We start from the raw sequence: 69,519 nt of genomic DNA on the forward strand, positions 1-69,519 counted from the left end.
ATGCAAAATGTAATGAGAGAAAAATAGGGATTTATATTTTGTAATCGACAACTTAAGTTAATTACCACTCATGTAGGTTTTCACCGGACATATTGTATCAAGAGTAATCACAGAGCTTTTAGCCTACTTCAATTTTCAGTCTTAATGATCAAATGATGAAGACACAAGCGGTGAGGAAGCAGCCTTTATAAACATGACCTTGGATACTACAATATTACATGGAAACATCTGTTGGATCTCCACAGTCAAACTCTGATGAGGAGATTTTGCCAATTGGTTTGACTCTGGGTATTCAACAGCTGGAAATAGTTTTATAATCATTTACATCAATATATACAAAGAAAATTAAAATGATACTGATTCTTATTTCCATTTAAAATAAACATTGATATCTACCAGTTAATAGTCACTTAATCCTTCAATGTTTTATTTGTATTAACAAACATCCAAAATATGTATGTAAAAGATGTAAATCATTCAATCAAGTAGGTAAGATTTCTCTGTGACTAAATGACAATATTTAAGCGGAATATGTATATTTTGAAATTTAAAACCTTAACATCCATACATTAAAAAAGATATCCCTGGATTAATATATGTAAAACATTTTAAGACATGTTTTGTTTTAAGCATTTGTATGTTGAGCCTTCGTCTTGACTATATATTACATCATACTTGATATTAATTCTACATGATCTGATAAATTAGGAATCCTTTTAATTATAGGCTGCCATGAAAAATTTCAAGTTAATGAAAAAATCTTCATACTATAAAAAAAAAAGAAAAAAAAATGGATGAAGAAATTGAAAGAAATGAAATATGTCAAGTAATTGTCAGTGGAATTATATACATATGGTGAGAATCTTACAAAGGAATAATATTATTGATTTCTTGATAAAAGAAAAAATTCTTTTCCAGAATATTTTCTTTGATCGTTGTGATCTTGCTATTACAGCAGGTTCTGGTAGATATGAATATCCATCATTACAAACTCCATTACAGATACCAGCACTTGTTATGAAATGTATCAGAAATTCAACATAATATTGAAAAAAAAATGATTGGAATGTTTTTCTTGGAATGATTTTCATGTAAATTAAATTTTTATGAATTCGCCTCTCACATATATACATGTTTGATCTGCCTCTCATTCAAATGTGAAAAATAACATACATCAAACGTCAAAGTATGGAAGACTCCAGCTTATAAACTTAAAAAATCTGATATTATCAGGATCCTTAAAAGAAATGGATTGTGTTAGAATGTACAAGAAAGCCAGTGAGAAGAGATGGAAGCTAAACCTCCGGTGTAGTTTTCACAGTCTGCTTCAGATTAATTTATAGTATTCATACTCCATATTCTAGTTTTATACTGTCATCTTTCTCCAATTCACCAAATATTGTGTTATACATTCATACAACTACACATCAGTTACGCTCAAGACCATTTTCACTCCCAAAAGATCAAACATACATTTTGGAGAAATCCACTTCTATGAATTACAGGAATGAAATGTTTTGTTTAAGGAACAAGAATAAACAATCTCGCAGATACTCTCATTCTTGATTTGATATAAAAATATGGTTTGATATGTGACATCTAATTTACATACTGTACAAAATATTTACACCCCTGGGTAATATCTACATATTGTACAAAAATTGTTTATACAAAATTCTGATATGCAGAATCAACAGAAAAGAAAACATTGTCACAAAGAAAAAAAAGGATAAATACAATCCTCATTTGAACATGCTGCGATCAGGCTGAACCGTATTTTCTTTTAACAGGCACTATAACTTGAAATTTTGTTTTTTGAAACTTGGAAACTAACAAAAATAATTTGAAAAAAAAATTATATATGTTAAATCACATAGTAATTTGATTAAACTTTTAAGTAATATTTACTGATTTCAGTTTCAAATCCACATTCTAGGTCGTTTCAAGACGTTTCAGTCCAGTAGCACAGCAATCCAATGATCAGTAATGGTTCAAATCACCAGCACAATATTCTTCACAATGTTGATTATTTTAAACAAAATACTTATTAACATTGGTCTTTTTACATTGCATAAACAACTAAACAAGTTTTAAATGGCACAATCAATTAGTAATCACTCCTTTTAAAAAATATTTGTTGCAAAACGACAGGGTTTCAAAATTCAAAAAAAAATTCAGTGGGAAAATATTACTTGTTATACATATTCTGAAAAACATTAAGTTCCACCTCCCTCCCAGCACAATCACTATTGCGATCCTTCATTTCACTGTCTATTGCTGATTTGAATCTTTTTTTTTGTTAATTGCTGATTACAGCCTTTTTGAAAATTAACCAACAAAATACTCATTTAGAAAGTCAACACACAAGATATCAGGAAAGTAAGACTGGGTTGTTATGTTACACGCAGCATGTATCTTTTGATGAAGAAGCCCATTATCAGTGATATAACGGTAAAGCTTGCTTTCAGGACAGTCGCCACATTGAAGAACGGACAGTACGGACATTGGTAGGATCCACAAACGTAGCAGATGTTGAGATTGAACAAATTGTACGTCGTATACATCGTGGTGTTATGGAAACCTATTAAAGGATAAAAAAAAAAAAAATGAAGAAAAAACCCAAATGATAAAAGATAACAAATAACATAAATAAATTTTTTTGACAGTTTCGGAAGAAGCAAGACGACAAATAAAATGTTGATGCTTTTTTTGAAAATGTGGTTTTTGACATTTTGCAGAAAATATTTGAAAAATATATTGGATCTTATTTATAAGAGGAAAATGTTACCATGGTTATGATATAAATATGTCTTACCTGGCTCGTAGTAGTCAAACAACCGCATTTTGTGTTGGATAGTCATGTTAGCCACTGGATACCACCGGTGAGCCTTGAATCTCACACACGATCTACTCTGGTCCAACTGTAACAAATTTCACCAATATTCTTACTAATTAAGACTAGAAAGAATGCACTTATAAAACTTAAACTCAACAGTTACACGGAGGTTAGTTAAGTTTTATTAATATCACAGACAGTAAATTTTAGTGAATATGAGCACAACAATATTGGACAGAAAAACGGTACAAAGTTAAATTGAAGAAGACATTTGACAATTAATTGATGTTTTATTTATCACTTCAATCGTACATATATATATATATATATTGTAACTTACATGTAATCAATTATATAGCAGAATATATTTCAAACAAACTGGACAAATATCTGGTAAATATCACTTCAATATCAGTTTAACAAGAAATTGATTCACACAGATTTAAATCTAAATTTGGTATATCAAACTTACATAATCAAAGTAGAAGACAACTTTTCTGTTGTAGAATTCGGCACGTTGAAGATTTCGCACGGTCTTGTTCAACACCATGGTTCGTAAAGTGTCGTTCATTACCACGTAACCAGATGGTATATCAATTTCTAGGACACTTAGGCCAGAAGTGAGGGACTTCTCTGTGTAGATCCAGCTGTTGAAATTTACCATAAAATTACATAATGGATTTCAATAATTTTGAAATTACTTTATATATTTTATGTAAAATCTGTATCATTTATAAATAAATTTTTTTTCCAATCAAAATTTTCACATTTTGAAGCATTAACACTTGACAAAAAACCAACAGAAAATAAAACAGAAAACCATACTGATTAAAAATAACAATTATTCAATACATATTAGTATGATGATGTCAATTTCTGTTATAACGTAAATTATGTTATAACCTAATCTGAAACTAACGACCCTAAAAATTATTCTTTTTATATGTAAGTTTTTCTCAACAGTCGTAAACAAACATATTCATATTTAATCAAATTTGGTAACTCTGGTAACCAATAGGTACCTGACACAGGGCATCATTTCCATGGTGGAGAAATTCCTTCCAGTAAATTGTAGGAAGTCGAGATCCAGTAGATAGAATTGTTTACTGTCAACTGTGTTTTTTATCTGCCAGGCATACTCAACATTCACAGTGGTAGTCAGCTGTAAAAGAAAATAGTCGTCTATACTTGATGTAGAAATAAATACTTGTAACACAATCATATGCTTATACAAATCTTGTTTGATTCCATCCATCTCGGGTGTTGAGCTATCTCATGCTTGCTTATAATTATGTAACAGATTCCTAAGAGCATTTTTACATTGTATTGGAATCATAAACCCTAGCCATCACTTCACATCCACCTGGGCCCAAACAATGATCAATATCAACACACAGTTGTACAAAAATATGGCTCATTTTCTTATTAAAAATGATTACAAATCTACAGAGGAACTACTTAGGAATAAGTATAATGCAGATATAAGTGGGGCAGAAAATCCAAGAATAACCAGGACTTCACAAGAAAAAACATCTTGAAAAATAGAGCGGAGATCACAATATTCCCACATGTACATAATTTCCATTTATTAGGAGGAGATACAATTTAGTTCAGACTGGTGAGATTTGTCTGTTTGCTGGGTTTATCATTCTATAAAAAGCCACCAGAATGAGGACATCAAATATCTGTGTATATCAGTTTTATATGTACCTGTATCAGAGCTCTGCCTGTACCTCTGGCCGTCACTCTCACCTGTCCATATACTTTAGGAAGCTGCAAGACAAGAACTGGACATTAAAATTTGAGATCCAACCTTACTTCCTTCTACTTTGTATAGATCAACATCTAGCTTACTACCGATGAAGGGAAGGTGTGAACGACACACTTACTATAGTATTGAACAAAGTATTGATACTATTGTATTGAAGTATTCAAATAATCATACAACGACATTGGTTTTAGACAACCTGAATAGTTTATCTGACACCCAATTTGTTCCGGTAGGCGGAGTTAATGTACACTACCAGTTACATAACAATTAAAGTAATCGCTGGAAAAAAAACGACGGCAACAGTAGCAAAATTTACTTCAACGAAATTATGTCCGATACGAACGATATGGTTTTGTACAAGGCGATGTGGTTGTGATGGATAATTGTGGATTCCATCACCATAGACAGGGAGAGCGCATTTTAAAAAATATGCTGAAAGAATATGGCGTCCATGAACATGTCAAACACATGTTCAATGTCACGAGACAGAGGCTTCGGGCAAATACCCGACTTGTGTCAGAATTTCTGGAACTTGCAGTAGTAAACTCCATAGCAGTTTTTTCACATGTTGCGGATATGTATAATTTTCGATGGAAAGATAAAAAATAAAATAAAAAATATATGGGACACAGAATTCCTTTATTTTTTAATGCAGTATGAATTAGGCATATATGACAGGTAATTGTAATTCTTTGTTACATATAATGTGCTTATCTATATACCCACCCTCCCCCCCCCCCCCCCCCCCCCCCCCCTTTCAAAAAAATAAATAAATAAAACTAGTACAGAATGACTATATTCACTGTTAAGATGTTACTTTCGGTCAGTGATCTAACCTGTTGATATATATTTTGTCGTAAAATAGTACTGTAACTTTCGTTTTCTCGTTGTACCATCGATGGAAAAGCAAGGTATCATTGGGTGTAGAACGAAACAAATGGGACAACCCAATTAGGTCTGATCTGAAGCCACCTGTGACTTGGACTCTTCCAATTAACCTCTCGCGACAGTCGAGTGTTTGTAAAATGCCGATGTCTGCACAGTATTTTTTCACCTGGCTCCACCCACAATCGATCTAGACTTGGCTCTGCCAATCAGACAGCTTGTTGCATAAATTTAAGGAATTCGATTGGTGAAGTACTTCAGTACAATACTATCAATACTTTGTTCAGTACTACAGTACTTGAAACGTTCACACACACATTTTATCTTCAATATAATAAAGCAAAAAACATGACGTTTTCTCCAAAACTTGCAGATGTGAAAAAAAAAATAAATAAAAACGTACAAAAGCTTCCTGTAGGTCCGTGTAATTGGTTTTGGACATGATCATCAGGGATTTCCACTCTGGTGAGGCGGAGGATTCCAGCTCCATGAACATGTCAAACACATTCCTGTTAGGGTCGACCTGTGTGAAGGCGTACAGAGACTCCATAGCAGCCAGGGTGTCCTGTAATAACACAATACAGTGATAACACTCCATCTAAGTTTGAGACTTTATTGACATTTGTCTTTATGTGCTGTCTAATACCCATCTCATTGCCCCAGGTAATTGTTTTCCAAGACTACTTTCTCATTCTGTATTCAAATAGCTGAATAAGAAAAATAGGCTGAGGATATTGTAAGAGGCTGGGCTAGAGAATATTTAGCTTAATATTGCAGTTTCATGGTTCCAGTTGCATCTGTGAGAAACCAGGGTAGAAAATTAGGACAAGGTCAGCGCACACACTTTTCATGGAAAAAGAAGATTTTCAACTTTCAATGTATTGTTGTACATAAACATCAAACTTTTAAACTGAACGAAGGTAATGTTTAGGCTCCATAAACTTATCACAGGAGGACAAAGAATAAAAATTCTAGGAGTTTACTTAGTGAAAATACAAGACTTTATCAATAAAGTAATACAAGATTTTATCCATAAAGTTATACTGGACTTTATCAACTTTATCAATAAAGTTATACAAGACTATCAATAAATACAAGACTTTATCAATAAAGTTATACAAGTCTTTATCAACAAAGTAACAAAGCATTTATCTTTAAAGTAATGCAAGGTTATGTAAGACTTTATCCATAAAGTCATACTGGACTTTATCAACTTTATCAATAAAGTTATACAAGACTTTATCAATAAATACAAGACTTTATCAATAAATACAAGGCTTTATCAATAAAGTAATACAAGTCTTTATCAACAAAGTATTTATCTTTAAAGTAATGCAAGGTTATGCAAGACTTTATCCATAAAGTTATACTGGACTTTATCAACTTTATCAATAAAGTTATATAAGACTTTATCAATAAAGCAACAAGAAGGTAAGAGAAATTTGGAATCATTGTCATTATTGAATGTCAATATACCTGTGAAGAAGAAAAAGCTCCAATATAGTTGCGCATGGTCTGCAGCCATCGCATCATAGAGTCTCGCTGCACTTTGTAATCTCCAGATGAAGATCCAAAGTGATTGATGTGTGCCATGAGAGCATACGCCGTACTCTGTACAGCATGCGCATCATTCATCAACTCTAATCTGGGCAACAGGTAGCGCACAGTGTTCACAAAATCAGATGGATTCTCACGCACAACGTCATCAGCAAAGTAGAATTCTTCAGCTGCACAGAGAAATGTATTTTTATGATGAGGATTTCAAAGATTACAATATACACTCACCTGTCATAATTATACTAAAAACACAAAATGTGGGAACAGTGTGTTATTTATCATTTAGTGCAGTGAATTACTTGGTTAAAAGAAATAAACCCATCTTGAATCATACCAGTTTTCAATGTTGAATCCTGTTTGTATTCTTCATGCTTGTATTTAAATTCATGATGAAATTTTATCAATGCCACAACTTTATTCTGAAACTTTCACATCATTTAATATCAATGTATGGTAGAGTACATATTAAAATTCTTATTCATCAACAAACCTTTCCTTCGCTTTGCCCACAGCTTATCAAATATAGTTCGACTCCTCTGCTGACTGAGGGAAAGAGCATAAGCAGTGATGGCCATATGGAAGATCTGATTGCTGGCTTCTATCTCCGAGGTTCTTGTAGACAGGTACTCTGAAGCTCTCTGTCTGGCCTTTTCTATACAACTTTGTGCCTCCTATAATTATAAATGTATGAGTTAAAACATGTTTTATTCAACAGCTGAAGCATTCAGCACAGTACAGATTTTTTAACAATGCCCAAAAAACCATTAGTAAGAAGATTCATTGGTTCATAAATATCTAGATCACATTTTATATCTACTATAATGATATCAGGTCAATGTTTTTAACAGACTGCAGTGATTTGTTTGCTCCCACCTTTTTCAGGACTGCAAACATGGAAAATACCATATATGGAACAAACAATTAGTGTGTAAGGAAAATTCATGCTGAATATTGAAAGCAGTCATTCCAATGTGTAAATTTTTTTTAACATAAATTGATTTTGTCCATTCTGAATCCAACCAAAGAATTTGGTCAGTGTGATGTCAGATGGTGGGTTTGAGGCCCACATGGACCAGTCGTCAGGTTCTGACAGGAGTTTATCAACTCTACAGAGCAAGTGCAATGCCTGCATGGACCAGTCGTCAGGTGCTGACTGCAGTTATATCAACTATATATGGTATTTGTTGACTAGGTGTGTTACAGTTATAGTGATCACAAAAACAACCCTGATGTCTTAATTTTACCTAGTGAAATCATATCATAAATTTCAAAATTAATGCTTACTGGATAACTTTAGACAAACTGGGTGAGTTACCTGTGAAACATCTGTTATCTTATACAGCGCTATGAGAACATATGCCGTTAGAGGAACTGGGTGACCTGTCAGTTTAGCTGCCATCATTTCACTTCTGGAAGCCTGAAATAAGGAAATTCAACAGTCATGATACAAGAAAAACTTCTACCATTACAAACATTTAAACAACACTGATCACTGCAAACTCTTGATATTACAAGCACAACATTGATTATGACTAACAATTTGAATGTAAAAACCTTTTTATCATTACAAACACACAAACAACACTGATCACTGCATACACTTGATATTACAAGCAGAGATGTAACATTGATTACAACTACAGAAAAAGAAGTTTGATTATTACAAGTAAATATAAAATTAAGTTGATTATAATAAACGAAAAAAAGATCACCTCTCTTGTTAGAATTATTTATTGTTCAACATGTAAGGATTTCATAGGAAATAACTCAATACCATGTAATAAATGAGTGAAAACTGACAAAATTACAGCAAACTGACTGCTCCATCAAATTATCACTTACGTAGTTTCTATCATACACAGGAACTTGATCATCGTAGAATTCTCCTGTCACATTGTTCTGTTTCTCACAGATCCACACCACAATTTTGTTGATGAGTTCTAGCTTGATAAAAAGATCTTTCTCCCATTCACCAAATCTCGCCTCATGAAGAGTCTGGGCCACAAAGGCAGTTAGCCTGTATAGTTAAAGAACAGATTGCAACACTTTCGTTAAATTGCTTGTTTTATCAAGGCTTTCTGGTCTTACCATGAAAATTCCATATCATTCTAATTATGTAAAGGGCACATTTACAAATAACTTGTCATATGCTTTATACATTACAATAAAGGAGCCATATTTTAAATATCAAGAAGCAAAAACATCTAAGTTTTTTTTTAAACTGAAAAAAATTTCAATTAAACTTTGACATATACTTCAATGACCTCTGTATATTGTTTTCTATATTAAATATTTTGGTAAATGTCTTTCTGGTTCTACTTTCTTTTCTTCCTCTTGGAACAATACATTTTTCTCTATAAAGAAACCTACCAAATGCTTGATCTGTTGTCGTCTCGGAACATCTTGAAGGATCCGTCTTCTTTCATGTAGCTCAGCTGTCTTTGCAAACCTACCAACAGATAAAAACAGAAGGTAGATTTAAAACCACAGTTACACGTTTTATTACAATGAAAATCTAAAACAATGTGTATTAAGTTCTGAATGCCCCAGTTCTTTACATATGCAAACTATAAAACCATACTGAGATGAGGTGTAACAATAGAACTTAGTGTTATGATACTAACTGGTAAATTTGAACTTAATCTGTTGAGAGATTCTGAGAACAGGACATAGATTTGGGACAATATGAACCAGCTATATGCCGCCTCCCATAAAATCAAAACAGCAGAGATAACAATTAATAGCTGATGTCAGGAGCTTTCCATGAAGCACTATACTAACCTATGTTCATGTAGTGCAGCGTTCGCTTTAGGATGTCATTAGGCAACTGTTGATTAGCTTTCTTGAATTTAAGTGTGATGAGATTGAAAGCAAAATTAAACATATTCATTTCTCCTGCTCCATATGGTCGGTACATGATATCTTCTGCTGTAGGATAGTCCACGAAGAATCCAGGCGTGACAACATCACCTATTAATCAACAACACAAATTTTTATTCCAATTATCCACATTTTCTCGAAAGGATGCATCAAACATTTTTGTACTCAAACAATAAGGATAAATTTGTAATTCCATGAATGACACTGCAAGAATGCTTTTCACAGAGAGTGCCAAGTTAATCGCTCTGTGTATAGAAAGTGTCATTCTGGGACAGGGTCTCTAGCAGTAGCCAATGGCTACCTCAATGAAGGAAGTCCTGCCACATGAGGTCACATTTCTTTTCAAGAACAACCATAATGGCATAGGAAGGTCTGTGGACTCAACTTCCACAACCTACCTCCAAACAGGGAACATCAAACTACATATCTCGGATCTTTACCGTTTGTAGTAAAGACTAGGGCTCTATGAACTGGGAAATTGCAATCCCCAAATGTCTTGAGTTAATGAGAAATACTTTACTTACCAAACAGGCTGAGGTGGCCTACACCTGAACCAGGAACGTAATTATGGTAACGCTGTTCTGGTGTGATGAACTGGTCAGACACATTGACCTTGAGATCTGGGATGATGATTGAGCCGTAGGTGATCATGTCTATCAGGCAGGGTGTGTGGTAATAGTTGAGAACACCATCACCCTGGTAAAACACGCACAACAGTGTCAATAATTCTATCACCCTATCAAATCATGTCTATATTTAGTGTAAAAATCAACTATTTGAAAGACTGAACGTCATCAATTTCAATATAAATAAATGGACACAAGTCTAACATTGACGTCACGTTTTTGTTTTTACGTAGTAAAACTATCGTCATGATGACATCTACCACTGGTGTTGAATCTTTATGGTATCCTTGACATAAATACTTACTGTAACATAGATTTGTTTTGTCACTGAGTCCCGCTCCAGGAAGCACCAGGCACTGACAGTGAAGGTGAAGTTGCCCTGGACCATGTTGGGGACGATGGGCATCAGGATGTCTTTGGACTCACCAGGTTCAAGCTACAAACAAGAAGGAAAATTTTGTTAAAGGACACAGAAAGAGAGAGAGAAAAAAAGGAAAGAAAACGACAGAAAACCAGAGATAAAGGAAGAATGAGATAGAAAAACAGAGAAAAAGTGAAACAAGGCGAGAGAGAAAAACAGAGAAAAAGTGAGACAAGGCGAGAGAGAAAAACAGAGAAAAAGTGAGACAAGGCGAGAGAGAAAAACAGAGAAAAAGTGAGACAAGATGAGAGAGAAAATTCACATCCACATGACAAGGATATTCTACAAACAATTACTTAAGGTTAAAGTTAGATAATAGAAAACTTACGAAGACAATGGTTTGGTGGTCACCGTTGTGTCGTGTAGGACTATAAGATGTTACGAAGCCCTCCTCCCCTACTAGTACAGAGTCATAATCTGGAGAACCTTCCATAGTGACCAGAACCTGAAAAATTCACATATTACCGTCAGAAAGAAGCACCTTCAAGTAAACAACTCTTTAAATTTCCTGAAAATATTAACTCTTAATAATACAAATATATATACACATAACATGAAATAACGAAATAAAAAAAAGTAGAAGTTTATAAAGGTCATTCAAATTCCATAAAATTCCTGCTAAAAATCTTTTTCATTTTATTATTTTTGTTTTCTAAAGGGTTGAGAAATGCTAGGGGTGGAAATATTAACAAGTTTTTTTCAAATTAACAGCCTAAATCCAGATATATGCAAATAAGGTTACCTAACCGATTTCTCTCAAATCACAGGCTGATTACATTAATCTATAATTGAAAATTCAGTGTTTAAATCTAATTTTGATTATAGAACCACTTTTTAAATTTACCTCGATGAAGTCGGAGGCATACCAGTAGTTGAACACTGTGACTCTGACACCGATCTGTTCTCCTCGGATAATGTGTGTTGCTGATTCCACGATTATGTACATGTAGCGGGTGGCATCGTACTGTAAAGGCAAGATATCAGTTATATCAGCACCGACACTAAATCAGGTTATCTGTGTGTGCTTCAGATTTTATCGTTTAGGTAAATAAGTCTGACAAATAAATAAACCTGTCTGATATGGCAATTACACTAAATTTCACATTTAGTTACAACCAGAAAATATTTTGTACATATCAATAATCATTGGACTTTCAGAGTTTTCAGAATGAAATGGGTAAACAGGTTACATTGGTGGTGTAGCAATCATCAAAATACATATGTTTAAACACTTAATGACCATAGGTCTTGTAGTTTTAGAGAATAGGAATTAAATTTCAGATCATGATGTTGTTTTAATATTGTCAAACGGAAAGGTCAAACACTTAATAACATTTGATTAAAATCAATTATTCATTAATCATAAGGAAATTTCTGAATGGGCGATTAAAAAAAGGCTTATTAAAGGTGAACTGTGAAAAATTACCTATCTGGTGCAAAACCATGACAAATATTTGCAGCACAAAATTATATAGGGTAATAACTTTTACATAAATAAATTTTCATATTTTTTCAATATGTCAAGTCCCATTATCATTAACAGTCCTAATATGAAAAAAGGCATTTAATCATTTTTTGCATGATTTTTGGTATATAAAAAGACATCACTAAAATGTTTCACTGATTGCAGTGCTAATTTAATATTGAAGAAATGGCTAATTGTAGGGGTATCTTACCCGCAGAGGTTGCGGCATCAGTCCTAGACCAAGGTTTCGACTCATGGAAATTCCATTGATGACCCATTCTAGTGGGTATTTAGGAACGTTGACCCGGAAATCGACCTCTCCATCAGGCCTGTCAAGGTAAACAATACCGGTAACTGTTACAACACAACATGAACAAATAAAGTATTAAATTACCAAATCAAAATATTTGTTCTTCTGAAATAAATGTAGGATTTAAACCTTTCAAATCTACATATACATGAAAATCTTATTTCTTTACTCCAATTTTCAAAGCCACAATGATTATCTTATGATTAGATTTCCAAACTGTATAGAGCTATTCTGTAAAAATAGTTCTTTTTTGAGGGGTTTTATTTCTGTCTATTTCTTGAGTACTCTTCTATCCACATATATGAAAGTGTGCATTACTTTGTGAAGTATTCTTGCCACGCCCAACCACTGTCCTCGTAAAATCTCAGCACGCGGCTCACACGATTAATCATATTTGTTGTCTTGTTGTTGTAACGTGGGTCTTCTTTTGGACCTGGAACAGATAGTTGTCCATCATATCAAGTCTCACTCAGATACAATACAAGAGTACTCATTGGAGTTACAGATATAATAATCTACATCCTTCATAAATGATACATCGTATTTAAATTTCATCTATGAACAAGGAGGTGCAATCACAACACAACCTGACATCATCTGTTAACGGAGCTTGATTTACATATAAATAATATATTCATATATGCCATTTGTTTTTGCCAAGGGAACAGCGTCATTAGGGCTATGTATGCTGACTGGTTTCACCTAGAGGAGGGCTTGGCTCCTTCCCCCCTCCATTCACCCAAAATTATATTTAGGTTTTTTTCACATTGTAAGTAATGCAATCAAATTTTAGATGAAGCATTATCCAATTTTCAAATTATAAATAACCATGCAGTACTTAATGTTTCTGCTTTCATCTACCTTTCAAACACATGTTTTAAATATAAGGCAGTTTAATTCTGTATATCTGATAGTCCTGAGATTGATAACTTACAGTTCTCCTCATCTGACCAATCAGTGACGCAATCAAAGTTCTTGTCACAGGTCTTGTTTTTGTGGTAACAGGTCCCATCAAAACATGGAATGGTGTCAGGCTCCAACTCACACTGATCTGGAAACATTGTTTAGAAGAATCCATATGTATTATCATCCAAAGTAGCAGCCAGCAAGAACTAAAAGATGTCCCTCGTACAGAAAAATTTAAACTTTTTCACAATTCATTATTTCTTTTCAATCAATGACAAAATATAAACAAAGGAAAGATTTATATGGAGACTCCTGAAAAACAAAAGGAGAATAAGACCAGGTGCTCCAGAAGAGTAAGAGTCTTCTGCTTCATCGATGACACCCCACAACCTCACATTTTCAAATTAGATAAAGTTAAACAGCAACAGAAATATCAGGCCTACTAATCAGCATCAGATACATCCAGCTTCATTTTACAACCTAACTAGATCATCAGATAAACAGGCATAAATTACAGATCTGCCCTGACTTAGGTTTCACTGCAATGATTGCTACACCTCATCTGGATACCTTATAAAACAGAATTTAAGACATTCTTGCCCAGACTATCATCTCACTGAAATGACTATGATGATGTTTTCTGTAATTTCGTCTTTCAGATCTTGACTTAATTTCTCTAGCCATGAAGAAGTCATCTCCCAAATTTCCTTAAACATTAAAGTATTGAGTCGTTTGGCATATAAAATATTCAGATTAAAGTTATCGTGGTTACTTTGGTTACTAGGGATACAATTACATGAACTGTTTGGGAATCTATCATATCACAGAACTTACTTGGAACTCTGTTGATGGTAACATCAGAAAGGGCCAGCAGTCCAGAATCCTACAAGGTCAATACAATGCATTCATTGATCAAAATATACAAAAAACAAAGAAAACTAGCATTTGATCAACATATTTCATAAGTGGGATTTTTCTCTTTTGTGAACAATGAAAATTGAAAGTTAATACAAAAAAATTTATTAATCAAAAAAAGGAAAAAACTCAAACAGCTTATCATAATATATCATAGGTGGAATTTCTCTGTTCATGGATAAAACAGAAACTGAAACTATGTCCTACATTTGACTTTTGCCTCCTGATATACTTTAATAAGACAAAATAAAAATCTGATTTATGAATGAAAAATCAGCAAATGTCTGTAACACATAAATGCCATTGGTCCCATGCATATAATCAACTTTGTATAATGAATTTGCAGCAGTTGTTGAATGTGATCCACATCTGGATACAGACTCAACACTGGGCACTGATCCATAGCCAGCTTTTGACCCTTGGCTGGTAACTTTGTAAGGGTGACATTAGTATTTTAGAGAGAATCTGCTGTTCCTATGCTTGTGCTACATACACGGAAGGTTGTGAAGCTGTCGATGCCATAACCTTGTGCCAGGAAGAACTTGTACTCATACTCTGTCTCGCTGAGTCGCCAAAGATGCTGGTAACTGCCTCGGGCAGGGGCGTCATAACTGTTCAACTCATCCACTAGCTATAAAGAACAGAATTAATGAACTACATAAAAATTGTCTTTAAAACAAATCTCTGACATACGAGGGCTGGTGAAATTTACACTTGATTATATGGGATTCCTATCTGCCTGGTACTGATGTTTGAATACATAAAACCTGCCCTAGCTCTAAACATTGTTCCATTTAAAATAAAATAATTTTCGGGTCATATGTTACCATATATACTGCACAAATTTCCCTCACATTTTACTTCCACAATCACAAACAGTTATCAGTATAAAATCTTTTTATAATGTATTCATACAATCAATGGAGGTAACTTTTAACCACAAGTTTCAGCGTACAACCTTAGTTGAATGGTTATAGATTCCGTACTTACATTATACTCAGTGAGTCCATCATTAATTCCTCGCACATAAAGATCACTAGGCATAGCAGCAAAAGCTAGGTAGGAGCCTGGATCAGCTGTGGCCATGATTTCAACAGTATCTCTAGTAAAGTCCTTTCCTCGGTTTATCTTGGCTCCAACCTGTACAGCAAAAACAGGTATTTATAATAACTGCATAGAAAAAATAATCTATATTGCATCTCTGATTCTGTACTATCTAGATAGAGAAGTGCATCATACAAACATTTTCACTTGCACCTAGTAACTGTGTGACCTTGACCTTTGACCCCAAAAATTAAAAGGGTTTCTTACTGTCTAACTCTTTTCATAATCAATTAAATGTTTTTTTGGTTGCTACCTGAAGTGTTTAGATAAAAGGATTATTTTTGACTGTGTGTTGCTTATAATATCAGTATGTTGACATTTCTTTGCTGCAATCTATGTTATGAAATGAGCAGAAAAGTTTTATTTCATGAATAATGTACTTGGAAATACAATACATTAATTCAGTAAAATTACAGGAAATATGACCGTTCATGTGCTTTCCTAGTCACATATGTGCTATTGGTTACCTCAGCTTTTTGTTGCACACATAAGTTATATCCATGTTTTATTTTGGCTATAATAAATATAAATTAAGGCGGCTATAACACGCCTTCACATACAATAACAAGAGAGCCATGGCCCTGGCCCTTTATGGTCCTCTCACAATTGACGAATGGATGGACAAACCACAGAATTAGCAGATGGTGGTCTGACAAATCTGATACATTCCAATGATGATATTTCAGACCAGATTTTAAACTACATATTTTCTTTGAATGTCTACGTCATGTTTTAACAACTGGACACATGACTGAGGCTATGATATTCTGACAAAACCCCATGAATCAATTAAAAAGTGTTTTTACCTGGTTGGATTTCATTCCATCAATAGAAAACGTAAGTGTGTCAATGACGATCTCCTCTGGCTGTCCAGATACATAGTATACAACAATACGAGCTGTCGGTACCATTTCCTTTGACAGAGCAATGGAGAAGGTCTTCCTGCGGGATTTCATCTCTAATTCTTCGCCCACAATGATATTACTTCCAGCGACGATCTAGACAAAACAGCAGATTAAACAGTTAAACATGTCAACAGACTTTGTATAGCATAACAACAGATAGCAAGTAAAAATCTTGATAGAATATTTACAGCACATTAGAATAAAGAGCAAGTAAACATTTCCACATGAAGCGTATTGAAACTTTATATATGTTGATATGTCCTATGTATGGTTAGATCTGGAAATATCTACCTGATAATATATTCTAGGTATGTAGTTGCTGGTCTTCACATGGAAAATCATATATTCATTGATCTTTGGAGAACTGGTGGATGTTGACACAGTGATGTAACTGTTGCTTGGAGAGTAGAATTTGGTTGCCATGAGTTGGATATCGGTAGATGGGTCACCATCATACTGGGCCTGAAATTATAAGAAAGCAAATATCATACTGGTCCTGGAATTCAAGCTGAAGAAATTAAAACAGCCGCAGTTCCAAAATTTAAAACAACACACTTGGTAAGGATTGGTGTTGGATTGGCTGGCATCAAACAACCTCTTATAATGACTAAATACATTTAAACCTTGTCATCTAGATCTTGCAGGACCAAGGAAATACTACAAGATTACTTAGCATTCAATTCAAGTGAGTTTGAATGATTTGTGTAAGATTAGTCATGGACTGATGAAATGTTTCAAATAAAACAATGTCATCAAGTTATACGAGTACAAGATTACAAGTACAACTATATGTGATTTTATCTAAATGTAGCTTGATTTTAACTGACCGTTATCTTGAGTGAAGCAATCTGTTTATCAATTGGGATAGAGAACTGCACAATTCCTTTGACAGGTGTCTTCATGTATTGTGCACCTCCCGTAATGGGTGCACCTCCTCCTGTGCCACTGTAGCGCGGCTCCAGAATAAGACGGACATATTTGGAGGATGACACTGGCGTGCCATCATACTTCATAACAGCTACCTAATAAAAATATAGAACATTCAACAAAATTTATTCCAACTTCATTATTACATGCACTTACACAAAAGTTGTGTTAAAGTTGATTACTAAGCATTATTTTTACTGATACTAGACATCTGTTTTAAATAAATGTCTCTCCATACATTCTTGTGTCGAGATTTTCTCTGCTTGTGATCTGTATAGATTCAGCATGGGAGGGCAAGTATGTATGGACAATTTGTCTGTTGTGCATTTCATTCAATAGGACTTTCAGACTGATTTTTGTCATAATCATCAAGTGCTATCATTAAGCACTATAACTGGTTGTGTTATATACTACTTATCACTGTATCCATTATCTAATTGATGTGTATATCTTATAACAGAAAAAAGATCCAATGACCCGATATATGCAAATCAGTAAAGATGGTATGCTCTTGTAGAATTGAATTCTTGGGAAATAAAGAATTTAGTCCAGAAAGTAACAATGTGGACGAAATAGCGAACTTGACAACATTCTGAAGAGATCTTCTGAGAATGTTGTTCAGTTCTCTATTTCATCTACTCTGATGTGTAACTTTGTTTATAATAACAAGGAGAGAACTTTCTAAAGCTAAGCATGTTGCCTTATTTCATTTGTTGGTAAAATCATGACAAGAAAATATTCTGAAACGGGAAAAAAAAAATCTATGGACAATGACTGGTAATTTGAGACTTAACAAATTTTTTGTAACATTTCAATTTCGATACAGAAAAAAAAAAAAAAAATAAAAACAGTGATACAAAACAACATGCTTTAAAAACTTGATATAATTATACTCTTGATTGATATACGGTACTACTTTATCTTTACAGTAGGACCAGCTGACTTTCCTACCTGTACAGTCATTGTAGTTTCAGGTTTGAATGTGCGAACATGGTCACCAACCCACTGAAGTCGTGTGCGCGAGCTGAAGATAGTCGTACTGGCATAACCTTGTTTGGTCATACTGAAGAACCAATCATATACAGAGGCGTTGAACTGGAGCTCAAAATCAGTCAATCCTGGCCAGCCGATATATTGTGGCCAGTACCGATGTACTCGCTGTAATATCTCCGACATCTTAAAGTTGAATGCAATTGGACCTTTAACCTGAAAAGAAAAGACTAAACAGGTGACTTTACAGTCAACACATTTCCTCTAGTCAAAAATGCCACACTTAAATACTCTACAAAACGGTAAAGGTGACAATGGTGTAGCTTGAGCTTCATGGGCAGTAATGACATAATGAAAGTGTTACAAGGTATTAGGGACAGTACATGGTTTACAAGGCCATTGTTACTAGGTATTAGGGACAGTACATGGTTTACAAGGCCATTGTTACTAGGTATTAGAGACAGTGCATGGTTTACAAGGCCTATGTTACTAGGTATTAGGGACAGTACATGGTTTACAAGGCCATTGTTACTAGGTATTAGGGACAGTACATGGTTTACAAGGCCTATGTTACTAGATATTAGGGACAGTACATGGTTTACAAGGCCATTGTTACTAGGTATTAGGGACAGTACATGGTTTACAAGGCCATTGTTACTAGGTATTAGGAACAGTACATGGTTTACAAGGCCATTGTTACTAGGTATTAGGGACAGTACATGGTTTACAAGGCCATTGTTACTAGGTATTAGGGACAGTACATGATTTACAAGGCCTATGTTACTAGGTATTAGGGAAAGTACATGGTTTACAAGGCCTATGTTACTAGGTATTAGGGACAGTACATGGTTTACAAGGCCTATGTTACTAGGTATTAGGGAAAGTACATGGTTTACAAGGCCATTGTTAATAGGTATTAGGGACAGTACATGGTTTACAAGGCCATTGTTACTAGGTATTAGGGACAGTACATGGTTTACAAGGCCATTGTTACTAGGTATTAGGGACAGTACATGGTTTACAAGGCCTATGTGTTATGGCATAGCAGATTTCTTTCGTTAGCTACTTAAAATCTAGAGACACCAAACAGGGCAAGATATTTTCATATTCTGATAACAGTAATCCCAGTCTTGACAATTTGCTGTTCAAATTGTTGAAAATTTGGTGTACAGGCCAGAGCGAAAACTACTGTATGGATCTAATAATTAATAATACAAAAATTGGAAGCTAGTGGAAGCATGAAAGGAAAGACACTGTAGAATATTGTCATAGAGGTAGCATAATTATATATGTGATCTTCGATAAAAATGTTTGAAGTATGAAAGTTTCTTGAGGATGGACATCGTAAATCATATATAAACCAGAAGAAAGTGATTTCTAGGCCACTTACGTAGTCGTACACTTCTGTCATGGTAATAGGGGTGTACAGGGCAGGATTGGTGTTGGTTACATCAGTATTCTCATAGCGAAGGTCTGGAGGGGGTATCACTGTCAGCAACACAGAGGCGTTTCCTTCCACAGGCTTACCAGTTGTCATACTGTTTGTATCATTAAATGATTCATTTACTTATCATTATATATATATGTATATTGATCTACATTTATGAAAAATATTGACAATAGAATGTTTGGTTTTTATTTTGGTTACATTCATCCCTTTTATATTTTATATTTTTTTTATATTAATTTGTATTTCATAATTAGAAAATAAAATAATTAAATTAAATTTCAATTAAATTCAATTTCATAATTAGATAATTATATAATTATCAAATTGAAGACAATTATTTGTAGGTGTGATACATTAAAGGGTAATTACTTTGCGTTGATGACACCACCAACAGAATCCACATTGTCCATGATATAAGGACGGACAGTCACATTGACATCAAATCTTGGGTCCCCTAGACAATGAAACAAAAGATTTCCATTTAGCACATGAGCATCTTTGGGAATTCTTTAGAAGAAATAATTGATACTAAACTACATAATAGTAGATATTTCACCATTCACAAGATACATCACACCTGTCATTAAAGGTATCTCGCCAATCACTTATGGTATTTGACCTAACACTATTATATCTCATCTGTCACTATTTTGTCACTATTGATATCTCACCTGTCACTATTGATATCTCACCTGTCATTAAAGGTATCTCACTAATCACATACGGTATCTGACCTAACACTATTATATCTCATCTGTCACTATTGATATCTCACCTGTCACTATTGATATCACACCTGTCATTAAAGGTATCTCACTAATCACTTACGGTATCTGACCTAACACTATTATATCTCACCTGTCACTATTGATATCTCACCTGTCACTATTGATATCTGGAAATTTCACACCTTTCATTAGAGATTTCTCATCCGTCACTATCAGTATCCCCACTGTCACTATATGTGTATATATAGATATGTCACCTATCACTAGAAATATTTCACCTATATGCCTCAAGATATCTCACCTGTCACTCGTGATATCTCACCTGTCACTCATGATATCTCACCTGTCACCTGGGATATCTCACAAGATCTGTCACCTATCACTAGATATCTCACATCGTTGTCACAAAATATATCACCTATCGCTAGAGATATGTCACTTGAAATTAATAAGATACTTCCCACATCACATGATTAAGTTACTTTCAAATCACTACATATAATGACAAAATATCAAAGGGAGAAAAAAAACATTCATGTTTGGAGTGATTGTAGAAAAACTTTCATTGAAAATGACAGTCACCATTGATGGGGAAATATATGCAAATTGTAATCTAATTAGTGATTAATTAACTTTAAAAACTTACAATATTCTTCTACAAGGAAATGCTTGTAATACACATAACCCTGTAAAGAAAAGTAAAAACAGAATCAGTAAGAATGATAGTTGAAAACATCAGAATGTTCTACAGGTAACTTATGGAAAATCACAAAATCAGTTCTTCTATTTATCATCACAACTAACCATAAGAAATCTTTACCCCTTATTCTTATCCTTGCTAGTTATCTCACACAAATCTATGTGAAATACTCATTGCCTAGTACAAAGTATTACAAATTTATACATTCAAAAGCATATTTTTCCTTTTATCAGTCTAAAGATAAACTTATAAGGAGTAAATATGGCCTAAAATGAAGGCTAAACGCTGATAAATTTTCACATTGAATCATATTTATTTTGAGATAACTGTGAGTTAACCGGGTTAAGAGCTGTTAACTGTGTTACCTATTTAAATAAAAGTCATCTACATTACAAAAATATAATTCCCACTAATGATTACTGTGCATCAAAACCTACATTTAAAGAGCGAAGGGGAAAGAAATTAGAGAAATCATATTACAGCTGGTACACTATATTACAGGGTTACCTCCCCTACATAAGACTTCCACATAGATAATAAATCTCAATTCTGACGGAATTTTCCATCATTTGTAACCATTTTTTGATAATATACTAAATAAATACAGTACTCCATCTATCAAGCATGACCTACAAAAACTATAAATAGGAAATTTTTAGAATATTTCAATACTCTGTATCTAGCTTAGTCCCAATAACACTTATCTTGCATACTTACAAAAGCATCGACTTGTATAGACCAGTTTCCATAGTTAGGTTGATCAGACAATTGAAAGCTCTGACTTAAAATACCTGTAAGGTGAGAACACAACATGAAATTTGAGAAAATGCTGGAAATCAAACAGGACTTGCATATAAATTTTCTATCTTTATTTTAATATACGGTATATAAGAAAAAAATAATATGTCACTAAAATTTTAAGGCCATTTAGATATGAATGGAAAAGTTCACTACTAAACAATAATCTCTATACTATTTTTTATTCAAAAGTAAATTAAGTTTTGATCAATTCTGTATATTTTGTCTAAAATTGTGTAAAAAAAATTGTGACTGATCCCAGAATTAAAGCTTAAATCTGGTAGAAATGTTTGGCACTTAAACTTATATTAATGAACATGATTTTTAATTCATTTTCAGGTAGATTTTGAACTTTAAAGATATTTTTTTTGTATCAAAAAAGCATGTACGTCTTACATTTAATTTATTTCTAACTCCATAAACTATAATACCAGACATCAGCTTGATACAGGAATCAATTTCTTAGCCCGGGAGAAAGACCTTGAAGGCGTTAACATGAGAATATACCGGAGTACCTAGGGAAACCCCTATTATTATGAAGTGAACCTGGCTGACACATTTTCAAATCTAATTGAGAAATCAAACCCTGGTCACCTTAGACAAGCCTATAACCACTGAGCCATATGATGACACGTACATCACCATCATGTGTAATCTGGTTCCACAGAATTAGGCCATAGGAATGAAATGAAAATCCTTTTTTTCAAGTCATACTTATGTACGTATACTTTTACAAAAACAAAGTGAAGTAACTGACCTCCTGCATTGGTCTGTACAGCCAGCCATCTACGTACTGGGAATCCTGTTGGATCCTGAAATCAATTACACAAGGAAAGTTTAAATGTTTTTCAATGTTGTAAGTGGTCTCAATCAAATCTGAATACAGTTATCTTTGATTATGGCTAAAACTCATACTTTCAAAATATTTCTATCTGAAAATTATAATGTCAATTTAAGTTGTAATACTTAAGATTCAGATTTCTGTGAAATTTCAATCTTTTTCGATGGAAATTTTCGATGAACTACATTACTTACATTGACATAAATTGTCATACTTCCATATTTGGGCATCAAGTTGGGAAGTATAGGCACCACTCGAAAGTAAACTAAGAAAAATACAAACACAAAAATTCACTCACAGTTGTCAATTCATTTTGACGACAAGAAAAATATGATTAACAATCCAATATATAAATCTTTTATCATCGTGTTGTCATTGCTGCTTACAATGCATTAAAGATATTATCTTGGAAATATTGCTTGATGTAAATTGTCAAATATCAATATTTTCAAAAATTACTATCAGCTAAAACCTGGATTATTTCAATCAATATATTGCATATGGTGTATTCAAGATATCATCTTGTATTTTAGCAATATTCAAATTGCCTTATATCATTGGTAATAATTGATTTTGGAATCTACAACTTAAAAAATTACAAAACTTCTGGAAGACTTTTTTTTAATAACAATTCGTTTTATCCTTGCATGTATATACTATACCTTTCTGGCCCTGCCTGAAGATGGGCTTGCTCAGTTGTATAAACAGGGAGGCCTGCTTAGGGTGGAATTCTATAGATGTTTCGTTTTCAAACACATTTCCACTGCTTCCTCCGTCAATAGTTCCCTCCACTCGTAGTTTGTAATCCCCAGTCTGAGAATTCTGAGGCATCTGTAAAATGTAATTTCAAACCAATTGTTAATCTGATGTGTAAACATAAAAAATGTTCAGCTAACCTATTTGTCTTTGAAATGGTTATATATTTGTTTATTCATTAGAATAAGGTGCTTATGTCATCTTAAAAGCAAAAGAATTCTTATCTTAATACTCCACATGGCTCAGGAATGATGCCTATTATAGAGGATTTCAGTGTATATTTCACACTGGATACTTTAGAGTAGCTCTCGGCTCCTAACCAATAGGTGGTACAGTGAAATTACTCCTGTTTGAGAATTATGTCCATGTCCTTATGCAGTTAGAAGTCAAGAGAGTGCTGTCATGAGGATTTGCACAAAACTGTCACAGGAGCTCTAAAAGATCTTGTTGTGTCCATGTCACACTGCATCAAAGTTACAAACAGGGGAGATAATTCCCCCCAGTTTTCACTACAATATCATTCGTCTTTTAAATTACAAAAGAAAAAAAAAAAAACAACTGTGACAACAAAAACTTGATAATCAGACTTGTTTTTTCTTTCCCCTCTGTAGACTTAGGATTTCAGTCTAGTGATTTCATCTTTTTATACCTGAACAAATCCATTAATGTCTACAATATGAGACTTGTCTTTCTTGTTCACCATTCCACTACAAAATTGTTCTTGTCTGATCATAATAAAATTCAAATTTTTTTCAGTCTTTGATTTTAAGAATAAACTACAAAGATATATATAAACTTTTTTTCATAACAAAGAAAACTTACATGTAACTGCATGGTACGACTGCCAATCTGGTCAAATGTCAGCTTAGCCCCAGCATATTCAACATTTTTATGTGTAATAGACACCCGTACTTCTATTCTGGAGTATTCTAGTTTCAAAATTGTCACAAAAATTTGTACAACTTGATTCGGCCGAACTCTTTTAGGTGCAATCACCAAATAAGTCCTGCAAAGGAAGAATGTGAAATGTAAGTAATTATTTCTCCTAAAAATTACACAACACACAAAATTTTTCAGACATTCTCAGTTGATTTCCTTATTCTTTAACATATTATCTGGAATACTTACGGAGCTCTTTCCTGTTTGTACCCAACTTGGTTATCTATGACTGTCTGACGACTCTGGGCATACCCTACTCCAAGTAGAGCAGCCCCCAGTAATAGGAACCTTATCATATTATAAACATCTGAAACATAAATAGTATTCAAATTTAAACTTTTAACTTTTTGAGTTGTAAAGAATTTAACACTTAGGTGGTGGATAAGTGGGATTGGGGAAGCAGAATATTTCTTTCATGTACTACCCAGTGCTAGCTTTTTAATTTACATTACCCGTACATTGTTATGCAAATCTCCCCATCATACAATTACTACTGTTATTTTTTACAGAATTTTTTCTGCTGAACCCAGAACACCGCTTTTAATATTTTGAGGAATCCCATTATTGAGATAGTGATTTCCCAATATTTGGCCGAGTCCCACAGGAACAGTGCGAGTCCCAAAATTCACTTACTATATAACTGAAACTTTTAAATGTATTGTGAATTAAACAGTGCTTTAAATAAAAGACTCGTACACATAAAACTAGTTAAATAATGAAACCCTCACACTTCTCAATTTCAATCAACTGCAGATTACACAAGTAAGGAATAAACTTTTTGATCGATTCAAATACAATCTTTATATTGTCATTGCAATGTAAAACATTAAAGTATGTTTTTTATAAATACTATAAACTTGTATTTAAGTGCGTATGAACGTTTTTGAAAGGAGTACCAGGTATGTGTAATCATTATAGAACTACCGGAAGTAAGTTGAAGATGAGTAATACCCAACAATGCTGGTTTAACAAGCATAATTTACGAGTCAGTGTGTGGAAATCACTATGACACTGCATTTAATATTTAGGCGAGAATTTCTGCTCAAGAAGATTGCCTAAACGATAAATTAAATCTACTGATTACAATACAATAACACCAACCGTGTACCATCGAGACCAAAATATGGCGGCCATTTTCATCTATTTGAAAACAAGGTAGGGACAGGTGCGAATCACAGGTGTATTTTAGAATAGAATGCCGATTTCGTAAAATATAATTAGAGCGTTCGATTGCTTAGAGTACGGTATGAATTATTTTGTGGAGCGTAATCAAAATATAAACAAAATCTTACCTACGCGTCTTTGAGCGGTCGATGTCCGCCTGAAATACTTCAGCAGTGACTCTTCTTTTTCAGGTGAAGGCCGTAACACCTGAGCCTCGTTCTGAAACTTACCTATTCGAAAAATGCAGGTAACACAGGTATATAGGTAAAATGCAGAAAATACTCGAATGATTTGAGGGTGTCTCCTTATTTGCATAAAACATTTGTCGGCCAGTACTATATTTTTCTTTAAAGACACAAACTATTGTTTAATGAACGAGGATACTTGGTATTTCATCATTTTTTGCTTAGAGCTAATTTTCCGTCCCACCATTTATTTCAATATATTAATATTGAACAACACATTTATATAGCTTGATGGAGGAACGTTTGATCGATCCTTTCAAACAACTTTATTTACAAAACAATTAAGCACTTGTTGAATTTTAAACCATTTTTATATTCATTGATTTTTTTCTCTCATGTAAATCTACCACTGGGCTATTAACAACTCCATTTTTGTTTATAACTTGACACTAAAACGCATTCTGTTCAAGCATCCCTTCCGACCGTAAGTCTCGAGCTTATTCTTAATTTGACTCTCCTTCTATATACCACGCTCTGACTAACTTTCTAGCTAGTCTTCCCATTGCAGACTCCTATTGTAACCCCGGAGTATTGTCCGAGATCCCTCCTAATTAACCACATCTATGTTTGACCCCGAGGTCAGTATATTCATCAATTCTAATCGAGAACTGCTAACTCTGAATTTGATTTGCCTCCCCTTGGCCAGCTGAAGTTTCCCATAAATTGATAACAAGATATTTATAGTATAAGAATACTTTTGCAGAAAATCGCTCTTGGTAAAACGACACAGCCTTGAGGGAGGGGGGATTCTGTCTTTGTTTTAGTAAGTATGGACCTATCTGGTGTGTAAGTAAAAATTCTGGAAACGATTGTATTTAGTTATATGTTTAACCACGGACTTATATACACACATATATATGTGTATACAAGTCCGTGGTTTAACTATGAAAACAAATAATTTCATAGTGGAACTTGGTCCGATTTTCAAAGGGCTTCATCAATTTATAAATGATAATCTATATAAAATAGATATATTATATTATATTTTGTACCCATCAGGTAATGTAGCATGAACTTGTACAATGTTGGACTAGTCGGTCATCTTTGTGCACCTATTGGGAAATGGCAAGTTAGCATGACGACAATTTCAACTGTATTTACAGTTGTTTTACGAGATTCGTTTACAACAGATATGTATAAACGGATAACCACTAGTATATACCTGTACATACCTGAACTGAATGATTATCATCACCAAAACTCACTGCCAATGATAAATAGATTTAGTTAGCGTAATCACTACATGGCTCGCGTACAAATCGGTGATATAGCACAACACGTTGGCAAACCGCAGAGGCATTAATAGAGCAATGTACGTGAAAATATATAAATAAAGAAAGAAACACGGTAAAGATTGGGAGTAATGGACATTTTTGAAAGGTAAGCCACCCTGACCGTGCTTTGATGATATATACGAAAAGTAAGGTTAGGAAAGCACCTTTCTCTACACTCGTAATAACCATTCAACACAGACCAGTCTTGATGTATACACTAACATTTCTGCCATCAATTATAGAAATGTTTTCTAGTAAATCAGTAAAGTAAAGAATGGTGAAATTGATATCGAAGTGAAAAACAGGTCAAGCCGGTAAAAAAGGACATTGATGTTAAGAAAGCATTGGTTTAGAATGATGGTCGTTTTTACTGTTTTCACCGTGGCAGAACCCGTGTGAGGACTGTCCACTCTCGCACTTTAAAGATCCCTCTGTGACTTTTCGAAAATAGAGTAAGTGTGGTAACGCGGGTTCAGGGATTAAGGGATAGTGTCAGTTTTTAAAGTCTTTTGGAGGACTTCAAAATTACCCTAACATATATCAAATCTAGATAGGCCCAAATTCTTCCTTTCAGCTTCTGGAAGCGTTTCAACTGCTAGAGTTAGGATATGGCAACATTAGCCCGTCATCTAAAACTATAGCAATTTCAAACGTTCACCGATTCAGACGGTTCTACCCCTCTCAGGGGATGCAGGTGACCCCTCACGTCGCCAGAACACTGACGTTCGTCGGTGATATGATACGCGGACACGGGAAGATTTGCGGAGACGGAAAACCTGTCATCCAACCAACCAACCAACCGTGACAGTTCGTAAGGTGTGTATTTCAGAAGGCAGCACATGCCACATACTTACCAAGTGTCTGAAATTTTAAAGCTGTGTTCCCGAAAGACCCCCATTTTCTTACAGAGATCTATACACAAGACCAAGCGTTTAAATTGTCCTAAAAATCGTTTAAAATATGGTCATTGTAATTCAGGAAAAAACTTCTTGCCTACAGGGACAGGGACATTGGTGTACTGCTTTGCACCTTATTGGTCAATTTCTTACCATCTCGTACGCTACGTACACGAACGTCAGTGTTAGTAGCTTCACACTGGTCATTTGTCTGACGAAGGTGACCGTGAAGTTTTCGAAATGCCACAAACCTTCTACTTGTTGTGTTATAAAAACTTTTTCTGTTGGTTAGAACTATCTCAGGATTTTTCCGAACTGATGGTTGAGCTAAATCCCACAGACAAGAAACCTATTAGGTCATTCAGATGATAAACTAGCACGAAAAATCTAGCGGGCCAGTTGTTTAGATATCATGCAAGAGCAAGGAGGGGAGGGGCGAGGAGGGGGGGGGCAAATATCAACCTCTATACACACAAAGTACAAACGTCAGAGGAAAAAAAACGTCCAGGTAAAGAAATGAATGGCATACAGCTTATTCACGATAACGATTCATCCCACTAGAGATTGACCATCTATCCTATTCACTTGCAAACCCGAGTCTGTACGACTTGTTCCTTTTTATAGCAGCAGAATATGACCACTGAGAAATAGGCGTTCAGAAGTGCACTAGGTGCTGGAGTATTCCAGTGTAGGCTGTAGAGATGTGTTCTTGCCAGGGGGAGTAATTAATTATATGACAGAAATAAATCAAAATAAAAATATAAGTCAGAAAGTTGAGGCTAAAACACGCTTCAGAGTTGTACGTGTATATAGATATAGGCTGGAGAACAATATGGTGTTTGCCTGCAACTAAATATAGTCATTTAAATCGACTGTCAATTATGTCGCATGATAGTTTATCGATTACAGCAGAAAACCGGTATTACTGTATACCACATAAAGCCAGGTAATATTGCTCTGGGGCTTTCTCTTAACGCAGCGATCTGTACGATGTTGACAAATAAATCTCACACTGAAGGCAACAACTATTACTCTAATTAAAATACACCTACAATTCATTTGAACAGCTTAATAGGAATGCTTTAACGCTTGATAGGAGAGATAAGCGAAAACCTTCGACAGTCACTAAAAAACCTTATTCTAGATCCTAGATACCACTTTTTTAATGTTTCATATTTGTCAAAGAAAAAAAAGGTGGGGGTGGGGTTGGGAGAGGGAACGTTCATCTTTTTTAGAACCCTAACACTCTAGTGGCTATAAGTAACAGGTTGTCTTACTGGAGGACAATGCAGATACAAGCATTGTCTGATCGATATGTCGATATGATCTCCTCTATTTGATATCCTACTTTTGGATCAAGAAGAAAAGGACAACGTCGTGTTTAATGTAATAGTCGTCTCGCATCTGTTCCACAGAGCACGTGCAAGGCATTTCTTGACCAAACCGTTAGAGCACTGATCTATCTCATCAACAAACACAAAGAAAAACATTTTAACTTTTAACGAGGGCCAATACTTGACGTAGCTTACACAGCGCAAGAAGATATTATACAAAACTGTTTTATTTGAAATTACAATGTTGCCACGAGCGGAAATTTTCTGTTTATTCTCTTTATTGTTCGATGTGACATCCTTTGGTTATAATCCGAAGTCTTCCATCGTGAATGTAACTCCTGGACCTGGATATGTTATGAGTTCGAACAACACAGCCATTCTCTTCAGACTGGCGGTACTACCACACACTGATGACATACCGTCGATGTTTTCTATCCCCGTAAACACACAATGGAGATGTTCGGGCATGATTCTGAAATGTGAAAGAAAGACTGAAAATAACCCATCAGTTGAAGTATGGGCAAGCAACTGAAAGACTGCAAAATAATCCCGAATGAGAGGAGACTTTCTAAAAATATGTTTTCCATCTAAAGATGTTTCAAAATCAATTGAATATAGTATGCTATTCCAAACATTATTGCGTCACCGACCTGCGGTATTTACAGGTCGCAGTTGATTCGATATTCAAGGGCTTGCTCCAATAAGCCTGATTTTCGTGCAAGAATTCGTCAAGTGACGGACAAACTTGCAACGCAGGTTTTCAAAAGATGAAGGTTAATGAAATGGGGAAATTTTACGGTCGTCATTATGATCTCATTGAGAAATATCCCATTTCTTTGTGCGATACGAAGCTTGAAGCTGTTGGTTCCTAAGCTTGTTCTCATTTGAGAGCCTGACATTACTTATTTGGCTTGACCAAGATTCTCATGGTGGTCGTCGGCAATTAACATCTAGTCTTATTCTCCTTGTACTTTTTCATGAGTCTCGCGTAGGGGCAATCGCTCTTTCAATAAATGTGCAAAAAGTAAAGCCTTAAGGCTATATTTTCATTTTACAATCTGAACTAAGACCCTTCATGTGTTAAAGAGCCCATAGAAAACGTGATATTTTGAAGAAGTATACTTATGCAAAAATATCAAAATGGCCCAAATTGGCACCTCTTCCTCTTCTTTGTAAGCATTTTAGCAAATACTATATATCAGAAATGATATTTGTGTTGGTGAGTAGTTTTCCCTACACGCGCTTCATATTATTATCATAATATGGCTGGATAAACTTTAAATATGAAATACATTTGTATTTAAGACATTGCATATTACTTAATATTATTTAAACATTTCAATTGCGCCGTTACTCATATGGCGTTATCCTACATTTCACCACTGATGTCTTAAACATCAGGTTAAAAATACTTAAATATCATACATAAGTATATTTCTAATAATAGCCACAATATAGTCTATAAGTAAATTTGTTCTTTATATGTCCCCGAACATTAAATAACGGAATCCTTTATTATTACTTTAGTCTATCATTACCCTTCATCAGCAGGTTTATTCTTTAACAGATACAGACTAGAAACTGTAATTTCTTATATAGTTAAGGGATTCCGGTCATTTCAATTGTCGTTAACCCCCCTCCCCACTCCTCCCCCGAAAAAAAGATTAAACAACTATTGCAAAGTTTTCCTTCCACTTTATTAGGAAAACGTATTCCGTTCTCTATTCTGATACTTAACTTAGAAACTGTGAGTGTAAAAAAAAACCGTAAATACATCGTACCGCGGCAGTCAGTTAGAAATTGAATAAATATGTATACTGTTGCTACCTTTTGTATTCTGTCAGCCCATCCACAATCCCCTTGTCTGCGACGATATCCGCCCTCTTACAACCGTCCATAATGGGATGCATAGCGGGGAAACAGGCGCTCCTCACATATTGGTAGTCAGCAAGCACTGATAAGTACAGACATACACAGATATATATAAGCACTGATAAGTACACACACATATATAAGCACTGATAAGCACACACACACACACACACACACACACACACACACACACACACACACACACACACACACACACACACACACACACACACACACACACACACACACACCCACACACACACACACACACGCACGCACGCACGCACGCACGCACGCACGCACGCCCTCACACACACATACACACCATCACACACACACACACTCGCGCGCGCGCACGCACACCCTCACACACACACACACACACGCGCGCGCACGCACACCCTCACACACACAAACACACACACACACACAAGCAAACCTCTATAAAACGTGAATAAATCAGTTGATTATCATTATATCTATGGTATATGGTATTATGTTTGATGATCACCTCATGATGATTGGTCTAAATGTTACTGTTTTATGTAGGCTGAGTGTATCACGGATTTTAAAGAAATACAACTTCAGTAGACAACAGGTACAATTTTCGTCATTATCTAATAGTTGACTTTATGGTTCCGTTATATTTCTAATTTCAACTCACGTTCATTTGCAAGTGCTGTCAATGATCCCTTGTCCGTGCAGATTCCTCCAAACACATGCATGCCAGTTAGGACGTGAATAGGACATTCCTCAATAATATCATTCTTTATCTTGTTCACCTTCATCGCCATAACTCTGAAATTATCATCACAAGAGGTAGACAGAAAATAACTCTCTATACCGACATATCACTGGCTATCATTCCTTATTTCATAAGTGTTTAGTAAATACTGACGATAATGAAAATGCTAAAAGACGTTTTAGAATATTCGGTCTCGTCTATCCGAGAGGTTTTCAAAAGTTTATAAGACCAGACAAAAATAACGGCAATGATTTAAGATAATAATGTTAGTGTATTATTCATTGCTGTTGTGTCGCGGCCCATTTCGCTTCCAGGGGGCAAGATCCAAGTTTTAAACCAACTTGATTCACTTAATTTAAAATATTGATGTTAAATGGAAAACAATCTCTTGCGCAATGTCAGCTATCGGTTATTACACCAAGAACGTGACACTGACAATAAATTAGGAATTGCACATTCAAATAAGTGAAATAAACAAAAGGAATGCTGTCTGCTGAAGGGACGTAAACAAAGGGAATACTTTCTGCTAAATACACGCCTAATTTTGCAGCCGTATTCATTTTTCATTGATTATTTGTTGGCAGTAAGTCAAGCGTTTAAAGAGGAGGTAATGGTATTTTGTTAAATATGTAACATGTAGAAATGTGCAAGTTTCACCATTCTAAACTGTAGATAGGTTTTAGAACGGTCATTTGAAGCTTACAATGTAGATTACCTCCTCTTAATAACGGTGGTATTTGAGCAAAACATGTAACTTACTGACAGGATAACTCTATTTCCTGTAGGAGTGCAGATTTAACGACTTTTTTCGGTTTGTCAATCCGCCCACCGATTTCGCTAATTGTGTCCACCATTTCTTCACCTATTCTCTCAGTCAGCATTGAATACGAATTACATTCTGATCTGCCTGCCGTCTGATCCTCTAGGCTGGTCAGAAGTGATTTCGCTGTGACGGTTGCGGCCAACGACGAAGCATATATGAGACCCACGAAAACTAAACAGAATAAAGCAGAAAAAATATACGAAACGAGTCGTCTCAAATACGTACTTAAATTTGTGTTACATGGCATGTTCAAATACATGCAGGCAGTACGTTTGTTCTTGGTATTTTCATTTTTTACTCATCTTTTTCTTTCTTTTCTTTCTGTTTTATTGTCCACTCTTGGTTTCCCTTTTGACATCCGTTTTCATTTGATCCTGACTGTTGGTGTCTCTCTTGTCATCCGCCCTCATATGATCCTGGCTGTTGGTGTGTCCCTCTTGACATCCGCCCTCATATGATCCTGGCTGTTGGTGTGTCCCTCTTGACACCAGTCTTCATGTGTCACTGATTGTTCATGTCATTCCTGACACCCGTCTCCATATGATCCTGGCTGTTGGTGTGTCCCTCTTGACACCAGTCTTCATGTGTCACTGATTGTTCACGTCCCTCCTGACACCCGTCTCCATATGATCCTGGCTGTTGGTGTGTCCCTCTTGACACCAGTCTTCATGTGTCACTGATTGTTCACGTCCCTCCTGACACCCGTCTCCATATGATCCTGGCTGTTGGTGTGTCCCTCTTGACACCAGTCTTCATGTGTCACTGATTGTTCACGTCCCTCCTGACACCCGTCTCCATATGATCCTGGCTGTTGGTGTGTCCCTCTTGACACCAGTCTTCATGTGTCACTGATTGTTCACGTCCCTCCTGACACCCGTCTCCATATGATCCTGGCTGTTGGTGTGTCCCTCTTGACACCAGTCTTCATGTGTCACTGATTGTTCACGTCCCTCCTGACACCCGTCTCCATATGATCCTGGCTGTTGGTGTGTCCCTCTTGACACCAGTCTTCATGTGTCACTGATTGTTCACGTCCCTCCTGACACCCGTCTCCATATGATCCTGGCTGTTGGTGTGTCCCTCTTGACACCAGTCTTCATGTGTCACTGATTGTTCACGTCCCTCCTGACACCCGTCTCCATATGATCCTGGCTGTTGGTGTGTCCCTCTTGACACCAGTCTTCATGTGTCACTGATTGTTCACGTCCCTCCTGACACCCGTCTCCATATGATCCTGGCTGTTGGTGTGTCCCTCTTGACACCAGTCTTCATGTGTCACTGATTGTTCACGTCCCTCCCGACACCCGTCTCCATATGATCCTGGCTGTTGGTGTGTCCCTCTTGACACCAGTCTCCATGTGTCACTGATTGTTCACGTCCCTCCTGACACCCGTCTCCATATGATCCTGGCTGTCAAAAGGGACATCAACAATTAGTAACATATTAAAACTGGTGTCAAGAGGGACTGGCTGTTGTTGTCCCTCTCGACAACCGTCTTCACATGTCACTGATTCTTTATGTCCCTCTTGACAATCGTTTCCATACGATCCTGGTTGTTGGTGTCCCTCTTGACACCAACCTTCCTATGTTACTGATTGTTCATGTCCCTCTTGAGACCCGTCTCCATAAGACACTAACTGCTGGTGTCCTTCTTACCATCCGCCGGGTCATATGCGAATTGGCGACAAAAGGGACATCAACAATTAGTAACATATTAAAACTGGTGTCAAGAGGGACTGGCTGTTGTTGTCCCTCTCGGCACCCAACCCCCATTTGACCCTGGATGTTGGTTTCCCTCTTACCACCCGCCCTCATATTACCCGGTTGTTGGTGTCCCTCTTGACACCAGCCCTCCTATTACTTTGCTGTTGGTCTCTCTCTTGACATCCGCTCTCATATGGTCCTGATTTTTGATGTCCCTATTGACACCCACCCCATATGATCCTGGATGGTGATGTCCCTATTGACACCCGTTCTCATATGACACTGGCTGTTAGTGTCTCTCTTTACACCTGTCCTCATATGACATGACTGTTGCGAGAACGTTAAATAACTGCGAAACCGGGATGGAATGTATATACCACATAACACATGTTTAAAACAATTGCCGTATCCTCGGATTATTGTAATTTCCTCACAACTTACAACATTATATGTGACATACTGTAAAATCATATATTTTCGTTAGACTTAATTTTCGCAGTTTTCACTATTTCGTGAACATTTAATTTTGAGGATAAATATAGCCCAAAATTGTGTTTGCACTAATAATGACAGTTCGTGGATAAATGAATACGTGCAATAAGCGCATTTTCGAAATCAACGAAAAGAAATCTTCCGCGAAAATTAATAATTTTACAGCAGCCATTTCGATCTTACAATGTGATGGTTAATTATTTGATAAAACGTTTGCACAAATTTCTTATATTACGACGAGAGATTAAAAAACTTACTTAGGATGATGAATACCGCTTCCATTTGTTAACAAAATTGGAATTTATCCTTTATATTGTATCGGAATACGTAACACAGTACGACTAAAGATCATTGTGGATGGCCTTTAAACATGAGTGAATATGTAAATATGGGACAATCTGAAAAATGAACGTGCAACATCTGTTTGACATTACTAAAATTGCGTGCATGTACATACTAAATGAGACCAGTTGTGTTGATAGATTTTAAATGATTCAGAACTTGGGTAATATCAAAATAGAGTCATGAATCATACGTCATCTTCCTCTTATTGGGGAAATTACTGCATTTTATAATTGACATTTAAAAAATCTGTACCAATTCATCACCAATTTACCCATCTGATATTTCTAAATGCCATTCATATATTTTCCAGATTTTCTAAATTTCTGAATTCATTGAGATACAAAGGACAAAAGGATGTCAGTGTTACTCTACATCAAAATCAGAAGGGAGTGAGGGAGGGGGTAGGGACAGAAGAGCAAAATGTTCATAATTACTTAATAGTCACATTGGACATTTGTAATAATCAAGTAAGGCATTAGGTGTAACAGACAAATGATCCCGAAAGTGACAGCATTTCATGGTTGCCTCCTTTGTCATTATCACTGTGAACAAAAATATTTGTGACATATGAATGAGGTTGGGAAGCACACATCATATTGAAGATTATGTATATGTTTATATTCTTTACGTTTTGGTTCACATAGGTATGGTAATAATCCGTTGGAAAATACTACCACAAAACTCAACGAAGATATTGCCAACCAAAAACTCCGTCATTTTTATAATCTCGTCCTCCGTATATTTCTTTTATTTTGATGTATTTTTCATAAAATACGCTTCAATATAGATCAATCCATATTTGTACCACGTTTGGAAAGGAAGCAGGAAGCTCTCATAACAAGAAAACGAAGTTGTTCCTTCAGGTAAGAGGGTGGGGGGGGGAGGTATTATAGTGAACGGAGTCCAGTGTTCTGAGGGTGTTAAACACAAGTCGGAATAATTTATTAGTTCTAAGAATGGTAGTTAGAAGTTTGGATAAAGGATTGGAACAGCTTTAAGAACCAGCAATAAAACGCTGTTTACTGTGATTCCTGAGAAGTTTAAGAATCAAATATAAACGGAGGATGTCCGTTTCCTTTTAATTGATAGTCTGTCTACATATACCTAAAACGGATGCATGATTCGCCCGTATTTCTTCTTTGGTAAGATTGCATAATGTAAAGATTCCTTTGTTATGAAGTAAGTCCAGTTCTTTTTGTTTTGTGAAAATGTATAACTGTCTGCAGAAAAGGGTCGAGTTATTTGATGCCTTTTCATTAGGCAAATGACATACCTGCTATCTAAAAATGTAAAAATGATGATTTGAATGGAGTGAACCGACTGTGAGAGTGAATCCAATGCAGAACACTCTCATTTTACTTATTCTGTGACAAAGTTTTCCAAGGACTCTCGGAATATCTTGAAATTCATATTCCATTTAAAAGAAAAAGTTTCACGTTTGAGATAATGCTAAAGCGGGCATTCACTATGTGCCTAGCAGGACCACAGTTATATGGAGAGGTTGAACAAGAACAAGCTAAAGGAGGATTTATTCTTAAGTCATCTACATTCATTTGCTGTTGTAGCGCATGTTTGTTGCTGAAAAGTTTGGATGCTACCGGCGTGGAGAAATTACGGAGGTGTTTCTGAATAGGAAGTATGGTGGGTTAAAAGCTTCGAAAGATTGCCGGTGTAAAATATTACCGAGGTTAAAAGTATCCACTCCCTTATTTGCAAACTCAAATTTCATGGATTGTCGAATTCCCTAAGAGTCGCATGGCAGAAATATAGACTGGTTTAAAAATATTATTTTCATTAATTATTATAAAGAATAAGCGTGTGTCCACGCCTTACAGGTACAGTATTAGCTAAATACACTTGAAGGTTTTGTAACCTGGAGAGAGGAAACGACTCAAACGTAATTCCAAACGATGTACCCCTAATGGTTAAATCTTTAAACTTAACACTGTTTACTCTAGAGTTCTTGCAATGTCACTCTCCATAGCTACAATTACGTCTTTTTTAGGAAGGAATACAGCCATATCTTTAGCGTTACCAAAGAGACAAATTTCCAACAGATTCAATGCGGTCAATACTACCATATGGCGTCTAATGTAATGTTCTTCACGTTGGCTACCGTACGGCGTGCTAATAGTAGGGTCGTTAGTTTGGTAGTATTTTTTCCAAAATACTTATCGAGTGTGTAGAATAATCAGAGGGTTAAAGGGGTTGAGGGGTTTACTTCAGAATTATGACCATTCATACGTTGTCTTCATCGTCCTTTTCCATCAACATATATTAAATAAAAGAGTACATTCAACGCCTTAAATATCTTTGTAGTTTTAAAATCTAGGATTGCAAAGCTTCTGGTAGAATAAACTAATGAGAGAACTGTTGTTGTTCCTGTCAGTAGTTAAGTTTTGTTCCACGTTTCGAAAAGTTTGAAAATTATGATGTGTCTGACTAATAACATAAATACGTAAGATGAATTTCGCACAGTTGCAATTGAGCTAAAAAGTCCGAAACTCTATAATTTAACTTACTATGTCTAAAATCAGTTATGTACCCGAGAACTATCCGATACCCTTGGGACCCATTAAGGAAGTCTTTTAGCATTTGATTGAGATATAGTATCACGTGATTTTTAAAAACTGAAGTCGTCAAAATATATTTACTTATAAAAATATATTTATATGAATAATTTGTGTGATTAAATATCGGTAATCTGTGATCTTGTTTAGCAGAAGGCCGATATAGCAGCGGAAAAAAGAAACAGAAGTTCATTTTCGATATTTATCATTTTACATGATGCATTGATGATTAATTCGTTGTTTCTCAATTATTTCAACATTACTGAATAATACATCATGCTGATTTTTGTTGGCCTTTCACAGACGGTGTTTGCGTGAATAGTGTTAAAACAAGGGTACCCACCATCGTTTCCTGATCTAAATCAGTAGCGTGTGTGCTCACCCATGGCTTCAGTCGCAGGTCTTATTCTCCTTAACATTGACCCCATCAAGGTATTCATTGTCCTTTGAGATATTATTTCACTCCCAGACCCTGTCTGAGTTCAGCAACGGTATATGGGACGTTGACGCGCTTCCTTGCCCTCCTGTCCAGCTCGTGCCACAAACGTTCGAATGGCGACAAATCTTGACTGTATGGTGGCCATGTTGTTTTGAGTCAGAAAGTCATGACAAACCCTAGCAACATGAGGCCTTGAGTTGTCCTGCTGCATCGTATGATAACGTCGATGGATAAGAGGAAGGACGTGTGGTCTCAAGACCTGGTCCTGGTATGTTACTGCTGTAAAATTGCCATGGATAACCACGAGATGTGTTTTCACGACTTTATATATTCCTGCCCTTACCTTAACAGACCCTCCCCCGAATTTGTCGCTTTCCGTTACGTAAGCGTCAGAATAGTTCTTTACGACGTCGATAGACAGGTTGTTGTCCATCTGACCTGTAAATCGTGAAGCGAGACTCTTCAGTGAACAACACGCGTATCCAATGGGCCAAACAAAACCGATCAGATAAATGTGCAGCCACTGTTTTCGACGTGCGTCGCCTCTGTGTTAGTAGCGAACCAACATAGGGACGTAATGACCTTAAATGAAAATCCCGCATTTGTCAGCACTGAAGTTGACACAGCGGTCAGCACTGAAGTTGACACAGCGGTCAGCACAGACCAAGGTGATAACGATATTATTTCAGTAATGTTGAAAATGAAATAAAATCAATATGAACATAAAGTGTTATTCGATGTTGTCGTACATGCACTTCTCCCGTACAACATAGGAAAATAAACATACCAATACGTAACATGAAAAACCATCTTATTGTACATTAAGGAAAGAAAAATAAAAAAAAAACAAAAACAATAATAAACATCCACTTAAGCAAAAAATAATTGAAAAAAGTGAAATACTTTTAAATGACAAAACAGCATAGAGAGTTTTGAGATTGGGATTCCAACCCACGTGTATGTGCTGGTGCAACATTCTGAGATATTTAAATGACTAACTGAAGTCTCGTGGACACGACATCACGTAATTGAGGCCATGAATGATATATATCCATCAAGTCTTGCATTAGTTTTAAATATGAAATTGGAAACGTCACAGTGGTAATCATCTCAAGAGGGGGTCACATCATCCAATACAAACGTTTTATTTTTCAGGTGATGCAAACTAGTGTTAGAGATCAAAACCAAAATCTGCCAAATCGAAAGTTACACCGGGTCCAAGGTTATGGAAAATGTCGAGGATGCAGGCCAGTTTCTTGAGACTAAGAATGTTGCCACATGCACCCATACCGTCGTTATCATCAAATCCTCTTGCGTTACATTTCTCTTGATCAATAATCTGCCTGAAAAACAATTTTTAAAAAATCAAGAATCATTCACGTTTTTTAATGACATAATATAATTTAAGTATACTAATGGGGAAAAGGGTAAAATGAATATCATTGCTTTGTCCTTGAAATAATTTCCTGAAATTTGGCATGATTAGTTTTAACTATATAACGATACAGCTTTACATAAAGATTTTTTTTCATGTAAAGGAATGAAATGAGCTGGTATTATCACTGAAAGAATTTTTCTCCCTCTGTAAGCATATATTAAATTTTAAATGATTGTTATTAACCTCTACAAGTAAGATACAAAGAGTCAGTAAAATTGATCATCGTAGATTTCTGAGAATACTTCTAGATTAACCAAATGATGTAATATATGCCAGCAAAAGCGACATTTTTGCAATATTTCACGATTTGTTTAAGAAATTTCATATCTGGGGAGTTTTCTTTTTCAGGGAGTAAAATATATTTTAGAGGAATAATCAACTATAAATGCATTATGTTAAGTAAATCATCTTAATGAATAGGGTTTCATAGAAAATATGTATCTTTTATTTCCCTCGGCATTCAAATATTTTGAAATCTATCTCATGGATTAATTATTATTTATCATATACATAATGTGCGTTAAAGTAAGTATTCATGCAAATATGATTACATCTTGTAGGCTTTAGGTCCTCCCTCCATATCTTTGAATGGCTCTATCATCTCGGGTCCACAAGCCATCAAAATCGGATTAACTTGGCTCATACATTCACGACGAAAGGCATAGGATTCCCCAAAGTCAGCTATTACTAAATGAAAGAAAACAAATTTATGTTTATGTGCGGTTGTTTATAGTAAATTAACTGATCACAAAAAAAAGAAATTTTTGTTTGCTCCTGATCACAAAAAAGAAACATGAAAATGAAAAACAAAACAGAGATAAAATGAGAGAGGAGAGAGAAATGGAAGTGATCAGATGAAATTTCTCGAATGCGATTGGTTGTGTTCTGGCAGGATTATTATGAGGATTATTAGTAATTTAATGTCGATCTTTTCCTACAACAAAACCAACATGGACAGCGTTCAATATGATAAGCGTAATGATTTCAATTTTCCCTATTGTGCATTTTCCATTTCTGGATAGCAACATATCTGCATCCCCAATCTACGGTGTCGACATGTCGCAGTTGATTCGTTATTCGTTTTCGTGCAAGAAAACGCCTATTGAAGGATAAATTTGGTGACACAGGATTTACATAGATGCAGACTGATGAAATTATGGGGGAAGTTTTACGGTCGTCATAAGAATTTCATAAAGAAATGTACTGTTTCGTTTTGCGGTATGAAGGTAGCGGTCAGATTGCCTCTTGGTTCCGTTGTGGTATATCTTGTTCTTATCTGAGTACGTGACATTAATAATTGAATAGACCAAGGTTTATATTTCGGGTGCCGTTGATAAAGCAGAAAAGGTTTGCGCCTTCGGAACACCTGGTCTTATTCCCCTTGTACTTTTTAGGAGTCTCCGTTTAAATATTTTTTTTATTCAAATGGTGCACTAGTTTGATTAAATTTGAGTTTGAATTATGACTAAGTTGACATGTTAGTATTTACGTGTTGTTTTATTAACCGACAATTAAGATTATAATTTTATATAAGTGTCCTTCTAAATCATAATGGGTAAATATTTTTATGTATTAGAAATTACACATTTCGTTTTTTTACATTAATATATATATCTTCATATTTATTTTTCTTTTATTTATGCAGATTTTTAATCAAAACAAACGTTGTGTCTTTTTCACACTATGAATTCTGCATCTTCATCCTAGTTATTACTTCGGACAATTAAATTGGATATTGTACACATTTGTTATAAAAATGGAATGTCTTGTACATAATGAGATAAAATTTAAAAGCAATATTCATGAAACGAACACAATTATAAATACATGCTAAACACTATGTTGACTCATTAAACAGGGAAATTTAAACATGAAAATAACGCTAGGTTATAGCACGAACACAGAGCTCTTGGGAATCATGCACCAAGCGAGGTGTTTTACTGTGGAGTTTGGCTGTTCATGTAATCTAGTACTGTTTCACATCCGATTGATGAATCGAACCCTGGTAGTCAAGGTATATGGTGAGAGAGAGCGTGACCAATCTCCAGATTGCACATCCTTGTGCATGTTTCTGTATGAGGGAGGGATTCCATGGAAAGCTAATTTTTTCGACCAGATGACAACACATACTTTCAGGCAGATTGGGGATGACTTTTTATATTTATTCACGTTCGGTTAATATCCATGGTCATAAGATTTTAAGGACGCAATCCTAAGCGTGTTAAGTGTGTGCATGTCTGAAATGCGCGTGTTTTCAGTTAAGAGGGCTGGGATATGTTCGTGTGAGACTCTTTGTGATAATGCGAATGTGCCTTTAGTACTGCTGCCACTTTGAAGAATATTCGAAAAGCAACCCATTGTCATATTATACTGACACTGTTAGCCATGACACTACCGCAATGCTGAGTGTACTACCTATCATTTTAGTCCTTTAGCATCGCGGACGATTCCTAGACGAAACAGCTGTATGATACAGGTTAATTATTTGGATCTGCTGTATCCTATGGTTGTATTGATAGATACTATTCAACTGAGTGTCAAATCCTTTGAGATTACAGACGGTATACACTGCTGATGGACTTTTAGGCCCCGGGAGTTTGTCGTGATCAAAAAGTCGTATTTTAATTCATTTGGATTGATAAATAAACTCTATTTCACAACATTTATGAAAAAGGTTATGTGCCATTCAACTACACTTTCATTCTAATCGTGGCACGGGCAGAGCATACATGTCAATTTGTTGCTCTTTTTATATAAATCAGCATTGAAGGTCATTGAATTTATTAAATTTTGGAATAAGTGTACCTTCCCATCCGGTTTTGACATTTTTTTCGACCAATTTGGATTTCCCTCGGTGCCCCTTAGGTTTCAACAACTTCAGCCCTTAACATCACTGATGAAGCAGCTCTATGATGCTTTGAACAATAAGGCTCTACAGTGTCTTCTTCTGATTTGCATTGAAGGCTGCTAGTCACATGTATGTCTTGCACAATAAAATATTGACTGGTAGGTCTCATGTACTGGGTGTTGTGGCTGGAAATCAATCTTACTTTAAGACAGGGTACATGCATAAGTATAGTCTATGACAACGCTTCAAATCGGCATTGTTTTGGATTATTTTTGAGCATCTTTTTTTCACAGCTAATATTTTCTAATTGAGGAGTTCTCTCTGGCATGGTTCATTAACCATTAGTTAATTGTAGATAATTGTAATGTCTTTCTGTGTTCTCTCTTAAGAATGATATCGTGATCATTTATTTAGGTATATAAGCATATGCATGTTCACTGTCTCCTATTGACCATTATTTCAATGGTACATCCCCACCCCCACACCCTCACGCACGCTCGCATGCACGCACATATAAACATACATACAAACAAACACACACAGAATTAATATGATTACTTACAGCTGTCGAGGAAGGGCGTGGTTCTACCTTCGGCTGTGCATAATCCACCGATCACGTGCAAGTTCGCTCTTACTTCATTTACGTTTGAGCATGACGCTATCGTGGTGTCGATAGTCGTCAGTTCCTTAGCAAGACTCCTGTAACAGGAAATATACTTTTTTAGTAGTTAACCACAATATATAGGCTACCACGTGTCTTGCAATACCAGATATATATATACACATCAATCGTAGATACGAGCAAAGTGTGTAATGTTCTACTCTACAACAAATTATCGCTTTATAAACCGAGAACAATTTATTGAAAAATTCCCATTTTTATTAGGATGATGTCTTAATTAAATTTCAAAATGGATGAAACATGGGTGAAATATGAAATAAGTACAAGGAGAGTGGAAGCAATTTATTTCTAAACAATGTTTTTATCAACATCTCATGAAAATAATCAAAATTAAAAAAAACCCTCCAAACGGATAAAACATATTACGTATGCTTCGCGTCTCTAATTTTCGGGTGATAATTTCTAGGCACTCCAAACGGATAAAACATATTACGTATGCTTCGCGTCTCTAATTTTCGGGTGATAATTTCTAGGCACTCCAAACGGATAAAACATATTACGTATGCTTCGCGTCTCTAATTTTCGGGTGATAATTTCTAGGCACTCCAAACGGATAAAACATATTACGTATGCTTCGCGTCTCTAATTTTCGGGTGATAATTTCTAGGCACTCCAAACGGATAAAACATATTACGTATGCTTCGCGTCTCTAATTTTCGGGTGATAATTTCTAGGCACTCCAAATGGATAAAACATATTACGTATGCTTCGCGTCTCTAATTTTCGGGTGATAATTGCCAGTCACGCCAAACGGATATAGACATATTAAATATATTTCGCGTCTCTAATTTTCGGGTGATAATTTCTAGGCACTCCAAACGGATATAGACATATTACATATGTTTCGCTTCTCTGATTTTCGGGTGATCATTTCAAGGTCTGCCTTAACGCTTCTTATTGTTTAACATTATTATCCAATTAGTAGTGATGATACGATGATCGGTTACTATCGATTGTCTAATCGTTTTATCTCATCTGATGCGATGATCGATTAATTTTTTTATAATCGATCATCGGTACATCAATGTTTTCTTGTGTTTTTAACAAAAACATAATTCATATAATGCATAATAAATATGCCAATTTCCAATGATATTTAGTATTAAGCAAATTTTAGGTAAATGAGGTATTTTAGCTCAAAGGTACAAAAATAGAAAATATTACTTTAATGAAGAATGCATACATTTTCAATGAATATTGAACACACAGATAGCAGATAATATAATCGATAAACTACATCAGACAGTCTATCCGATTGTAACCAATAATCGATTACGGATTTTAGCTGATTCCCATATCACTACTTATTAGTTGCATATATAACTATCTTTAATTATTTCATTATCAGGTTTTTCTTGTCAAAATAAACGCTAATAGTTTATGATACGACAATTGATCCTGGTATCTTACTGATGTTTACAAATCAATTTCTTAATGAATTCACTAGTGGCGTGGCGTGGCGATGGAAAAGTTACTAAGTAACGAAAAGATGACTTAATGGAAATAATTAAATTTCATTGAGTAATAAAAAGGTCAAATTTGATAAAGTAATGAAAAGGAATAAATCTAATAAAGTAAATGGAAAGGAATAAATCTAATAAAGTAAATGGAAAGGAATAAATCTAATAAAGTAATGAAAAGGAATAAATCTAATAAAGTAAATGGAAAGGAATAAATCTAATAAAGTAATGAAAAGGAATAAATCTAATAAAGTAAATGGAAAGGAATAAATCTAATAAAGTAAATGGAAAGGAATAAATCTAATAAAGTAAATGGAAAGGAATAAATCTAATAAAGTAAATGGAAAGGAATAAATCTAATAAAGTAAATGGAAAGGAATAAATCTAATAAAGTAATGAAAAGGAATAAATCTAATAAAGTAAATGGAAAGGAATAAATCTAATAAAGTAAATGGAAAGGAATGAAATAGAAAACATACACTCACCTACACAACTGATTCGAAAAAACACGTAAACCATCCGACGTCACAGCTTTTCCTGTCTGAGCTATATGGTCGAATGCACTCCACAGATGTTCATTGAAACTGTTCTTCACCATCTGCTGTAACTGTACGTAAGATGTACATTCAAGCAGTTGGGTTTCTCGTCGCAATGGTAACGCAGACCAAGACTCCCTTTTTGAATGCCATAAGCCTGTTACGGTGGACACCGTTAATGCTAACATAAATGACCGTGCTGTGGGATAAAAAAAAGTCGCAAAAATGATAAAGTGATAAAATACAGAAAAAAAAAAGAAAAAAAGCGACCCCCTCCAACAAAAACAAACAAACAAAAACAATAATTTTTTTTAAAAAAAAAACCACAAAAACAAAACAAAACAAAAAAAAATAAAAAAAAATAATAATAAGACACACACACAAGTTTATCACGTAACTTTTGGAAGACAATACTTAAGGAAGACTATTTAACATTGAATGCAATCAATTTCATATACAGTTCTGTTTACAAAAATGAAAAAAAAATGTTTAGACATACTCATCATTGTCAGGGGACCGTCCATGATGATCGACTCAGGATCTAGCTGGAGCGGGAATAAGGCTTACAACAGTAACTACTCTCAGTTTTTATAGGCTGTGTGGAAATAAGAACGATGTTAGCCTAGATTGTCAATGGGATTTCTGGTAAATAATTAAATGTATTCGCTACCATGCGATGCTATAACATATTTGTCGACATGATCATCTCTATTAATGGGTTTGACATTTTGCATATATCTAAAGTGTTTAAATCAATACGTAACCTAAACACTGAAATGACATTCAAACACACTTCAATAATTACTTAATTACCGGTGATAAAAATTTATAACTGTTTATATTTATTCACAAACTCCATGCATTTAAAAAAAAAAGCACAAGTACCAATACTCTGCTGTCTCCATATAATATACAGACAACATACAATCTCTATGTATGTATGTATGTATGTATGTGTGTGTGTGTGTGTGTGTGTGTGTGTGTGTGTGTGAGGGTGTGTGTGTGTGTGTGTGTGTGTGTGTGTGTCACCACTTTCTTCAAATAACCTTTGAACTCGTTATGAAATCACATAAAACGATTTCGAGAGATCTGTAAAAAACACTTTTCGGACGTTTATATAGAAACTCTCTACTAAGAAACCGTTGAACTCGTTACGGAACTATAAGATACAGTTTTGATGAAAATCTTATTATAACGTAATTCCCTTTAGTACATTACATATTAACAAACAGTTCACCAACGGAATAGATAGCTCTAGTACTATTTGAGCAGTAATGAGCAGTTTGGTCCAAATTTTATGCATAACTCAGTTTTACTATCAGCATTTGGATGGACTTTGAAAAAAAGTTAAGGGAAGAGCAAAAGAAAATTCAACTTCAAGTTTTCTAACAGATAACATTAAAAAATACCATCCAATCTGAGATGTAAAACTTACTATTTCCTTTTATGGGCATATACTCATTAACACTTGTTTGTGGATAATGTTTCGGTTTGCTATCTAGAAATATCATACCATGCCTGACTTGTCTGTGTAATTTGAATGAATGACCGTTGTTCTCTGGTATTTACAGAGATTAAGAGACTATCATATTTAAGTAATGACTCAGGGCAGTTCTCCGAATGAGCGGTCAATTACGTGGAGCAGATAACGTTAAATTCATGAACATCCAAGTTCTATAAAAAAAATCGTGTAACTGAGTATTTTAGAGAGCAAAATCATCCATGAAGATTTGACTTAAGTAATCAGTTATAGAAAATGTAGGTCTTACTATCGACCATCCCTTTACTATAAAGAAAACGGTCTGTAAATTTTGTAAATATTTGCGATTATAACCGACAATTTACTGAACATCAGGAGGATGAACATTTGGATAGTTGTAATTTCCTTCTGTGTTTTAAACACCGGGAAAAGGACCGAATCAATCATAAAGAAAATGTTAGTTGTGATCTGAACAAACAAGAAACAATGGATTCAAATTTTCCAGTTAGATATATCATGTCTGGTTTTCGATATTTCAATGTACGTGGAACTTTGATAAACTTTAAAAGTAGTACTCACCTTTTATAACTTGTTCGTTATAGCTCAAAATATATAAGATCCATTGTAATTTTGTGAGGAGTTGTAATAGTTAGTTCGGCTTCAATTCCATTTTTAAAAAAATCTTTTAAAGACAATTTCGGAAGAGTAAATTTGTGATAAAAGCATGTTGGGAATTTAGATTTGTTGACATGGATGTTAAAAAAATAATTTAAAAAAAAACCCAAAACAGAAAGAAAATAGAAGAAAGAAAAAACTAGGTAAGGCTGAAGAAGCAAATATCATATCTCAGAAACTAATAATCTCAGTTCTCAAGGCTAAGGCAAATATAGCTTTGTTTGTTCTATCAGTTTAAACGTGATTGGGCTCATGACTCTTAAAATAATTAAACTGTATTCAGTGAATGGTGAACTAGAACATCATCCTGAAATTAAACAATTATTTGAAAAAAATGTTGACAATGTTGATCATGTGTACGCAACATGTACAGAATAAAAAGTCAAGGACAGAGCTTCAATCAGACACTTACCTCGATTTTTGACTACAAGAAAACAAGTGCTCCTAAATGATGTTTTTTTTTTACAAAACGTCATTTCCGTTTCAAGCAATTGGCACATATCCTGATATCTGTTCTTCCCAAATCCATTTTCCCCTGAGCTTTAACAGTTCACATCTACCTTGATTTCATATTGTTTGCTCTTTTTTCTGTTGGTAAGGCCATTCTTTTACGACTGTTTGTTAAATCTTACATATATTTGTTTAAATATGATTTTTTGCTAAACTTACAATATCAATTTGTCTTGATTTTGACAGCTCTTTTCCTTTAAGAGTAGATGTACTTACCGGCTGATGGCCCTAATGACCTTTTATGTGTTGACGGGCCGTTAAGAATGTCATGATATAATATAATATAATATAATATAATATAATATAATATAATATAATATAATATAATATAATGTAATATAATATTTTATAATATAATATAATATAATGTAATATAATGTAATATAATAATATAATATAATATAATATAATATAATATTTTATAATATAATATAATATAATATAATATAATATAATATTTTATAATATAATATAATAATAATAATATAATATAATAATATAATATAATATAATATAATAATATAATATAATATTTTATAATATAATATAATATAATAATAATAATATAATATAATAATATAATATAATATAATAATATAATATAATATAATATTTTATTCCGGCATTTATTTTATGACGGTTTCAGCATTTGATACATGATTATGTTGTCATTTGGAAGAAATTCACTTTGGACAACAAAGTATGCTAAAAGATATTTGTACGAGAAACATGACAGCATGTTTTATCATGTCAGTATCGACGAACTTCTATTGGTGAAAGTTCCCAGTTGCCGTTTGATCTCAACTTCTGTATAGTTGAAGCCCTGGACATATTTTATTTACAAGTTACCTCCCTTCGTTCACACGCCTTCTGTGGTCGGGTGGCGCAGCGATAACACACTCGTCTTTCACCTATCCGTTCGGGGTTCGATTCTCAGAATGGAGGGGAAAAGGTAAGGGGTCACCTTCCCGACCACGTAGGTTTTCCCTGGGTACTCCGATTCTCCAAAAGTAAGACCTCTCATGCGCTTTCATATGAGCCAACAAAAATGATTAACATAAAACTGCAATTGTTGTAAAATAAATTAAAGTTTATTATTTTGCAGCTAATTTCTATTGTTATGCTTTTGCATCATTTTTCATTATGTGCCATACATCGTGTCAAGTAAATATAAGATTACAAGAGTAAAACAATGAGTTAGGATCTATACGTTATTGTGCGTCATCGAACCTGTCAAAACTACCAGCTGTAGGCAGTGTTCATCACTTAATTACTGATTATATTTCTGTAGTAACACAAACTCTGGAGATCAAAGCCTTATTGATATTTGTTGATAGGTGTCATAAGGCCCAATTACTGATTCATATATATTTATCTTACGTTGATAAAAGCTGAAGATTAGCCATTCTCAAAGCTAAAATCTTCTCCCGGAGATGAAAACAATTAGGTCTATATGACCTGTATGGCTCTCCTGGTTTGATTTGGTCTGAATTGCTAAAAATGCTGAATTGATAAATTGTTGTTTTTATAAGTAATACCTAATTACCTTATCAAATAAATACAGAGAATGAAAATGAAACATGCGACCCATGGTCCTTAACAGTCATCCGACTGTACAGACCTATAAATAATGGTACAGCAGTCGTGAAGGCGAGAACGGTTAATAAACGATTAAAACAATTCTGATAAGATTTCGCAGTTAAGGCAACACAATCAACAACATCGCCATATTCTCACAAAATTTGATCTTAGTTGCGCACGTATTACTGAGAAAATTTTAAATTTTTTTTCAAGGTGGAGGCCAAACTTAATTTTTGGACCGACCCGACAAAAATCAATACTTGATCAAGACCATCTCACGATCATTTCAAGTTTGGCATATGTACTTGATGGTCGTTTTTCTTAAAATTACCATATATATGAAAGTTTTCGAATTATGAGGCTAATACACACCAACATCTAAATTTTGACATTTTTTCAGTCGATATTTTTAATTTTTCAGTTGCCTCTGAGGCCCTTAGCATTGCTGATGATTCATACAGAGACGAAACAACTGTATGATGTAGTTCGTTTCCTTGTTTACCTCTCCTGTATCTAAAACAGTATTGAACGGTGGCATTCAGTTGTGTGGTTTTGGTACAATCGTCTAACTAAATACTCCAATAATTCTATGGCTTAGCCTTAAACAATTTGCGACATAATTCATTTTTTTTCTTTAGCAACAGAAAAAAAAAATTCTCCAAAAATCAGTCTTTCGAAAAATACTTTTTCCTGCCGCCCAAAATAGGATCAAATAAAAAGAATTGTTGCTTACTGAACGAACCTTTAACTTTTAAGAACAAAATAATTGTGTATTGCTGAAAAGGAGAAATTAACTGTATTGCAAGACCAATTAGTACACAATCAGAATAGCCAAAATCATCAGGAACCAACACATTTAGAGAACATCACCAAGAATATTTCCAAAGAAACATTAGAATGTTGAACATATGTTGCATTTGTAACACAAAATACTGAATTCATCAACAGCAATATATACTAGTTTCGTAGAAATGCTTTGAAATATGATTTGTGTGTTTAAGGTTCATAATTGTACTTTCACACATCGAATATGTTAAGAAGTTGGAAGTTATCCAACTAGATCGACGACGCTTCAATATGTACAGCAAATTTATCTTTAGCAAATACTGAAAATAACTTTAAATAGTTTTATATGCATAGTTATTGTTCGCACAAATGCCATGTTGGTTGATAGCTTCAAGTAGTAAATGAAGGCAGGATGATGGAATCCTAAATACGTGCAAATGTGACAGAGCCGTTAAAAAGGAAATAGATTGAAGTTTGACGAGTGTAATACAATATGTCTGTAATAGCGTTAGAATCTATTAACCGAACCAAACCTGGACAAAAAAAATAAATATTTTTGTTGTTCAGAATAATGAACTTAGCCGTTTTCAGCGTGGAGTCAAAAATGAAAAAAACAATGTAAGAGGTTCAAATATGACAAAAAATAACACAAAATCAGCACAATTTGGCAAGTATGATGATAAAAAAGTGATATTATATATTTTTTATGGAAACGTTATGATATGGGATAATTATGGCAAAGCTGTAAGCTAGCCCTGTACAAGACGGTTTTAAAACAAGTATAATAGTATTTAAAGTATATGTAATTATCTGAAGGTGAAATCCTCCTAAAACATATCCAGCATAGCGTTTAGCTCCTCGTACGTCTCCACGCCTTTCTTTTTGGTGAGACTGAAGTGAAATATAATCATGTAAGTGAATATCTTTAATATCTATAAACAATTTTCTTATTGTTTCATACAGAATCAGATGTTCTGGACGATCTTATCCCAATAGTAAAGCTAAACACGAAACACAACTATTAGAAAAGAAAAAAAGTTTTACCCATAGCTAATCTTATCAAACTCAATAATTTACAATGTTTAACTATTTTTTACAAGTGTCTGTACAAAATGTATTGTACCTGTTACTACTTAAATGTTCCTGATTCGTATTATCTCAATATCTTCTTATAGGGAAGTCGTAAAGAAATAACTCGATTTTGCAGGAGATTTCACAATTAGGCGCGACTAGTGACACGCAGTGAGATACAGAAGGCATATATTCCGTCCGGTCCTACATGGGCTAAATTGTTAATTCGGAAGCTTTTGTCGAAATAAGAATTAATGAAGTACATGTATTGGCTTTACCAAAGATACAGTTGTCTGGAAACTACAAGGTAACATAAATGAAGAGCTTTCAACTAAGCTGTTTGACATGAATAATCCTTAAAGTGACATCACGTCAAAACTTTTTCACCTTTGTCTTTATTATCATTGCATGTATATGTCAAACGTGTCACCTCAGGAACAGCGATACATGGTTTCCAATCAATATTAGTAAAATCTCTCGCCGTCGATCAAAATTCTGTTTAGTTTTTGTGCAATTTGTTTGCTAAAATAAGTAAACAGTTCATTACATGCAAACTTATAGGAATATTCTTAAAAATTCTACTTGCCAATAAATATTTTCATTTACTTTGAAACAAACGTTTTTACTAATTGTGACGTAACATTCAGGCCATGTTATGATAACAAAACTAGTGAGACTTCCCTGGAGGGAGGATTGTTGTACTTTGTTGTACGGTCAAGTTATTTGTATAGATGTCAGTTAAAACGAACACCGAAGCAGAAAGAGATGTGCATATCTAAGGTTTTGAGCCGTATATTATAACGCATGCGCACAACACACCTCATCAGCAAACAAAAATGGCTTCCCAAGTGAATCGGCCAAGGTTGGAAAATGTTAGAAGGTTGAAAAAATGCTACAATGTCAGCTACAGAGCGAAGAATGGCCAAATGGGCAGAGGAAAGCACTAGAATTTCGATGGGGATGCCTACATGTACCATGGAAGATGGCAACTTATTCAACGATAAAGCCACTAGGACGTTGATTTGCATGTTGTTTACAATATGTGTACAGCTTGAGTGAGACTTATACAAAATAATGATATTACCTTTTTTTCCATTTTCAGAGTTAAATATGAGTTACATAACTTAAAGATGACCTATTTCCCAAAAATGACAGGATTTTATATGTCAACTCTTTTGACCCCTAATTGTCACGGATGAATCTCGGGACTTATTGGAAAACCAATGGCAGACATGTGATTACTTTGCCTTTTGATAGCTGATGTTTGAAATCGTCATTTCAATAATAATTACTATTCTTTGGAAATTTCATATTTTATTGAATACTTCATTTGGTCTCTATTTGTGCACGTTCAATTGATTGAGAGAAAAAAATGCAACATCATGATGCTGGAAAAATAATTTTGCTTGTTTATTTTTGTAACTACCGAATTGGTCCTAAAGATTTGACATTTAAAAGCGACGAGGACCGTGAGATAACGAAATTAAATTCCTAATTACGTAATGTATGGAAGTGAAAGAACTTACCACAGGTTGATAGTTTAAGGATATTTTCATCATTAAGCTACAGGTAGATCGTAGAGCTGATTACCAAGAGTCTGAAAAGACAGAAATGGTGTCTGATTTTTGGTTCGAGAAAATGATCACGTGATACAATTTTGTTATTGGTTTTCGTACATTTAATTGCTCCAGTGTTAAGCACGTTATATATTTGTGTTTATATGAAATTAAAAGCAAATCGACTGATTTAATTGTCTTCACCTTGGTTTCCTTTTTTCTTTTCTTTTTTTTATTGACACCACAAAACAAACATACCTGTATACATAAACACCCAACAGGTCCAGGCTCCCTGCTAGGTTTTAGACAGAGACAAATATTACATTTAATATATCAAAGTAACAAGTACAGAGTGGTATGCATGGTCTGCAAAAGATCTTAAGCTCAATTTCCCTTTTCTTAAGTGTAACAGCTAAACATACATAATTACATTACGTGTTGCTTGAAAAGAAGGGAGATACAACATTTGACCGAGCTCTAGCATTTGCTTGTACGACAGAAAATCTCTGGAGGTAACACAGAAAAGAGTAGACATAGATGTAAGAATATTTTTTTCTTTTTCATTTTACAATAAAAACTGCACCGAAGACGAGACGAATTCCCACAAACAAGGAATTCAGTGTTACCATTTGATAAAATATGGAAGTCGGTAGAGCAAAGATGTTATAAATCTCAATTTAGTAAGTGATCCAAAGTTTGACCCCATGGGTTTACTTTTGTTCGGTTTTATTTTTGTCAAAGTCCTACAAAACAGCTTTGGCTGATTAAGAATTGTCCCCCAATGTATGCAAAATGAGTGTGGTTGTGGGTGGCTGCAGTGTCATCGTGTAAGGCTTCTTGTGATAGAGCGGGCCGTGCATCAATTTCCAATTCTATAACGCTTAAGTATACCGCTAGCAGGACAATCAATCCGGTTCCATCATACGTACAATAGGAAAAGCAGTCATGACGCTTCCATATCGCTGAACGGTAAGCAAAGAATCAGAAGCTACATGAAGAAGCATGACAAAATTGAAGGTTTCATGTGCGACATCTTGTGGACAAGACAAAAATACTAGTTTGATCCCTTGATGTACATCAAAACAATCTCGAGGTCGCATAGCGGTATATTGTAATGGTTTTGAAGTAGGATGTCGCTCCTTTGTAATTTTCAGAAAGGGGCGTATCAGCCTATGATTGGTCAGTTTTTTTTCTGGGACCAATCAAATTACAGTCTAACCTGTATTAAACGGCCACTGTTGCGAAATTATGAAAGTGGCTTTTATAGAGAGGTGGCCTCTTAATTGAGGTTCCCTATTTTCGAACCCAAGTTGCGGCAATTTGCACATTGATATTTGAATACAGTTTAATAATAAGATATGCTTCGCGTTTGTGCCTTCAAATTTGCCATGACATGTTCCAGGGGTGCAGCGAGCGAAGTGATTGTAACCTCTGGAGCATCGAAGATATGCAAAAGGGGACATTAGGAAGATGTTTGAAAATATATAGACTTTAAGTTTCGTCGCCTCACAAGATCATGCTTTTTGGGAAGATGCAGGAGTTGAGTTTGAAATGTTAACAGTAGATGATGGTTGTGGGCAGGTGTATGGGTTTAATTGACAGTTCGACAGAAAGGTACAATAAACGTTAAAATTTACAGGATCAATGCTCCCAGAAGTCGAAAAAGGCAATCGTAAAGGACATGAAAGTTGAAGTATATCGAAAAAATATTGATGACCTCAATTTTTTTATTGGAGTTCGAGACGCAAACTCGCAAAACATTGATTGACGTGGTCTGTCATGACATTTGGATAATGTATTCAGGTGTTATTCACTTGTGTGTCTTTTGTATAATCTTCCGTAAGGTTTGGTCTGATTTAGTTTCCTACTTTTCAGCATACTTTTAACAGCTTTGGTAATTTAAGGGCGGTTTTCCATGTGTATGCGAGCTGAGCGTGTGTTTATGGGAAGTTGCTTGATGTTTGTGTAAGATTTCTTTTGATAGAGCGGAACCGAAACCGATTTCACAGTGCTTATACCCTGACGTGTACTGCCGAAGACCAGCCAACAGCAAATTCTCCCGGTTACAATATACCGATAGCATTTGACTCAGTCATTCCACGACCACAATGCTGAACAAAAATAAGTGAGTAGTAACTACACTTTTTATAAACTATTGTCTAGAACTAGGACCCCGATGCTGAAAATCACGGATGGCGCAGTGGTAACGCACTCGCCTTTCACCTGGCCGACCGGGGTTCGATTCCCGGAACGGACGTGAAAAGGTAAGGGGTCACCTGCCCGACCACGTGGGTTTTCCCCGGATACTCCGGTTTCCTCCCACAATAAGACCCCTCGCGCGCTTACATCCGGGCCAACAAAAGTGATTAGTATAAGTTGACATAACTTGTTTCGCAATTGTTGTAAAATAAATAAAGTTTATATTTTATTATTATAACAGTGATCTCAATTTTTACACGAGGTGATTTAGTAACCACAACTACAAAAGAGAAAATAAATATTACAGTTTTATTAGCTCAATGTTATCTACATAGAAAATAAGCAGAAAAAGAGATTACTTTTTTAAAATGACGTCACATCGAGGATGTCGCAATTAGATTCAAAGCAAGATCGACGCAAGCTTTTTACGCAGTGAAGCTCGAGGATGTTAATTGACAGTAAACACGAAATTACAGGATGTAGTGTATTTACGGTCATATTGTTTTATCTTCTCAACGACTCGATAAAAGCAATAAGTAAATCAAGAATAAATAGGAGAGTTCCTATCTTTGTGATCAACTTGCATACCATTAGCACGTAATATTATTCAGAACATAAATCCTATCTTTGGCGTTAATTGTTCGTTAACACTCATGACACCTGTCAACAATATTTTGTAAATTTTCTGTAGATTTTGAGATGATAATATACTAGCGGGAAAAAAGAAACGCAAGTTCAGTTTTGGTAATATAACTTTTTTATCCGTAGACCAAATGTTGTGAAATGTGACACATATATATCTCAGTGTACTGTCTAAGTAATCGTCGGTTTAAATTCGGTCAACCATGACCACGGGCGACGCTGAACGATTTGAACAGATTTTCCAACAAAGCGTGCGTCCGTAGCACTACCACGTGCTATCAACTTGAAAACCATACCAAATCCAAGTTTTGAACAGCACACATCCAGTGCACAACATTTCATTCCAAGGCGATTAAAAAGCAGCATGCCGCGAATGTCCGAAGTTGATAGGGGTATGGCTATTGCCCGAATTCTACAGGACCAATCGCAACGTCTCGTCGCCCAGCAATTTGGAGTCCATGAGTCAACGATAGCTCGATTCGTTGGGCGTCTCAGGGCCACGGGAAGATTAGCTGACCGTCCCAGGAGCGGATGTCCGCGCGTTACGACGCCACGTCAAGATCAGGGCATACGTCTGTCACACCTACGTAACCGATTTCAGACAGCGACGGAGACGGCAAGTCATATTGTAGGCACTCATGGTTGCCGTGTGTGTCCAAAAACAGTTAGGAATCGGTTGCGGGAGTTCAATTTAAGGCCACGACGTCCCTACATTGGTCCGCAACTTACAACCTGGCGACGTCAACGTCGAATGCAATGGCTGCGTGCACATGCACCAAATCGGTTTTGCTTGGCCCGCTTGAGACGTGTGTTATTCACGGACGAATCTCGGTTCACGTTGTATAGGTCAGATGGACGAAAACGTTGCTATCGACGTCGCGGTGAGCGATATTTTGACGCATGCGTTAAAGAAAACGACAGATTCGGGGGAGGGTCTGTTATGGTTTGGGCGGGGATTTCTCACGGCGTGAAAACACCTCTCGTGATTATCCAAGGCAATCTTACAGCCGTCCGATATTGGAATCGTTCCTCATTCCTCATGGCCTTCCATTAATCCAAGCGCGAAACCTTACGTTGCAGCAGGATATTGTGAGGCCGCACGTTGCTAGGGTGTGTCGTAACTTCCTCAACCAAAACAATGTCCCAGTACTCGACTGGTCACCCTACAGTCCAGATCTGTCCCCGATCGAGCATTTGTGGGACGAGCTGGACAGGAGGCTCTGGAAGCGCGTCCCAAACAATGTCGCTCAGCTCACGCAGGCCCTTCTTCAGGAGTGGAATAACATCCCACAAAGGACCATAAACAATTTGATGGGGTCAATGGTAAGGAGAGTTAGAGCAGCGACTGCAGCTCAACGCGGGCACACCTGCTATTGATTTTGATCAGGAAATGGCGTAGGGTATCTACGTTTAAACGATATCCATGCCAACGCCGTCTGTGTTAAGACAACAGAACTTATCAAATTTTAATCAGTAATGAGGAATTAATATAAACATCTTAACAATGATATGATCATCCATAAAACATATGAAATATTTACCACCGGACAAAAACTTGCGTTTCTTTTTTCCGTTAGTATAGAAGCCTTATTAAAAACTTACTATGACTTACAACACCTTTTACCAATCAGACACGGTCTTAATCAAATTAATAAAATACTAAAGGTAAACAGCTGACATACTATCTTTAGACATAAGACCGATATTATACAATCCTACAGCATATTTGTAGGAAGTTATTATTCCTTGATGTCAGTTCCAAGTACCATTTTCAATTATTCTAATGCAACTGTCTCCAACGAAAAAACTAGATAGAGACCGAACGAATCAAAAACCAAGTCCAAACCTAAGTAAACAATATGTTATTATAACCACTCCGAATATCATGTTGATGATGTTTAGTCTCAAAGCACACACTGAACTGGCTTTAGCATTTGTCATGTCTCCATTGGAAGCTGCTCGTCGTGACTGAAATGAAACAGAATCCATTTACTGAAACTGACAATACGCGTCTGAAAGCCTTATTTCTTAATTAGAAGCTGCATCTGAAGCTGAAGACATTTAAGACACATAGTTCATTTGTTATGATAATGCATTCAAGAGGTAACAAGACACTTTGTATTGGCAAATGAAAATAACTTATATATAATCACGACTTATTTTTTTGGTTTAGATATCTAGCATGTATGACGATTGTTCATGACGTCACTGACATAGACACATCATAAAGATGACGTCATAAACAATAGTATGATTTTCAATATCACTGCCCTCATGTCTGAAAACTCAGATTTGTGACATTATACACAAACTAGTACGAAATTTATAATCTTTCATTTTTTGCTTTCAATTTATATGAAAATGGATAACCCTATTTTGTTTTGAAATTCGTGGCGTTCTATCAATGTTACTGTAACAGCTACGCATCGCCAGCAAGCATACCTCTGAAAATCCCATAATAAAGTATAGTTTTCCCCTAAATACAATTAAATTTGTTGAATAAAACATACAATTTATTTGGTTGAATAACGCATACCTATTTGCAGAAAACATAAAATTGTTCAATAAATCATACTCTCAAAATCTTATTAAAGTGTAGCACCATGATATATGTTTCCAGGAAACTTACGTCGTAGGAAGAGATAATGGCACAAATTCCGATTGACCACACGCAACATAAACAACCACATATAGACCAGCCCAGATAGTCGTTAGGTGGCGAGATCTGCGAAATCAAAATTATGCATCAAAACCACACATTTACGTTATTTTTCCATATGTTTTCATTTGTAAATTTGTTGAAGTTTGTTTTCAAATGTCAAAAAGGTTGGATGATTTCAAAGCTACGAAACATTTGTCATTGTATGTTCATTGGTACATTTCATTCATATGTATATACATATTATGTCATTGACCCGTATCATACAAATATAATTACTACTGATGGCAGTTCAATGCTGCTGGGTTGTTGAATGACAACACTTGTGTCAGTGGCTGTATACGACGGTACAGATATGTTGTTATTAGGATGTCCGGACTCCGTGCCTGTCAAAAAATTGAAAAAAAATACACACATTTTAAAAATAAATTTACAAAAGTAATTACGTGACTTGCCGAGTTATTAGAAACTTGGGGGTTAAATCTATCATACAAATATGAAAATTAAATATTGCTGTTTGGACATTTTTCAACATAGTAGCATAGTAACACAATTCATATTTCTCACACCGGCTTTTTTTCCGGATAATGTCCGTATCTAAATTTAGATAGTGTCAAACTTCGATGTTTCGAAGTTCAATGGACTATCATTCGTGGTGAGTAAATATCGACGTATATCAAATGCTATTGTTTGCAGACAAATAGAGGAAACTCATAAACTCAAATATTAAAAAAAAGTCACCAAAGTTCAACAAAAAAATCATAATGATATATAAGGTACTGAAGCGTAAGTATTAGTTTAGTTCTTCAAGTTAATACAACTTTAATAGTAACTTTAAGACGTCATGTATCATATTCAAGACAATATTTTCATTTTATTGCGAAACATTTAAAGACAGTACAAATGACACACAAGTGAATAGTATTTTTCAATACAAATTTAGAGTGAGATACAGTAAAGTCAAACATCATACAGCTGTTTCGTTCCGGGACTCGTTAGTCTAAGGGCCTTATGTTTGACGCAGAGAAGGCGACTGAGGAACATGCTAAGTGAACGAAAGAGTATTCAAAATCTAAATGGGGATGTCCACGAGCCCCATAATTCAATAAATCTTATAATTTTCATAAACGAGATAATCTTAGAACAATGTTCAACACATGAGTATATTCTGACTTGTGTCACTATTCGAATGAATCAAAGTGTGACAAGCAGGTTACGGAAAAATGCAAATAACTATAAACTAGGACATGTATCATTATTGTATATAATTCTAAATTGTATTGAAATGCGATTTGGATTTGAGTGTCTTTTGTACAAACCATTACATTCTTTAAATAAATTCATAGATATATACAAAAGATCTCTAACATGTTATTTTAATAATACGACTTTTCATAAATATCTCTACCAACATCGACCTGGCAAGTTATATTTATACAGATTTAACTCTGTCGAAAGTGCGTACCCTGTAAATCAAAAGATGGAGCTACATCGTTGGCGACGTGACTGTATGGGGGAGGTTTAGGTCCATCATCTGTAGATAAAAGTTCATGTATTATTTATTTTCTCTGTGAAAATAGTTTTTATGAAATGTTTCATTTGCTACTTTTCTATAATGTAAAAGATAATGTAGTAATTACAAAGAAATGTAATTACATAGAAATGTAATTACCTACAAATGTTGTTAGATATTATAATGATTAATTTAATACCTTTTGGAAGTGATGACGCAACATTAGACCCAGATGACGTATTGTCTCCCCATGTATACAATGCATTGCCTTCGTCAGTGGGTGGGAAATATGGCGGAGGACAGTCACTGCTACAGACTAAAACAGTGTATAAATACAGAGAGACAAACGTGTTAGTTGTGAATTAATCACCTACATTGTTCATTAAAAATAAGGCTAACTGATATTAACAAGATATATTAGAGACGTAGGGATGTTCTTCGTTGATGTGTTGATACCAGACAATATCATTTGTGTATGGAAGAATAATGATATTTAAGTTTTGTTGAGTTCTGAACGTCTGCGTGGCAAACACTGTGAAAAAGTGGAGAAAAGAATGGAAAAGGTAACGATTTTACCGGTTTGTCGAATTTAAAATAACTTTACAAATAAATACGTAATGAGACAGTCTTTGTAGTTTCTGTTTTCAAAAGACACGCGCAGAAATGTTGTAAACGTACTTATTTTTGGTACAACCCAATTTTAGTGCAATATCAATTTATCATAATAACGGATTTGTGTAGTCGCAATAGTTGTTATATTCATGACACGCAAAAACTAATTATAGTTATCATGATGCTAATGGAATAAATTCAGGGCGAATGTTGAATATGATTACAACTAACATAGATAGATTATTTAGATTATCATATCAGTAGAATTTCACTGTCTGTCTGTCTGTCTGTATGTCTGTCTGTCTCTTTTCTCTCTCTCCCTCCCCCTCCCCCCCCCCCCCTCTCTCTCTCTCTCTCTCTCTCTCTCTCTCTCTCTCTCACACACACACACACGCAAATCAATCTCCTCGAGGATTTATGAATAACTAATGAATATACCCGCTTGCTGTCGAAGAGACGATGGAGAACCCGGACAGGAATCCTCATCTGTAAATTGCTCGTACTCAGACATAACTGAAATGAACAAATCAATCACAATCTTACATAGGCCAGGTTCAAAATTTTAAAGTCGTAACGCTAGAACGGACTGTACGTCCGGCGTGTTCCCACACTTCACTACCGCATAAAATATAGTTGGATTCCAGCAGCTACTTATCTAACAGTTAAAACACTTTTGCAACATGTTAAGGGTTTGAACGACCACCTATCGATCTGTATACACAAGTAGAAAAGCTAACTCACTGTTTTTGAAACACTATTGGCCTGGATGGAAAGAATGTATTTAAATCTCGAAGATTATACTTTAATAAGAAAGTAAATTTTAAAGGAATAATCGGAATGCAAGTGCTAGCTACTGTTCCCTGTAAATTGATAGTGAAACGATTGGTTCGATCATTATCAGTATAATATAACCGAATTGGAGCCTTTGAGCCTTCGGCAGTATATGGGCACTACTATAAGGAGGCTTATAAATCACAGCCTCAACATACGCTCTTACTTCTTACATACAGAGGCCGTCCTTAGACGACCAATGCTGTTGATGTGACGTTAAATAGAATAAAACCAAAGACACAGAAAACAAATTATATTTTCGTTGACAAAATAAGGGATGAAAATCTTCTCAAACACAGAGGACAAGAAGACACACGTTTATTGGCAATTTAAGATTAAAAAAAACGAAAAGACAAACGGTATAACACATGACAAGTTGGTACACACAAACACGCATGGAAAAGGCGAATGTTGATATGCATGACTTGGGTACATATTTTGATCGAAGTGTGACAGTTGTCTATAGACAAGACTTAGAGGAACGCATATGACAGACAAAGCGACACATGTTTATATGAAATACCAAATTCAGTATAACTAGAGCAAAATATGAACAAAAGAAAGATCGACTCTTGAAAAAGTCCAAGAATAAGATCAGGTGTTCCGCAAGAGTAAACGTCTTCTGATTCATCGCGACACCCGCCGTGCAATTTTTGGTCAATCCGGGAAAGTGACGTCACTTTCCCAAATGAGAGCACGGTAAACAACAACAGAACCAACAGCTTTATCTACTGACACCAAACATATCCAACTCAATTTTATAATGAAATGGAATATTTTCCCAATTAAATCGTTATGATGATAAACTTTCCATCGGTCATTAACCTGCATCCATCGAAACCCTGTGTTGAAAGAGATTCATTTTAGACATTATGAGACAAAAAATATTATACTGAAGTCTATGGTGGCTGGTATGTGCCATTTTGTTATTTCGTTTTTTCGCCGCGAAATAACGACAAACGGCGGGGCAAAGTATTTCGGGTCGCCAAACAGCGACTTTACATTTTCGTTATTTCGCCTTACATTATTTCGTTATTTCGTTCTGTTGCTGCGAAAAGACGATGTTTAGCGCGGCGAACAAACGACATTTGTCGTTCTTTCGCGGCGAAAAAACGAAATAACGAAATGGCACATATCAGCCACCATAGAAGTCAACTCCTTGAGTATCGAATCATTTGCGACTTTGGGTCATCAACTTGCATCCCTCGAAATCCTGTGTTCTGAGAGTTTATGAGTTACCGAATTTTTCACAAAAATCATAATACTGAAATCCACCACATGAATATCGAATCAGCTGCGATTTTAAGGTCATCAACTTGCATCCCTCGAAATCCTGTGTTCGGAGAGTTTGTAAGTTACCGACATTTTACACAGAAATTATGATACAGTAATCAACCCCTTGAATATCGAATCAGCTGCTACTTAAGTCATGCACATTTAATATACATGACAGTATGATTATAATATGGCCAGCAGATACATTATACATAAATAACAATGGGCGACAAACTTACACACTAATATTGATATATAACAATACACGATGAGTTGGCACATATTTATGAGCATGATTCTATGCAACATTATCATATGCATGCCGAGTTTTTACTGATTTTTTTCATTGTCTTCAACCTTTTCATATACATTACGATGAAAACAAATCAGCCCACGTGATAAAGGAAAATCCCGAATACAAATTTCTTATTTCGAAATTAATCAAAATATATAAATACGGTGTAGAAAAGGGGTACCGTCAGTTCAAATATTTAAGTGAATATGCAAAACAAATTTAAATGTATTTATACATACCTGATTTCAGATTCTCCAGACAAATTAAACAATTTTTTTCTTGTTTAGAATAATAATCATCGGAGTATAACGTTTGTCTTGTAGCATATTCAATTCCGTTATGTACAATGTGGTGTTGTAACGAATGCGTGTCATATCGGATAAGTGTGATATAGTGCTGATGGTGTTATATATAATAGGATCAGGTTAACGATGAGGAGATGTCGATAGTAAGTTACATCCTTTTCATTTGTTTCATAATTTTGTGTGAAGTAAATATTTTTCATTTAACAATATTTTTGCAATATTCAGAAGACCAGAAAAATCGCTGACGTTAAATATCTGTTGAGTATATTGAAAATATCGATATCAATGTGTAGACAGTATTACGTTTCTCTAGATCTGAAACTGACCCAACCCAACACAAATAGCATTACGAATATAATTGACATGCTTACACATATAATTTGTTGAGACTAAGCTTCATGATAAACACGCCGATTCGATATTCTAAAGCTTTCTGTATATGTTGTTCTATATATATGATAGATGTACACCGCCGAAGGAAAGCTTACGTAACAAGTTAATTAAAGATTTAGGTTAATACAGGTCAGAAAAAATTCCATGATCTCGCTGGAATTAGCTTTTCAGAAATCCCCGCTGATAAGCGTATGTTGTGATTTTGTTGTCACATCCATATCTAGTTTGAAAGAGTTTGATTTCTTTCGTTTGACCCAGATTGACCTGGCGAGTGTCGATGATAAAGTGTCTTTCGGAGCCCTATTTTATTGGTTCTAGTGGTACTAATGACTTTATACATGTGTTTTCACGTGATAAATAGGTGTGTTATCTGTAGTCGTGTGATGTGAGAAACATTGTTGTCGATAGTCACCTTACTGCTTAATAGAATTCAAACATTTTCTGCTTCTGTTACATAATAGCAAGCCTTTACCACATTAATCACACTGTGTCACACCCAAGATTTTTTTAAAAGAAACAAATGTCACCTATTCACTGTATAAAATTTTAAAATTTAGCCGTGTGAATTAGATATGTGTCTGTTGTAGTATGTATTAATTCAATATAATATAATGTAACGAGATTAAAACCTAGAACACAAGGATAAATTACTCGAAGAAAGGTATTTTGCATAAAGAATTGTACCTCAAGGTATAAACTAATATTAGAAAAGTTATATGGTACGGTATCGTGATTTACAGAAGGTCAAATTTTGTTCATTTTTTGTTTGTTTGTTTTTCTTTTAAAGTTTAGTCTTAGCATTAGAACATACTTAATAGCAAACTTACTTTATCGCGAATTATTATTATTATTCCTAAGTAATAGTTTTTGTAATTCTCTTCATATTCCTTCGTCCATTTAAATATGATAAAATGACACTGGGATCATGCGAATTGTAAAAAAAAAACCCTGTATACTTACTTATGGTGTAAACACTTCCCAGTTGACACGTGACAGATGACAACGAATGGATTTCGAGGAATGCAGGTTTTTGCCCTCGTTTTTTCGAAATCATTTTAAGATTGTGTTTACTTCTGTAATGTGACGCATATACAGTGTCTTATGACTTGAGATTGGACAGAAAATACTTCGAATAGCTGTTAATGCAACTGATTTTCAAATTTGATAATTATTAGCAATTTGTTTTTGTTTGTTTTTTTATTTGTTAATCATTTATTTATTTTTGTTTGTTTTTCTTCCTCTGAAGACGATGTCCACGGCTAATAGGGCTACTGACGGGTGATTCTATTAAATACCACAACATTTAAATGCCATAACCAGGACATAATATCACGACGCCAAACCTGGTCAGATTATACTTCCAACAGACATACCAGTCACAGTGCATTCTACTCAATCTTGACTGACAAGTGACGATCATCAAGTACTTCAATAACACCAACGGATTGAAAGTTAAGAAATGTCGGACTTTTACGATGTTCTTAGAGGAAATATGTTTTTATGGTAGACTTACGCGAGGACACATTTGACGATGTCCTGGTATCTGACAGTTGTACTTCTACTGTGAAAGGAGAGAAACAGACGATCTATTAAGAAAATCAAAATCTATAAAAGGATGGTGGATGATTCTCAAAATATAGAATGGTTTATAAACCACGTGGAAACTTTTACGGATGAATTCATCACCCTGAGGGAACATCTATTCTTTGAAAGTAGATATGATTTTTCTAGAACAAATTTACGTGGAGTATATCCAGGTGTCCGGTGTCTAACGGACGTATTTCATTTTGGTTTTGAGACTCAAAAAGTATCACAATTTACTATGGTATTTATAATTTTGAAATAAGATAGACACGGAATTATCACAATCAAGGACAATCAACTCCCTTCAAGGGACAAGTTTGATCCCGTGATCACGTGATCGTTATGATGTAAGTTAATTGATATTTCCGTTCTCTTCTGTCTTAATCTCCTAGTTAGTTAGTTGTTTGTTTACAGATGAATACAGAACATGGTTACATCGATCCGCCATGGAAATCTTTTGTAACTGAGGTAAAAAAATGAAAACGGAAAACAAATTTTCTGACAACTTTTAAAAAGATAAGAAATGAAACAACAATTCATTAAATTTCTGCGAAAATCAATAAAAAAAACTACTTTAATTTTGGAAAAACAGACGGAGGGATCACAAACTACGGACAATAGACAATTTTTGATGTCATATGATGAAGATGATGAAAGACCAAAACTGCAGAATTTAATTATCAAGAAAATAGTTCATAGAACCTAATACTGAAATATGACGAGACAATTCACTGGGATTAATTCGTTAATCAAGAAATGATGGAGTTGTTTCCCTTTGATTACATCTTCTTTATTCACCGTTCTTTATTTATCTTTATTTAAGTTTGTCAAGAGTGAAGTAAATTTCGACTTTCATCAAGTAACAATTTCAATGGTACGTTTAAACAATGACTTGAATATACTGTCCAAATCACGCGAATCGAATTGCTCTTTGTTTAAAAAACATTCACGGCTGTCGGAAAATTAGACAAGGAGAAAAAGGCACGATTTTTGATTGCGTGACAGTTGAAAAACACAAATAACTGAATAATTTCTTGTAATATAAATATTGAAAGAATGTTAGATATCAGTAATATAGTCCGGGGTACGATTTTATATGGTATAGCTTGAGACATTTTGCGCAGTGAAACAAAAAAAAACATAAATTATTTGTTTGTGATTTACAGAACGTACAGCGTAGTTTTCTGAAATAAATCGAAAGTGAATTGCAATTTCAACCACAATAATGGCCCACAAAGCTAACGTTCAAATGTTATTCCATAAACGACACTAAATGAAGCTTCTTGTATCTTGTAACTTGTTTTCTTTTCAAATTCTGCCGATTTGAGTTTTGGAACGGACAAGTTCGCAAAAAGTGATTTACGACTTCGTCCCCTAAAAACTTAACTATTTCACCTGCGTATCACTGTTGTTTATTTCTAACCTACAAACTCAATACAATCTTTATGAGTAATGTAATGATGTATCTAACCTTCCTCCACCTGAACACCACAAATCAGACACAGAAAACAGCAATATTGTCAACGCATATCCCACGGACTTGGAAACAACTACTCAACAACAAATAAAAACACAGAAGAAAGTTTCAAGGATCAGTAACTTTAAAGACTTTCTACTGTATTGTTCCTTCTTAACAAATTTTGACTTTTCATCTTTAAGTACACAATATACATAGATATAATTGTTTCCTGAACACTACCTGTGCAGGTGCTCTTTTGTGTTCAATCAACAAAAACAGAAAACTAAATATAGATTGCAACGCGCATGTTTAAAGGGTTCTTTTTGCCTGCTCTGCTGCAGAATCTGTAACAAGGCACGTAAGAACATAGACATACAATTAAACTGATCTTGAATAACATAATGGAAAAGGAGAATTGAAAAACACCATAAAAAATTAAGTTGCACCATTTTCTAAGTTAGCATTTAAAGAGATTAAAAATACATAATTATGAAATATACTGAAGCATATTTCCTCAAAAGTATAAAACCAGGTAGAAATATACCAAATAACAATTAGCAACAATGATAGAATTCGCACGAAAACAGCTGTGCAGAGTTTCGTGGTAAAATATACCAACACGTTATTGACATACCTATGGGGAAAAACTGTATCCTGAATTCGGCTGGCTTGCTTTTGTTTTCACTCAAGGCTGAATTTATCGAAAACTTTATCACTACATGACACGAAAATTCTTTATTTCTCATTTTAAGATAAACAATTGAACTTCGTTTTTTCGAAGTCGGAGGGACCATTGGAATACTTCGAGTTATCCGATTATTCGATTTAAGTGAGATATTTTGGTGAAAAGTTTGGCCAGTAAGGCGTTTTTTATTTGTAACCGTTTTCAGATGTAATCCGCACAGACGAAATACCTTCGAATTAAACGGAGTCTTTGAGGTATTCGAATTCAAGAAAACGGGGTTGGAATAAAGGACACTGCAAACTCTTCTTCGATCTTTTATTACAACGAAATCAACAACAACAGCTTATCGCCAAAAATTTGATAATTTCGAATAACATATCGTTAATTTTCCGTTTCAGTATATCAACACACATTCGGGCCCTGTAATAGCACGTCACTGTACCCAGCAGTGTTCCTGTAGTAACACGTCATTGTACCCGTTAGTGGTCCTGAAGTAACACCTTACTGTACCCGTTAGTGGTCCTGAAGTAACACCTTACTGTACCCATTAGTCCTGCAGTAACACGTCGCTGTACCCATTAGTGGTCCTGAAGTAACACCTAACTGTACCCATTAGTGGTCCTGTAGTAACACGTCGCTGTACCCATTAGTGGTCCTGTAGTAACACGTCACTGTACCCATTAGTGGTCCTGTAGTAACACGTCACTGTACCCGTTAGTGGTCCTGTAGTAACACGTCACTGTACCCGTTAGTGGTCCTGTAGTAACACGTCACTGTACCCGTTAGTGGTCCTGTAGTAACACGTCACTGTAACCGTTAGTGGTCCTGGAGTAACACGTCACTGTACCCGTTAGTGGTCCTGTAGTAACACGTCACTGTACCCGTTAGTGGTCCTGTAGTAACACGTCACTGTACCCGTTAGTGGTCCTGTAGTAACACGCCACCGTACCCGTTATTAGTCCTGTAGTAACACGTCATTGTACCCGTTAGTGGTCCTGTGGTAACACGTCCCTGTACCCGTTAGTGGTCCTGTAATAGCACGTTACTGTACCCGTTAGTGGTCCTGTTGAACACACCACCGTACCTGTTTGTGGTCCTGAAGTAACACGTCACCGTACCCGTCAATGGATGTTTTGTAACACGTTACTGTACCCGTCAGTGCACGGTTAGTAACATGTCACTGTACCCAGCAGTGGTTAGAACCATCTTCCTGAACACACAAAAGGTTTCTGAAAATCAATCCGATGATGAAACCGGATACTATTATTCTGCCACACGGATCAAGTATTAAATTTATCGTATCTTAACTGCATCACAGTGCGCAAATAAACCTGAAAAAAAATCGTTTTGACGGTGATATCATTCTCAAATTCAAATTAAAAGACACTCGTTAGAAATTGAGATATAGACGAATTAAGAAGAGTACTTTTGCATTTGGGTTATCGTCGATGAAACATAAAGCCATCATTACAGGTATTATTTCACCAAGTTCCGGTAATTTCTTGCAGTTATAGCGCGGCACTGTTTCGTAAATGTGAATCGATTTATCTGTCTTATGCAACAGTACACTTCATTGGGGTAGCACGATAAAGTCAGCTTTAATTCCGCACTGTCGTAAGGAGACTTCCAAGTATACATCGCAGCCTCCCGAAAACACATGTACTCACCACACATACATCGGGAGACCGTGCTTCAATGAACTTGTTATTGACAGGAATTTAAAGAGTATATTATGCAAGTCAAGGCTGGCAGTAATCCAGCATTAAACTCTGTTTATGACCAACCGTGTGTGTATGGGATCTTGTTTCCTGATAGACAACACCATCTGTTT

The 69,519-nt window shown here is 35.2% G+C and overlaps 4 protein-coding genes across 4 annotated transcripts; all 4 read right to left on the bottom strand.

Annotated features, from left to right (window-relative positions):
* Positions 1–2,154: 2,154 nt before the first annotated feature.
* On the bottom strand, positions 2,155–25,006 carry LOC132549483 (CD109 antigen-like). Its single transcript, XM_060213422.1, has 35 exons — positions 24,900–25,006; positions 24,594–24,777; positions 23,678–23,846; positions 23,210–23,280; positions 22,932–22,986; positions 22,094–22,167; positions 21,323–21,362; positions 20,318–20,402; positions 19,889–20,036; positions 18,460–18,714; positions 17,409–17,603; positions 16,873–17,043; positions 16,483–16,674; positions 15,563–15,712; positions 15,066–15,203; positions 14,492–14,540; positions 13,686–13,802; positions 13,070–13,184; positions 12,653–12,770; positions 11,821–11,940; positions 11,305–11,421; positions 10,860–10,991; positions 10,454–10,625; positions 9,831–10,019; positions 9,420–9,498; positions 8,892–9,066; positions 8,365–8,466; positions 7,540–7,720; positions 6,969–7,219; positions 5,896–6,057; positions 4,547–4,609; positions 3,859–3,998; positions 3,309–3,483; positions 2,816–2,921; positions 2,155–2,581 (listed from the first exon to the last, which is right to left on the bottom strand). Exons 1-35 carry the CDS (start codon positions 25,004–25,006, stop codon positions 2,394–2,396), a joined length of 4,785 nt encoding a protein of 1,594 aa, XP_060069405.1. The 3' UTR covers positions 2,155–2,393.
* A 4,866-nt stretch (positions 25,007–29,872) lies between these two features.
* Positions 29,873–38,082, bottom strand: LOC132549481 (uncharacterized). The gene is made up of 5 exons (XM_060213420.1): positions 35,517–38,082; positions 33,000–33,234; positions 32,160–32,293; positions 31,451–31,577; positions 29,873–30,095 (listed from the first exon to the last, which is right to left on the bottom strand). The coding sequence occupies exons 1-5, from the start codon at positions 35,539–35,541 to the stop codon at positions 29,927–29,929; spliced, it is 690 nt and encodes a 229-aa protein (XP_060069403.1). The 5' UTR covers positions 35,542–38,082; the 3' UTR covers positions 29,873–29,926.
* A 1,321-nt stretch (positions 38,083–39,403) lies between these two features.
* Positions 39,404–46,178, bottom strand: LOC132549446 (uncharacterized). Its single transcript, XM_060213389.1, has 5 exons — positions 46,077–46,178; positions 45,527–45,776; positions 43,462–43,598; positions 40,603–40,738; positions 39,404–39,956 (listed from the first exon to the last, which is right to left on the bottom strand). Exons 1-5 carry the CDS (start codon positions 46,099–46,101, stop codon positions 39,785–39,787), a joined length of 720 nt encoding a protein of 239 aa, XP_060069372.1. The 5' UTR covers positions 46,102–46,178; the 3' UTR covers positions 39,404–39,784.
* An 11,726-nt stretch (positions 46,179–57,904) lies between these two features.
* Positions 57,905–61,372, bottom strand: LOC132549439 (uncharacterized). The gene is made up of 6 exons (XM_060213378.1): positions 61,300–61,372; positions 60,449–60,565; positions 60,202–60,270; positions 59,004–59,122; positions 58,707–58,802; positions 57,905–58,045 (listed from the first exon to the last, which is right to left on the bottom strand). The coding sequence occupies exons 1-6, from the start codon at positions 61,370–61,372 to the stop codon at positions 57,905–57,907; spliced, it is 615 nt and encodes a 204-aa protein (XP_060069361.1).
* Positions 61,373–69,519: the final 8,147 nt, after the last annotated feature.

This window comes from Ylistrum balloti, unplaced genomic scaffold, assembly GCF_031769215.1.
Source record: "Ylistrum balloti isolate Yb309-2 unplaced genomic scaffold, AGI_CSIRO_Ybal_v1 Utg370058, whole genome shotgun sequence".
Classification (NCBI taxonomy): Eukaryota; Metazoa; Mollusca; class Bivalvia; order Pectinida; family Pectinidae; genus Ylistrum; species Ylistrum balloti.

Coding starts and splice junctions, on each gene's coding strand:
- LOC132549483 (XM_060213422.1), bottom strand. CDS start 25,006: ATGATAAGGTTCCTATTACTGGGGGCTGCTCTACTTGGAGTAGGGTAT. Junction 22,168..22,931: donor TGTACAGACCAATGCAGGAG/GTCAGTTACTTC, acceptor CTCACCTTACAG/GTATTTTAAGTCAGAGCTTT. Junction 20,403..21,322: donor TTTCCTTGTAGAAGAATATT/GTAAGTTTTTAA, acceptor TTCATTGTCTAG/GGGACCCAAGATTTGATGTC.
- LOC132549481 (XM_060213420.1), bottom strand. CDS start 35,541: ATGGAAGCGGTATTCATCATCCTAA. Junction 33,235..35,516: donor AGCGGTATTCATCATCCTAA/GTAAGTTTTTTA, acceptor TATTCTGTTTAG/TTTTCGTGGGTCTCATATAT. Junction 31,578..32,159: donor GACAGCACTTGCAAATGAAC/GTGAGTTGAAAT, acceptor TGTACTTATCAG/TGCTTGCTGACTACCAATAT.
- LOC132549446 (XM_060213389.1), bottom strand. CDS start 46,101: ATGGACGGTCCCCTGACAATGATGA. Junction 43,599..45,526: donor TTTTCGAATCAGTTGTGTAG/GTGAGTGTATGT, acceptor TTCCTGTTACAG/GAGTCTTGCTAAGGAACTGA. Junction 40,739..43,461: donor CACGCCCTTCCTCGACAGCT/GTAAGTAATCAT, acceptor TCTTTCATTTAG/TAATAGCTGACTTTGGGGAA.
- LOC132549439 (XM_060213378.1), bottom strand. CDS start 61,372: ATGTCTGAGTACGAGCAATTTACAGATGAGGATTCCTGTCCGGGTTCT. Junction 59,123..60,201: donor TCCATCTTTTGATTTACAGG/GTACGCACTTTC, acceptor ATTTTTTGACAG/GCACGGAGTCCGGACATCCT. Junction 58,803..59,003: donor CATCAGTAGTAATTATATTT/GTATGATACGGG, acceptor TTGATTTCGCAG/ATCTCGCCACCTAACGACTA.